General features: G+C 39.2%; 1 protein-coding gene across 3 annotated transcripts; it reads left to right on the forward strand.

The window, feature by feature from the left end:
• Window positions 1-17,740: 17,740 nt before the first annotated feature.
• On the forward strand, window positions 17,741-60,342 carry tbrg1 (transforming growth factor beta regulator 1). 3 transcript variants are annotated; one of them, XM_017701973.2, is made up of 15 exons: window positions 17,741-17,946; window positions 20,167-20,345; window positions 22,157-22,214; window positions 22,336-22,418; window positions 24,457-24,493; window positions 24,844-24,906; window positions 26,648-26,854; window positions 29,034-29,104; window positions 40,529-40,761; window positions 43,923-44,062; window positions 45,720-45,866; window positions 49,074-49,171; window positions 50,984-51,094; window positions 51,738-51,901; window positions 59,947-60,342. In XM_017701973.2, exons 2-15 carry the CDS (start codon window positions 20,218-20,220, stop codon window positions 60,039-60,041), a joined length of 1,635 nt encoding a protein of 544 aa, XP_017557462.1. In that variant the 5' UTR covers window positions 17,741-17,946; window positions 20,167-20,217; the 3' UTR covers window positions 60,042-60,342. The 3 variants fall into 3 exon arrangements, with proteins under 3 accessions (XP_017557462.1, XP_017557463.1, XP_017557464.1); XM_017701974.2 differs by having other exon boundaries at window positions 17,742-17,874; XM_017701975.2 differs by lacking the exon at window positions 24,844-24,906 and having other exon boundaries at window positions 17,742-17,946.
• Window positions 60,343-63,306: the final 2,964 nt, after the last annotated feature.

Consider the following 63,306-nt stretch of genomic DNA (forward strand, 5'->3'; position numbering starts at 1 on the left):
ATATTCTGTCTGAGTGAATTTACGGACAAATTATTTATTTTTTACTTTCAGTGCACTGATGGAGTCCCTGGAGATCGCAGCAAATTGACGGACTGTAACGTGTGGGAGCGATGATGAGGCAGATGCACATGCTGAGAGAACCGAGTTTTATTAGGGACAAATCCATAAATTGGATTTGGCCGCTGAATTGGGACACACTGGATGAGCAGAGGCCTTCCTAAAGCCTTGACTGACTACGGCCTTTGTTCCATTTACTAAAAGACCACTGCCTTGTGTGTGGCCTGTCAACCGCTTATATACAGTAGGATACCTCCATGAGGCCAATCATGTATGTGCACAAGACAAGAAAAACATACAGACAACCAAAAGGAACAAACCATATCTCATAGGAGCTAAGATTTCCTGGCGATTGTGGCAGTCAAATAACTGTAAACAAACTCTTAGCCATTACGGACAGTAGTTCTGAACACTTCCAGACTACTGTGGCCAAGAAAAAGGACCTCATTCACTGATAGATTGCAACACATGCACTGTTCCAAGGAGCAGCATATGAGGTCATTTTAACCCACTGCGATCCGACTCTATAATGCTGTAGGACTGATGATTAATAAGGTTAATAACACTAGAAATCAGGGTCGTAACTAGGATAAAAATATTAGTGAGGTCTGTTAAGTATCAGGCCAACTATAAGTTCCTCTGTTAGGGTTTTCTTTTGTGCCAAATGATTGCTCCCCTGTTTTACCCATGCATGACTGTTATGCACCTTTGCTTGCATATCTGTCTCACTGATCACTGAAAACACATACATTAAATCACATGATATAAAAGGCTGTCTGTACTGACCCCAGCTAATGGGAAAGGCAGCTACTCATACAGTTAATGAGACAAAATACAGTCTAATGTACCTGATGATTTCTTAATGTTAGCTACATGATGCTATACCATGAACATGCTGGTTGTAGTCTGTTGTAAGTAGGTAACACAGTACAGCTTTAATTTCTCATCTATTCACTAATATAGTGTACTGTGAATCATGTAGCCTAAACCGAACAGCTACTGAAGCTAGACTAAGGCATGCTGGTTTAGCCAGCAACACTACTGGTTCAACTCTGGTTCTCAGGGCTGTGATTCTCAGTTGACATTTAAGTTAATGGCCAGACCACAGCCGTTCTGAGGTCAGCTGAGAACCCCTCACTGCTCATTGCATAGTTACATCCACACTAAATCTCATAAAACCCTTCCGGAATCTTCCAAAACTACCTTGGTGTCCTCATAGTTATGGCCATGCTAGTTGTAAGTGTTGTGTAAATGCTCTGTGTTCATAATACACAATTAATAGTCATAAATATTTCTATAAATTCTTGTGATAAATAAATAATCTGTTTAAGGTTAAAATGTCTGTGATTTGAGGTAAAGTTATTTGTCACCGAAACTCAGAATTGGGGGTGGGTTTTGTTCTTTGTTCGCTAGTCTGCAGTCTATGAGAACAAAGAACAAAACCCACCCCCAATTCTGAGTTTCAGTAAACACAGCACATTCTACCTCATGCTATTTGAACTTACTCTTGTACTGCTTGGTAATTTACAAATTAAATATCTTTTATTATGTACTTGTACATATCCCCCTTACACCCTGTTCACTGGACACTCACACACTATTTGGTGAACATACACTGATCAGGCATAACATTATGACCGCCTCCTTGATTCTACGCTCATTGTTTTATCAGCTTCACTTACTATATAGGTGCACTGTGTTGTTCTACAATTACAGACTGTAGTCCATCTGTTTTTCTGCGTACACTGTTACCCTGTTCTTCAGTGGTCAGGACCCTCATGGACCCTCACAGAGTTGGAACTATTTGGGTGGTGGATCATTCTCAGCACTGCAGTAACACTAACGTGGTGGTGGAGTGTCAGTGTGTGTTGTGCTGGTCTGAGTGGATCAGACAGCAGTGCTACTGAAGTCTTTAAACAGTGTGTCCACACAGTGGCAAGAGCATGAATCTTTGATTATCTTCTTTTGACAATTTTGTTGTTTGTCCTGCAGTGAGCGATGCTAAAGCCATGTTGAAATCCGATTTCAGAGCATCCAGACCGAGATGCATCAGTAAAATCTGATTTGGATTGCAAACCCCCTCTGAATGTGGTTTGGATCTGATTTGTAAAAATTTGATTTCATGTGGGGCGGCACGGTGGCATGGTGGGTAGCGCTGTCGCCTCACAGCAAGGAGGCCCTGTGTTCGATTCCCTGGCCGGGTGACCGGGGTCCTCTCTGTGTAGAGTTTGCATCTTCTCCCCGTGTCTGTGTGGGTGTTCTCCGGTTTCCTCCCACAGTCCAAAGACATGCTGTCAGGTCAATTGGACATGCAAAATTGACCCTAGGTGTGAGTTGGTTATATGAATGATTGTTTACTAGCTTAGTGTTTGTCAGTAAGCTACAGAGCTTGCTTTACTGCAATATATTTACAGTTTATCGCTTTAGGCTCCCCTGTTTTCTATAAGAAATATGTCAGCACAGTTTTTTATAAAGAATAAGAGCAGGGATACTATTTTTAATTGAGTCGTAAGAGATTTTATTTTTGGAAATGACTTTCCCTTTCCTCAGTGTTGTAATCTACATGTTTAAGTTTTCAATTACAACGTAAGCCATTTGTGTTGACTGTTAACCACATTGGAAAGAAAAGGAGGACAAACGTGAAAATCTAATTACAAGGAACTGAGAGTCTGACAGATGTTTATGTCATTGTTTTTCATGGGACCTGCCAAGTAGAGCCCCAAAACCATGTCTAGCAGTTTTGTCTTCATAACTTATTGAATGTTTTTTTTTTTTTTGGTTTTCCTTAAAGAACAGTCATTGTTTTCAATTGCAGCTGGTCAACAAGAACCTATAATGACTGGTAGATGTTCTGCCTTGTTAACTTTGTGGAGATGAATTTGATCCTGTGGCTGCTCAAATTGCTCAAGACACTCTTAATATATTCAGAGTTCCAGATTGAAGCTTTTCTTTTTCCCAGACCTGAAAAATGTGTTCTTTTCATTGCTTTGAGTTTTCTGTTCAGGTCCTGCCTTCTCTCACACCACCACAGGATGGGCAGATACATGCCCATTGTGTAAACATTCATCAATTTCAAGAATTTCTGTCAGCACCACAAGAACAGGCAAAAGACAGAGCAGCTGCTTGCTTGTTGACAGAAGCACACGGTTCATGAACAGCTTCAAAATGTCAAAAAACAAACAAATTCACAGACGAATTACAGAAAATTCCAATGTTTTTGTCTCAGTTGGAATCCATGGGAAATTATCTGGCCTTTTGTTATTTGTCTTGTTAAAGACAAGCTGTTTATTTAAGTTCAATGACATAGTTGCATGTCTGTGGACAGTGTTTAGTGACCATCTTCAGCCAGATGAAAAGAGGAACAAGCAGTGGTGGACAGTAATGAAGTAAATGTAATTTGTTACTGTACTTAAGTAGTTTTTTGTGTATCTGTACTTTACTGAAGTATTTCCATTTTACTTTCACTCCACTACATTGATGACATTCTATTAAAAGACTGGTTTACCAAGCGAGACACTGGAGGACTTTCACCTAAAATGAGTTCATGAAGCGAGTCTTGTTATAAAAATGATAACAAGACATCAGAGCCATAATTAGTCTTTTAATACTTATCTCTACTTTAACTCAAGTACATGATTTGTCCACTGTTGGGAACAAGATTAACATCCAATTGCTGTGGAAAGAAAACCCGGCTCTTTTTTTTGTAGGTGTTGATGCCAGACAACTACTCCCAAACTGCCCTCTCCTCCCCTTCTGAGCGGTGAGTCAAAGTAGGCGAAGGCTTGTTAAGAAAAATACTGAAATGGGTCCCAGGGCTGGGACCAGGAACCCCCCCCACTCTAACGAGTGGGCTCACAAAAACCGAATGCTTCTATTTAAGGCTTTTAGCCAACTCTCTGATTTCAAATACATCCTGACAGGAATTCCTGACGATCATGCATTAGAACCAGAGGGTCCTCCTCAAAAGGAATTTGTTTTTTCAAATGAGGAAAATCTTTTCTCCCTCAGGATGCTCTTGCACAGCACCAATAATGTGAATTTTTCTGGGCGCTTCCTACCATCTACCATTCTTTTGCCAGGAATTCTCTTCATGAGCCAGTTTCCATGATCCATGACACAAAACTCATGTTTACTGGCAATGTCAGTGGTATGTGCTGTTAAGTTTTGTTGAGTCTTAATGCTTGTTGGGCTTTATAAGTAATAGACGCAGCGTGTCAGAATGACAGTGTTATTACTGAGAAATATGAATTACTGAGCACTCACTTGGTGTTACGAGTGCATAAAAGCCTGACTTTGACCTCACACTGCATATTTTAGATCAGGAATTTAAACCTCTCGTCCTGGAGGTCCCAGAGCACAGTTTGGTGTCTATTAAAATCTTCAGAGATGGCCTAATGATTTCTGGGAACCGAAAGAATATATCCTTAAGTTTTGGCTAATTTTTATGCAACGGAATCAGACTCTTATTCAACAGAATCATGCTTGTATTGAAATTCAGTATAACATTACTACCTGAGTACTAACTAGGATGGAAACAAAATGGCTAAATTCTTGAAATGCCCAGTGGAAAATTGGCCAACCAGGATTTTTTTTTTTGTCGGTGGAATTTATCTAAATATCTGAATAAAATCTTGTATATCCATTCTTGTTGTTTTTCAGTTTGTCATAATTTAAAAATGCCTGTTTCTCTTTACAGTGTGTATGAATTTCATGATAAATGGACCAAAAGAAACAGCCCAAGATGACTTGGATAGACGTCTGGTTCCATTGACTTACATTAAAAGTAAAGTCTCTTTTTTACTTTTCTCCTGTAAAATTACCATTTTGGTACCATCATCATCATCATCATCAGCAGCAGCAGCAACTGATAAGGAAATCAACCAATCTTGTATTGAGTTCTAATAGGTCCAATTTTGTGAGAAAACACTCTAAGCCTTCTGGAAGTCCTAGATACATTGCTGACTGTGGATACAAGCAACAGGCAATCAGTGGGTTGTTAGAAATGAAGGGCACACTGTATTTGGATGGTCTGCTCTAGAAGCTCCACAAACTTTCTGGTGATCCTCAGTTGATTATCAACAATGTTATGGTTAGGGTTATGAGTAGATGTAGGTTTTGCCTTGAGGTTAAGGTTAGGTTTAGGGTTTGAGTTAGATTTAATAAACTCTTCTGCACTGAACTTCAAGTTCAGTTGAATTCAATGGGTATTTATTTGAATGTTATTGAAAGGCAAACTAAGCATTTACAAAGCATCTATAGCGAACAATCTAAGTAACATTCAACTTCAAATTCAGTGGCATTTAATGATTGTTCGGTTGAATGTTATTTAAATATATCGTTGCTGTCCAGTGGAAATCATGCATCTTCATATTTGTCGATTTTTGTTTTTCTACATCATTTCAACACATCAGCTGTCCTTTATGCTGTGTGTAAATTTCATGATGAATCGACTAATAGAAATGTTCTAAAATCATTTGGAATAAAATCTCTTTATATTAACTTTAAAGGTATTTATATTAACTTTATATTAACTTTAAAGGTAAGAGTGTTTGTCCTATCCTGAAAAATTTATATTTTAGATATACTTGTTTTCCTTTGGACAGTGATGATACATTGAACTTAAATGTATATTAAATAAACAGTCTACAGTGGACCATCCAAATAAAGTGTTGCCAAAATGATATACAGCAGCAGCAGCTTTATATCACAGTCACCTGTTCCAAGTAAAAAATGATCATTTAGAAGCTATAAATCTCTGTGCTTAATAAAATACATAAAGTTTATGAATAACTTGATTTTAAAAAGTCTATTTTGAAAAACAAATAATATGGGGCATTGCCCCCTCCAACACTTAAGGGATAAAGAATAGAACACAGTCAAGGTTACTGGCTGTGCAGGTTTCTTAATATGGTATGATAATCTGTCTATAACCACAACTGGACTCTGGCACTCTTGCACAGGGTTCCACACACCTATATATATATATATATATACACACCCAAGCTAATTGGCTAACAATCAGAATGACAGAGAGGGGAGGGGGGGCTGCTCCTCAGAACTACAGTGGCTGCCTAAGCCCGCAAATAACGGACAGCGCTGTGACAGCTCTGCCCGTCACACTACCAAACTCTCTCACACTCACCATCAAACTCTCTCACAATATCAAACTCTCTTACACTCACCATCAAACTCTCTCACAATATCAAACCCTCTCACACTCACCATCAAACTCTCTCACAATATCAAACCCTCTCACACTCACCATCAAACTCTCTCACAATATCAAACTCTCTCACACTCACCGTCAAACTCTCTCACAATATCAAACTCTCTCACACTCACCATCAAACTCTCTCACAATATCAAACCCTCTCACACTCACCATCAAACTCTCTCACAATATCAAACCCTCTCACACTCACCATCAAACTCTCTCACAATATCAAACCCTCTCACACTCACCATCAAACTCTCTCACAATATCAAACCCTCTCACACTCACCATCAAACTCTCTCACAATATCAAACCCTCTCACACTCACCATCAAACTCTCTCACAATATCAAACTCTCTCACACTCACCATCAAACTCTCTCACAATATCAAACCCTCTCACACTCACCATCAAACTCTCTCACAATATCAAACCCTCTCACACTCACCATCAAACTCTCTCACAATATCAAACCCTCTCACACTCACCATCAAACTCTCTCACAATATCAAACTCTCGCGCACTCACCATCAAACTCTCTCACAATATCAAACTCTCTCACACTCACCGTCAAACTCTCTCACAATATCAAACCCTCTCACACTCACCATCAAACTCTCTCACAATATCAAACCCTCTCACACTCACTATCAAACTCTCTCACAATATCAAACCCTCTCACACTCACCATCAAACTCTCTCACAATATCAAACCCTCTCACACTCACCATCAAACTCTCTCACAATATCAAACTCTCTCACACTCACCGTCAAACTCTCTCACAATATCAAACCCTCTCACACTCACCATCAAACTCTCTCACAATATCAAACCCTCTCACACTCACCATCAAACTCTCTCACAATATCAAACCCTCTCACACTCACCGTCAAACTCTCTCACAATATCAAACTCTCTCACACTCACTGTCAAACTCTCTCACAATATCAAACTCTCGCGCACTCACCATCAAACCCTCTCACACTCACAGTCAAACTGTCTCAGACTCACCATCAAACCCTCTCACGCTCACCATCAAACTCTCTCACACTCACCATCAAACTCTCTCACACTCACCATCAAACTGTCTCAGACTCACCATCAAACCCTCTCACGCTCACCATCAAACCCTCTCATGCTCACAGTCACACCCTCTCACACTCGACATCAAACCCGCTCACGCTCACCATCAAACCCGCTCACACTTACCATCAAACCCGCTCACGCTTACCATCAAACCCTCGCGCACTCACCATCAAACCCTCTCACACTCACAGTCAAACTGTCTCAGACTCACCATCAAACCCTCTCATGCTCACTATCAAACCCTCTCACGCTCACCATCACACCCACTCACGCTCACCATCACACCCACTCACGCTCACCATTAAACCCGCTCACGCTCACCATCAAACTCTCTCTCACGCGACTAGACGTGCTCTCTGCATGTTTATTTCCGGATAAAGTGATAGAACTTTCTTACATTAGAAAGGGAAAAAAAGACCTTTTATTCTGTTTCTATTTTTTATTTTATGCTTAGTTTTTTAAACAATGAAACAGTCACAAAGCTATTTTGTGATTTTTCCACTGACAATATCAGAATGAAAGCCGAGAATACACGGACCGCTATAGCACCAAAGTCATATAACCATGTATAGCACATTGTCTATCAGTCTGAAGAACCATTTCACCATGCAAAGAGCTCTTTAATCAGGCAAATGGTTCTTTTTTGTGTTCCTAGTTCTATTATAGAACTACTGTCTTTACTAAAGGATATTTGAGGGACCATTTGTTTTTAAGAGTGAGCTACCGCACGTGGGGTATGGATATATCTGACTATGAGCGAATCAGAAACTGCTAATTAAAATGATAACTCTCTAGGCCAATCAGAAAATGCGACCATCAAGTTCTCTCAAACTTTGGGGGTTTGATGGCGAGTGTGAGGGGGTTTGTGGGCGTGTGTGAGGGGGTTTGAGGGCGAGTGTGAGGGGGTTTGATAATGAGAGTGAGAGAGTTTGATGGTGAGTGTGAGAGAGTTTGATGGCGAGTGTGAGAGGGTTTGATAATGAGAGTGAAAGAGTTTGATGGTGAGTGTGAGAGAGTTTGATGGTGAGTGTAAGAGAGTTTGATGGTGAGTGTGAGAGGTTAGTTAGGATTTTGACTTAAATGACCTCTTATACAGTGTTTATATGAATCAGTGTTAGTATAGTGTTAACTACAGAAGTAAGCATTGTTGGGTGTTTTTTTTAATGATGTTTTGACTGGGTTTTGACCTTTATTGCCCAAGTTGAAGGCCTAGCTCCAATCGTCATGGTTCACCACTGAATAGACTGTTATCGAAAATGCAAAACCATCAAGCATTTCCCCTTAATAGCAATTTTTTGTCAGTGGCTAGTAAAACCACAGCATTTTTCAGGAACCCCGTCACTGCCTCGGTCCCTGTTGAAATTGCAGATGGCACTAATTACCCATTACTAAGGCCCAATCCCATTTCACCCCTTGCCCCTAACACTTAGCCCTACCCCTCTGTTTTGTGTGTTCACATCTAAGGATAAGGTTGTCCCAGTTGTTGTTGAGATGGAGGGGTAGGGTGAATTGTTAGAGCTACATGGCCCTTCAAATGGGGATTTTTCAGAGGCACATGACAAATGAAGTGTTATGAGAAAAAATCCCAGAATGCGCTGTGAATCATCAGCAAGATGGCTGCACAAACGGCCAAAGAAACACATAAATGTAAGCATTTCTCTGTTAAAAAGCCGTTGTATTGTAAGAGAACCATTGTAATAGTGTTTTATGGTCATTTCCTTCATAACACGCATAAAATTGCTCGTAATACACTGATGTCTTGGTCACTACCTAGTGAAATCTCCTGTTCTACCTTAAATGGTGCAGCAACCTCAGGTACCATAATGTAACTGCTGCACCATTTAAGGTAGAACAGGAAATTTCACTAGGTAGTGACCAAGATGGAACGGGAAAATTTCATCCCGAAGCTGGCGATTAAAAAGTTAAGTTCAGCTTCATATCACCAAAGAATTCTTGGTGGAAATACTAAGTAATTGTCATCGCCCTCTTTGAAGGCGTATGATGCCCTAAATGTATTTAAGCAGTGAAGAGCTGAACTCTCCCCTCTGTTGTCACTGCAGACTGGCAGAGTTGCCTACAGAGCAGTGCTAGGAGCTGTTAATGAAGTGATGTAGTTTTTGTTTTTTTTGCTCTTTTTTATTCTGTGACTTGTTGGATTGATTGACGCATAAAACTGAAGTTGTGAATGAATCGCGAGTGCACACGCTTTTCAGTCTCCTTCAGATAAATGGCAAGTGTGTGATATACCATTATTTCTATAGTATGGAGACAAAGCAGGAAAACACATCCTGATTATTTTTTCAGGCTATTTTAAATATGATTCACCTCTCCTGTCATGTGACACACAAGTGAGATCACCACAGCTGGAGGAAATGGGCGGAAAACCTGTCGCTGATGACAACTGATGACGTATCTGGTTCTTGAACGGTTGTCCCATTTTATAGGGCCAAGATTTCAACCACCTCCCCTGCTAACTCAGCACTGCTGTGCCTGATCCACTTGTACCAGCACAACACACACTAACACCACCACCACGTCAGTGTTACTGTAGTGCTGAAAATGACCCACCATCAAAATATTACCTACTCTGTGAGGGTCCATGGGGGTCCTGGCCACTGAGGAACAGGGTAAAAGGGATACAGAGAAACAGATGGACTACAGTCTGTAACTGTAGAACTACAACGTGAACCTATATAGTAAGTGGAGCTGATAAAATGGACAATGAGTGTAGAAACAAGGAAGTACATAATGTTATGAAAGGTGTAAATACACACATTAATAATCACCAGTATTGCACCATTTCCAATGAACAGTTTTTGTAATACAACCCCAATTCCAATGAAGTTGGGACGTTGTGTAAAACATAAATAAAAACAGAACACGATGATTTGCAAATCCTTTTCAACTTATATTCAATTGAATACACTACAAAGACAAGTTATTTAACGTTTAAATGGATAAACTTTATTGTTTTACTCCAGTGTCTCTCTTGGTAAACCAGCCTTTTAATAGAATGTTATTAATTAGTCACTGATGTCTACTAAAATTATCATTAAGCACAACCAAACACTGAAGGCAAACAATTTCCATTAGGTAGAACCGAGTGGCTCTGAAAATCACTTTTTACAAACAAGCAAAGTTTCAGTTTAAGATTTATTTGTAACTTGGTTTTAAATCTTGCTTTTAAACACAGGATCACAAATGCGTTTTCCTTGAATTCCTACTGAATTGCACCTGTGTATTTTTATACACACATAAGCCCAAAGGAGTGACTGATTTCTCATAATGTAGTAGAGTAAAAAGTAAGATTTGACTTTGAAATGTAGTGGAGTGAAAGTAAAAAGTGGCCCAAAATGGAAAAACGTCAGTAAAGATACATGGAAAAAAACTACTCACTAGTACTAGTTATTATGTGTTGTACTAGTACTGTCATTACTAAGTACAGTAATGAATTACATTAACTTAGTTACTGTCCACCACTGCTTAGAACTCCCAACCAGCCACACATGCATACACCCCTCCACAGTACCCACAGAACAGCGGAGGGCATTTCATGGACGATGGTAGTAATTTAGAATCACTTAGCAAGCCGCAGGGGAAAGTTTCACACCGCAACCGTCATGCATCATACAAGACGTCGGTCCGGGAAGCCTTGAATGGCCTTAGCCACAGATGGATACCTTTCCTGCTGAACACCACCACCAGCGTTGCTCAATACAGGCAGTCCAAGAGGCCTGGTGGCTGCAGTGCAGCACTGCTGATGCAGTCAAACACTACCAGTCCAGGCAGCCCAACAGCTGAAATGCATCAACCAAGCAGCCAGCCAAAACTGTGATGTCACATCAAATAGGTCCCCAGTCCAGAGGGCCTCGTAGCCATCCAGCTTGCTCATTAACACTCACCTACTGGGAATTTGAGTTCCCTGAACTTGTGGTGCCAGGCTGGGTCCCTACAGTGCTGAAACATCTCATCCAAAGCAGTATAAGGAACCACTGCAGTTCAGTTTTACAATTAACCTGACACTTTAGTGTTTCTGAGGAACAACTGAGGTTGTAACACATAAACAGTGGTGGACAGCAACAAAGTAAATGTAATTAGTTACTGTACTTAAGTAGTTTTATTGTCTATCTGTACTGAAGTTTTTCCATTTTGGGCAACTTTTTACTTTCACTCCACACATTTCAAAGTCAAATAACTTACTTTAATACATTTTAGGAAATCTGTCGTTCCTTTTGGTTTATGTGTATATAAGAACGTAACATGTCGAAACGAAAGAAGTGTGAAGCATGAACACCAGTCAGGCCACAGCGGATCTGTTGGATATACCGACCCAGTGCAAGCACACAATTCAACGTCAGTGCAGTTACTGAAGCAAGAGTCTCATTACAAAAGTGACAGCAGGACATTAAAGCCATAATTAATGTTTTAGTTCTTTTACTTTTGATACTTAAGTACATTTGAAGGCAAAAACTTTAATACTTTTATTCAAGTTGAGGTCTAAATGGAGGAACTTCTACTTTTACTGTAGTAATATTTTACCTTGAGTATCTCTGCTTTAACTCAAGTACACTGTATCACTTGTAGGTAGTTTGACCAGAGGAGGATGGGTCCCCCCTGGTGAGCCTGGTTCCTCCCAAGGTTTCTTCCTCAGTTCTGAGGGAGTTTTTCCTTGCCACTGTTGCCCCTGGCTTGCCCACCGGGGGGGGTTTCTGTACATTCTTACAGTCCTGTTGAAACTTTGTCTTTTTCCGAAATTCTGTAAAGCTGCTTTGTGACAACATCTGACAAATTTGATTTGATTTGATACATGGTTTGTGTACTTCATCCACCACTGCACGTAAACTTAGTATGCTTTTATTTTGACGATGTTAATGTTAAATTTTGGAATTGAGCATAAAAAACTATTGTGTAGAACTAACTCCAGTCCAGCTCCCTAATAAGTGACAGATCATTCAGACACCAAACCTGTCGCCTTTCTGTAGCATCACCAATTTTTTCCCCAAAAGTAGTTATATTAGCATCATTATCTATCATTTAATTTTCAATACAACCTTACTCTACCTTCTAAATAGCTACCTGTTTATTAGAAACAACTGTTTAAATAAATATAAACCCATCATAATGCTTTCATGTAATAAACAAACAAACAAACAATCTCTCCATTCTTGCTAGATTTGACTTCATTCCTCACTGAATGTGTGACATGCCGATAAGTAGTTTCACTGGATGCACTTCAATCAGAGCTGCTCTCAGGCCAAGAGTGTAATGCAGACTGGAATCTAGGACGTCATAAAATAAGAGACATTGTTTTCTGTTGGCAAAAAATGCACCTTTTTTTTCACATGGAATATATATCGTGATATAATTATCACATATTTTAATTCCCAGAGCAGGAGGAAAAGCGTCAGGGTGGGCTATGGCCAAAACAACATACAAAAGAACTGACCACCCACAAAGCTTCCTTCCTTCAATCAAAACAAAAAAATGTAGGACAGCCAACTTCCCTAACTGTAAAAGAAACGGATCAAAATAAATGGCACCCACCCCCATAACTCCTGTCATTCAATATGACATAAATACAAAGCTATAGTAGATCTACAAGATTAAAACTTTTAATAATTACAGTTTAACAGAGTGAAATGTATATAAAAGACAGGAATTTGCACCAACAACTACAAGGCTATAAATCTGGCAAAGAATAAAAAGCAATTCAAGTCTGTTCTGCTGCCTAGCACCCTGGGCAGCCACTGCTTGTTGGTCTGGGCTTTTCACTGTTGCACTAGTGTTGACCAATTGTGAAGCATGATCACACCAACTTCGCATGTGTTGCATAGGCTTTTGATTAAGTGTGACACTGAACCAACAGAGCCTCCCTCAACCAGGCTTTGGTTTGAGTTAAATGGAAAAATACCATTTTTACCATAAAGGGTTGTGGTCAGTATAAACAACTTGTGCGCTCCATTCTGGAGGCAGCTGCCCAACTAGTCACTGAACCTCCAGCATTTCCAACGGAAATTTATATATGAACAACGGGTTGCTTTAAGGAATTTTTTTCATCATTTGGGAAGAATGTCAGTTTACAGCGCTGGTTTCACCACGTTTCCACAACCCCACCCCCAGCCGCCCTTTGGTCAGCAAGCTTGTTTTCTCCCCACTCCTCTTCCTCAGCCCTTCAGCCAGCACCTCTCCGCTTCTGTAACATTAGTGCCTGAGTATAGAATCAAATCGATTATTATTTACATACAGCTTTACCCAATGAGTTACAAACACAGCCCATCGGGTCACTTTAGACATGCTAACTGCCAAAATTTCACCACAGGAACAATTTCTACAGACATACAAACACAAATATGTTAAATATTTTACACAAATACAACAATCAGTCGAAACTGTAAAGTCAGAAGTGAAGAAATAACTTACATTTGTAAATTACTCAGCTGACAAAAAAGGGCCGCCATTGGGGGGGTCAACCATAGTGAAATTTCTAAGGAAAACTTGGTAATAAACTGTCATCCCCAGAAAACACAGAAGCTCACACTTTGAACTGGCCAAAACTTTACCATAGCTTCCACTTTAGCCTTTAATGGGCTACTGCATCCATGTCCTTTCCCACATACAGGACAGTTGCTTTTCCAAATTCACATTTTGCCACATTCAGACTAAAAGAGGCTTCTTCAAAACATTTAAAAACAGTACAAAGAGTTTCTAGATGCTCTAGGTCAGGAGTCAGAAATCCAAATGTTAAGAAGAGCCATTTTATCCTTTCAGCAAAAATCAAACTACCTTGGGAGCCACAACATTTAATGTCTATTTTACCGTCTTGGCAGTAAATATGTCTCAGTATTTCAGTGCTTATGTGCTAATATAGGCCAAAAAATATAATATAAATGAAAACGCAGACTTACTATGCTCTGTTTTAAGCTCAGATATAGCTGCATTTCTCACATCTCAGGCAGGAACCTTTTTCAAAAGTAGAAGTTTCTTTCAAATTTCTCTTGACATTTGATGTTTTACGAGGCTGAAGTCGCTTCTCATTCACCAGCTATTTGCTCAAATTTTCCTGTTCCACATGAAATGGCAGGTACCAGTTAAGGTGGAACAGGACTATTCAAACGAAAAACTGATTTCAGCTTTGCAACTTTTTAGTGTTTGGCTGTTTGTCATTGCAGATTAAATGTATCCGGAAACCAACTGGAGTGCTTTTAAAAAGAAGTCTATTCATTTCTAAATGATCAATATTCTTTTTGCTGTTTCATTAGCTACTAGCTTGGCCAGACTGCTGCCTGTGTTGCTATGGTGACCAGCAGTCTGCGCTGATCTTAGCAGTGAATTAGCAGTTCTACATTAACACCAGCCTTTAAGACCATTTATTATTAAACTGTGTTGAACGATCAGCAGAGCTTTATTTTACCGCAAAGGAGGATTATTTTACTTTTACCTACAAATCTATTTCTGCTGTGGAGCCACAATGGGGCAGTAAAAGAGCCACATGTTGTCGACCCCTGACCTAGAGTTTCTAGAGCATGAAGGCATGAACACAGCAAGGTTGTTTTTCATGCCAAAAGTGTGGGCCATAAATGTCAAAACTTGGTGAAAAGAGAAAGAGAAGATAAAACCTCTACAATAATTCAAATTTGTGTAATATATAAAAAACAAGACATTGTTTTCAGTGCCCAGAAATCATTATGCTTTCTCTAAAGCCCTGATGATTCCCTACTGCCTTACATATGACTAAATACCATCGTCACACCTACTGCCAAGGACACTGCTTCCGTCTGGTCCTTGCAACCAGCAGATTCAGTAGTATCAATGGACTTTAAAGAGTACTACAACTCCCATATGTCTATGGGGGAACCTATATCACCAACCTCATCTCAGTCAGCCAATGGATTCTCTTTTCTATGTTCCACTTCCCCTTAGTTCTGATTTGTCATTATATGTAATCAGGTAGTACATCAGCCCGAGCTTTAGTTTAGTCATAGCGAGCATTCTTTGTATTGTTGATTACCTGCGTATGACCTTTTTGCCTTTTCCTGACCTGTTTTTTCCTTTTGAACCATCATTATCGTTTTGGCATTTCTGTGTTTGAACCTGGACTGGGGTTTGGGTTTTGGACCTCTCTTTATGATGCTCCTGTTTTGGATATCCTGTTTTCTGGTTTTGAGCTTGTACTGTTTTGACCACGATTGTTGTGTACATCCCTTAGTCTCAATTAAAGCTACACATTTTCTGAATGTATATTTTTAAGCTCTGGTAAGCTTAGTCTCTACTCTTTTACTATATCCTACTTACATCCTACTCTTTTATTACATCCTTCTCTATATCCCACTGTTTTATTACATCCTTCTCTACATCCCACTGTTTTATTACATCCTTCTCTACATGCTTATTTTTGTCTTATTCACTTCTGGAAGAATGGTCAAAAATACCCATAAACACACTCCTAACACTTGTGTAACCATTTTCTTCACTAAAGAGCCCCTAAAATCCATCTTTTAAGGCTGGCTAGCTAACTTACCAAGTTGACAGTAGTTAGCTTAGCAACTAAGTGCAGATTTTGGACTGTAGTGGCTGTTTCTGGGTGGAAGACGGAGTCCATGTTCCTCCTGAAGACTGAAGATAGCAGCCTTTACTGGCTCAAATCCGTGTCTGCCTCAAAACAGCAACAAAAGAAAATCCAATTTTCCGTCAGACTAAACGGATGTGCAAAATGTCTTTTAAATCATTCTGATTGGTCCATTTCTGCGATTTGGGGTGAACTGTAATTGGTGGATTACTAGCTGGGTAATTAAGAAAAAATGGCATGTACAAGAAAAACTGTAATACAAAAGTATTAAATTAACAATTGTGAAATGTTCATTTACAGCCATAAAACAAAAAAAGGCCCTGTCAAAGCAGAAACTCACTCACATGTAATTAATGTAGGTGACTTTTCCATTATTTCCATAAAAAACCTTTCTCTCATAATAAAAAAGGCATTTTTGGACTTTTCCAACCATATTTTAGCATAATATGTTGTAATAATTGTAATAATTTCACCCAAACAATGAACCAAAAGCATGTTTATGCTCACATTGGACTGAAGGGAGATGTTTGGGGTTAGGTTTATACAATTCTTTTATTTTATTTGAGACTAAGCATGTATGTGTATGTTGTTGTTCTTTCAAAACAAACATACATTTCCTGATAATAAACCACAGTAACACAGAGTTTAGGTCAAAGCCAACTTACAGAAACGTCCAGACACTTTCTTCATGCATCGACCATGTACCCTGGCTAGATACACAATGCGTGTTCGAGAGTGTTCTGAGCGGCACTCAGAAGATTAAGAAGTTTCGGTGTGCAGGTCATTAAATTCATGTAGTGTAGTGTTTTCCTGGCATCCACCAAACCGAGAATCATTGATCACTCTGCAGGGCAGTGAATGATTCATCACTCCAGAGAAGAGAGTTCCACCGCTTTCTAACATCTAGGCCGGTGTACACCTGCTCAGACATGAAAACCCATTTCATGAAGTCCTTGATGCACAGTTCTTGCCATAATGTTGCTTGTAGAGGCAGTTTGAAACTCTGAAATGAGTAAGATCAGATAGATGATCATTACATGCTCCACAGATCAACACTCAATGGACCCGCAGTGTAGGTTTGCATGGCCTTTTGCTTTGTGACCGAGCTGTTGTTGCTCCTAAAAGTGTCACATTTTAAGTCATTGAGATCTTCAGGGTGACATGGTCTACTGCCAGTGTTTATCTATGGAGACTGCAAGCCTATGTACTTGGCTTTATAAGGGTTTTGGTGGTTTTCATGTAATTCTTAGCCGCGTTTCCAAGCGTGCTTTTCTAGTTTATCAGATTTTTGTCTTTTACCAGAGAGAGCTGGAATGCAGCGAAGCCCATTTTTGGCATTTTGAGAAAAAAGCCATAGAGTATGTCATGATAATGACTTTGTATCTCATAATAATGAGAAACTTTCTCATAATTATGACTTATGCTCTCATAATTATGACTTCTGTTCTCAAAATTACGATTTAACATTTCAAATGAACGACTTGATATCTATCAACGAGATGGTTTCTCATAATTCTGACTTAGTATCTCATAATTCTGACTTATTATATCAGAATTATGACACAGTAAGTTACATTTGAGAGACACTAAGTCAAAAAGATGCTAAGTCATAACTGTGAGACCCAGTCTTATTTTTAGGAAACAGAAATTCATAATCATGGGATATTCTGTCATAATCATAATATAAGTCATCTTTTTGGGACTTTCTCGTTATTATTACTTAATGAATGGCCCGATATTTCTTCCCAGTGGCGAGAACGAACTTCCACAGGACTGGCATGTAAGATGCACTTCACCCTGCTGTCCATGGATGGCGGTAATGCTAACCTGCTAACAGGAGAGAAGAAAAGCAGGCGCAGAGGAGTTTTGGGTGGAAGTTGTGAGGGTTTGAATTGTTATCTGCACTAAAAATCACAAAAAACTGGCTCTCTGGATACGAAACACCCTCAGGTTGCTCATTCTTTATGCTTTGTGCATAATGTGAACATTTCCAGCCGTTCTAATCATGACAGAAGTGCTCAGGTAAACAAAACAACTGGTGGTTAGCTGCTGGCTACCTTGGCAGAAGCTAGCTAACGTTAGCTCAGAGAAGTCTTTGTTATTTTTTGTTTATTTTCTGAAAATAATTAAAAGCGAAGGCTTATAATGTTATTGGCTTATACTGGCTGTTTCCTTCTATAGCTTTGTTACAAACGGCACGTTTGTGTCTTCAGAAATCACCCGAGGAGTGTTAACAGCTAACGGCTGTTTGCTAACTGGCTAGATGGATGTTGCATTCCTCAGATGTGTTAACATGTTAAAACGATTTTTTCCAAATGTATTACTGTTATCAGTCGATATTTACAGGGATTACACCGATTTTTCTGCATAATGAAATCGATAGGACGTAAATAAAGTGATTCAACCAAATAAGCGGTTTAACCTCTTATTTACTGGGGTATATAACCTAGTGGTTTGTTCCTCTGAAAGTACACGACTAAATCGTAAGGCAGATTATTCAGTAACTGCATGAAATAAATGTAAATTTTTATTTTATTTTATTTATTTATTTGTAAAAGCTCCTCTTAAAATAACAGAACATGTCTTATGATCATAAACATATTGCTATGTGCTTACAATTTATTGCTGAAAGCCAAAAATCCTAGACACTCTTATTATTATTTTAGCTATAAAAATCATTTTACAGAGCAGATCATTGAAGAGACGCCATGTGTTCATAGTTTATAGCTTAGATTTATGGAAAAATGGGTCACCAGAGTTCAGCTTCTTTTATTATAAGAAAAAATTACATTACCCAACTATTTGACTGGAAAAATGACAGTTATAGCCTCATATGACACCCACCTTTTTTTAATGTAGCTTGAGAAATATGAAAGTTATGAAAAATATGACTGCGTTTTGGAGCCACAGGTGGTCTCAAGGTGTTGAAAAGGTTTATGTGAAATGCTTTGTTCTACATAAACCATACCCTTTTAGAGCTGTTCAGAGTGGTGGTGTTAGGAAGCAGACGTCTGATGAGGTTAATGTCTCCCTCACAGAAAGCTATGAACGCAAACTTGATCTGAGTGTGTTGCCTGATGTCTGAGTTTATGATGAGTTGGAGATAAGATTATGGTCTGAAATATAGTTCCATTTATGTCAGAAAGGGGCATTCAGGGTGGTAGAAGTCAAAATAGACATTTTTTTTCTGTTTTATCAACATTACACATAACAAAAACTCTTGAGATACGTTCACATTACAAGCGTCATTGCTCAACTTTGATTTGTCTAACATGATGTTTCCCACTTGTTTAGCTAAGTGACTCATCTGTCATTGATGTGAACAAACTAGAGTCCTGAAATGATCCTCATGTGCACATCCTACTCTGTAACATCACGTGAATGAATCACGTTCATCATCAGTGCAAACTAACTGGGAAGATAATTAACTCAGAGCTGCTCTCAGCTTCATTATTAGTGTGAGACGAAGGAGAAGAAGGTGAGGCGTGTTGATTTATAGGCTTTAACTTCTGTTTGGCGCTGCTGCCATGGTAACGCTGAATGATGGATAAAAAGCACAGGAATTCCGATCTGAAGGTCACATTAAGGTCGCATGACCATGAATCCGATAGATATCGAATCTAAGACCACTTATGAAAGTGGCTCAAGCTAAATTTGAAAATATCAGAATTGCGTGTCCAAACAGCTCTAAAAACATCAGATCTGAGTCACATTAGGGCAAAAAAAATCCGATTTGTGCCACTTCAACCTGGTAAAGTGAACGTAGCCTTGGAGGTGCTTGTAGGTTCACTGGTTATTTTGGATAGTTAATCAAATGGCTGTATTTGTGTTGTAGGCATCACAAGCCCTGGTTCCTGTCACCACCACTGTAAAAGATCTCAGTGGACACGTTTGTCAAGTTTGGAGTGACAATAACGTGATAACAGTACAGGCTGCACAGAAAATTTGTACTATGTTAGATTGTTCACTATATACATTACCAAAATCCGGTTAAAATAACCATTTACTAAGCCCTGCCCAGAATGTGTGCTCTCTGCTCCAGATGCCATGATGATCAGTGTCATCTTTATAAACACAAAGCAGAGTGAATTTCAGTGTATGTACGCTGTATTGACAATAATTGTCTTTGTTTTAGATTCAGATTTGATGTATTGTTGCACTTTGATAATAACCAGATCATTGCATGTACATGTCATATGTGCAACATTGAGCTGCAGCTCATCCAGTTTTCTTGTTTTGCAGATATTAGCCAGCCTACAGTTGTTGATCTGCAGCACAGGCTTTCAGCTTGCAATGGACTCCCTCAACACCCTCTCCAACTTTGAGTCAGAGATGGAGTCAGATGGTCAGGGCAGTTACTCTCTCTTCCCAGCGCTGGACAACATGGCTGGCCTATCAGGAACGTCGGAAACACTTGAAACGTGAGTAATTGATTGATAGTCTGAGGGGTTGAAAGGGTGAGAAAAATACTGTTTCAAAATCATGACTTTAACATCAGGGGCCGTATTACAGAAACATCTTAACTCTGAAATCTGTGTAGTCACGACAGCAGTTTCATTTAAGATTGTATTTAGGACAAAAGGTAAAACAGTTCTTTGGGACTTCAGGAAACACTATTGCAGAAACATCCTTACTAGATAAACCTTCCTAAATTTCATCCTAACTTTTAGACAACTTGATTCACAACTAACACAATGTCTTTACATTTATTTACAGGCTAAGGAAAAACTGTGGTTTCACTTGTGAGATGTTTTTCTTTTCTAACTGCATTTTAAAAATCCTAGACACTACAGACATCTCCACCGTCCCCCCTTATTACCTTCATGTGTTAATGTTGATGAAACCCCAACATGTGAACATGCGGCTGATTATTAGAAGGAATAACAGCACAGCTCGCAAGGCTGGCTAAAGCATTTGGGAAATGGGAAAATCTTAAACTGGGTCAGTGGCTTTGTTTACATGCAGAGATTTTTGCTCTCATTGAATACATTCCGATTAGAGATGAAGACGAGGTGTTTTTTCTCACTCTGTTCAGCAATCTGATGGAAAATCTCTGTTTACATGCGCACTAAATGCAATCCAATCCAAAATGTCATGCATGCCTAGAGAGCTGCTTAGTGTAGACATTACCATGACAACCAGCATCACATGAGTCCAGTCAGAGTGAGATGAGCAGCAGTGAGCAGTGCTTGTGTTTTTAATTGCTTTAAAATGATGTCAGACTCAGGAAAATGTCCTTCATATGTCCTTATTAAAGAAGGCTGAGAGAAAGACGTTGTGTTCTGAGACACATAAGCTGGACATCCGTCCCACCGCCGTCTTTTAAAGATCTGAGCATAAACCTCGTCTCCTCTGAAGACAAGTTTCTGCTCCGCCATGTTGAACAGCATGAACTTTCACTATGACACGACACACATGATCAGAACAGACTTAAACTTTCTGATTGGGAATGTAATCAGATACAGGCGTTTACACAGATATTATTTTTCTATTTAACAGATTATTTACATGATTACCCACCTCATTCAGATGGATAAACTGTTTTCCGAATGGCCTCAATCAGACTAGACTATTTTGATTTAGGTGTTTACATGGGCGTATTCTATTTTGATTGAGCTATTAGTCAGATTAATAACATGTTATTAGGTTGCATGTAAACGTGGCTAGTGATGCTCTGATAGACAACACAGGGGAACACTCACCATATTCCTAATCACCAGGTTATTGTGTTTGTTTTATTTTGACTTTTTGTACATCAGTAATGGTAACTTTAGCTTACATTTTTAACATTTTGGTTACGCATTTACATTTCAGCATTATGTGTATCATTTTTGCCAGGTAACAGGCATGATAGTTGATTGGTTTGATTCAGTAGGTTTCCTAACTTGACAGAAAATAAGAAGCTGTACGATAGGAAAAAATTCCTAAATTAAGATAACATTTGCTTTGTTATATGAATTTGTGAAAAATCTGATCTTGACCCGTCAGATCTTAAGACAAAAAGACCCCAAGTTTCTGTAATACAGCCTCTGGTTTCTTAGTGTAGGAGAGATGTTGTCACAGCTGCGTTCTGCTGGAACAGCTTGTATTAGGAATGTAAAAATACACAAATTTCAAAACATGATATTTGTCTTTTTTTTTTACACAGTACAGTAGTAGGTCATTTTGATTGGTTGGTTGTTTGGTTATTTATTTGGGTTTTAAATTGTTGTGTGTTGCTTCTATGTTTAAGGGAACCATCTGGAGAAGTCACAGACAAACCAAACCTCACCTGGCTCGATGCTGCCCAGGTTGAATGTGTTTTTCAGTTGCCTCCAGATATTAGAGTGAAATTGTGCTTTTGTGTTATTTAGTTGCATGTGACTTCTTACATTATTGAACTAAATCAAGACTTTTCTCAAATTGTTTCAGATTGTCCTGGAAGAGGCAGGACGTCCTATGCACATCAAAGAGATCAAGCAGAGGATCATTGATCGGGGATTAGTGCAATCAAAGTATGACAATTGATGTGTGTCATATTAGAGTGGAGCGGGATGTAAACTAACATGGGGTAAAAACAAACATGCATGTTTTAAGTAGGTAGATATGTTTAAGTAGAGTAAGTTTAATATTCTCATGGCAACATCTGTGAATTTTGACAGTTGGACAGACTTCACTTGATTTGAGATTTGACCTGTTTTCATACTTTAGGAGACTTTCAGGCAAGACATTTAAAACATCTCATGCTTAAAAAGAAGCTGGGCTTCTTGAGGGGGTTGTTTTAGCGCATTTGATTGACAAGTAGGTAAATACCTGGTATTCAGTTAATTGGTATTTTGCTGTGTTAAACATAAATGCTAAAGTTATCGTGGATGCTCTGAGATACTATCACTTCAGTTTATTTGCTGTTTCACTGGAGGAGCTCTGATAATGGGATGGATGGATAATTGATGATTTGATGAATGATATATGAACAGTGAGTGGATGAATGATGGTTAGGTGGATGAATGAATTGTTGATGGAAGATATACAATCACCGGCCACTTTATTAGGTACATCTGTTCAGTTGCTTGCTAACACAAATAGCTAATCTGCCAATCTCATGTCCACAGCTCAGTGCATTTAGGCATGTAGAGGTGGTCAAGACAACTTGCTGAAGTGCAGGCCGAGCATCAGAATGGGGAAGAAAGGCGATTCAAGTGACTTTGAACGTGGCGTGGTTGTTGATGCCAGATGGGCTGGTCTGAGTATTTCAGAAACTGCTGATCTACTGGGATTTTCACGCACAACCATCTCCAGGGTTTACAGAGAACGGTCCGAAAAAGAGAAAATATCCAGTGAGCGGCAATTGTGTGGACAAAAATGCCTTGTTGATGTGAGAGGTCAGAGGAGAATGGGCAGACTGTTTCGAGATGATAGAAAGGCAACAGTAACTCAAATAACCAACCAAAATCTCTGAGGAATGTTTTCAACACCTTGTTGAAAGTATGTCACAAAGAGTTAAGGCAGTTCTGAAGGCGAAAGGGGGTCCAGTCTTTTACTAGCAAGGTGTACCTAATAAAGTGGTGTGTTTTTATTTATATATATATATATATATATATATATATATATATATATATATATATGAGAGAGAGAGAGATTACAGATGGATGATTGGATTGTTAATAGAAGATGGATTGTTGATAGAAGAGGGATGGATGGAAATCAGTCACACAGGACAGTTATAATAACATGGGTACAATATAAAAAGAATAGTATATCCAAAGAAAAACTATCTACAGGCATATATATATACAAAAATATCCAATAAGATCTATAACCTGAGATACGGCACGGTGGCGTGGTGGGTAGCGCTGTCGCCTCACAGCAAGGAGGGCCTGGGTTCGATTCCCCGGCTGGGCGACCAGGGTCCTCTCTGTGTGGAGTTTGCATGTTCTCCCCGTGTCTGCGTGGGTTTCCTCCGGGTTCCTCCCACAGTCCAAAGACATGCAGTCAGGCCAATTGTGTAAAATGATCAAATTGTTCAAGTCGCTCTGGATAAGAGCGTCAGCCAAAATGCCGTTAATGATTAGCAGAAAAAAGGCAGTGCAATAATGAATGCATATGGAGGCGCAGCTAATTCTGAATACATATGTGCAGATATTGGTACTGAAATAAGTGTCTAAAGTGTCTAGGGGTGGAGTGTCCAGATAGGCAAGATGTACGATAAGGTGTGCAGAAAGTGCAATATGTACAATAAGGTGTCCAAATTTGCGGAAAAAAACCTACTTTTAATCTGAGGCATACAAAGTAGAAAAAAATAAGTTACCTCAATGTCTGTTTGCAAATAAATGTTGTAACATTTGCACTGACTGACTTTTTCATAAACTCATAGGTGCCTGGGGGAAAAAAATACAAACAAAATTTGTAACAGAGATTGAGAAAAACAAAAATATTTGTAGTATTACTAAACAGAAACCAGAAGTGTTAGGTTGTTCCCCGCTCTACATTACTGTACGTTTCATAGCTAACCGCCATAATGGAAGCATAATTCTAAAAATCTTTGTTTCATAGTGCAAAGTCGAGCCTTGAGGCTGTGATGTACCGTGAGGTAAGTCAGACCCATCCTGAGTTATGATGGAATGGGTACAGTTCGTCAGGCAGCCATGGTTGTGATCAATTTTGTTTTGTATACCATGCATCATGTTTAATTTATAAACAGCATGTTTGTTTGCATACATCTTTATTTACTTTGTTTATTTGTATTAATTTTTATAAAATACTACTCTCTCTGTCAGAAGGGTCTTAAAAAAATAATAATGTTATTTGGTTGCATTAAACTCCCCCAAGTATAATTCTGTCAGATCATGCACACCATGTGTAAAGTGACCTGCACCTTGGCGTCCTGTCTGTAGAGTTCAGGCTTCAACACCTAGGCTTCAGTTTCGCGCTGTATTTCAGACACAGAAAGGAAGCAGGCGCTTCAAGAGGATTGAGAACAGAAATGGAGTCTTTGCCCTCTTGGTAAGTTTGATTTTAGCTGAGAATAAGTTTCTGATCTGCTATTATGCTGGACAGAATAAGGATGATCTCCAAGGCCAGTGGTCTGTTGTCCTTTTTTTTAAACTAAGGCACATCACGGCAGGGTAGAGGTGGAGTTAGTGGTTAAGACAATTCAAAACTCTATTAGTTCGCCATTGACGTAAGCTGTCTATATATGTTCTTTGTTGGCCAGTATGAACTTACATGTAACCCATATTGCTGCAGATTTACTAATGTTGTGCGCAAATTTCATTTTGGCAGTTGAAAAATCTGTCATGTTTTACTAAATGGTAATAATAATGTGCTTTTGTCCCGTTGGCATACACTGATCAGGCATAACGCTATGAGCACCTATGAGTTTCTACACTCATTGTCTATTTTATCAGCTCCACTTACTGTATAGGTGCACTTTGTAGTTCTACAGTTACAGACTGTAGTCCATCTGTTTCTCTGATACTTTGTTAGCCCCCTTTTACCATGTTCTTCAGTGGTCAGGACCCCAATGGACCCTCACAGAGCAGGTACTGTTTGAGTGGTGGATCATTCTCAGCACTGCAGTAACACTGATCTGGTGGTGGTGTGTTAGTCTGTGTTGCGCTGGTCTGAGTGGATCAGATACAGCAGTGTTGCTGGAGTTTTTAAACACCTCACTGTCATTGCTGGACTGAGAATAGTCCACCAACCAAAAATATTCAGCCAACAGTGTCCTCTGACCACTGATGAAGGACCAGAGGTTGACCAGCACAAACTGTGCAGCAGCAGATGAGCTATCATCTCTGAATTTACATTTACAAGGTAGGAGTGTCTAATAGAGTGGACAGTGAGTGGACACAGTGTTTAAAAACTCCAGCAGCACTGCTGTGTCTGATCCACTCAGACCAGCGTAACACACAGTAACACACCACCACCACATCAGTGTCTCTGCAGTGCTGAGAATGATCCACCACTCAAATAGTACCTGCTCTGTCCAATATAACCAAAATAACATGTTTCCCCTTGTGGGACGAATAAAGGACTATCTTAAGGTCCAAAATGAAATTACTGAGAATAATATGTTTTTCAGGGAGTGACAGAGCTTAGAGGTGGATCCCTTCTGTGTTGGCCATCTTTTAGAAGCTGAAGCTGAGCTCAGTCTGCTGTTGAGTTAATTTTACTCTTATCAAATACATACGGTCAGTGATCTACATAATAAAACCAAAACTAAATAAAAGCAAATCTAAAACTGTTACTTCCCAGAAAATAAAAATGAAGCTAGACTATTAATGCACCCTTAAAACTAAAACTAAACAGAAATCAAAAAACACTAAAAAAGGAACAAATGAAAATTTAAGAACGCTGGTCGGTAGACTGTCGGTTAACGCCTCTCTTAGTAAAACTGTCCCATTGTCGTGACACAAAGTCCATCATTACGTTTAGTTCTCATGAGTGTTGTTTGCTGTGTCATTATTTGTTCTGTGAGTTCATCTTAACACCCCACCCCCCAATCCCTGTGTTAAAGCATTTTCAGCCAAATGTAGTCGATCAGCCAAGATTCTTTTGTGTCCAAAGTTTGCTTTATTTAGTTGTGCGTTGCAGCAGATTTTTTGCTGCATTGGGTACAAAACTAGAAGCAAACGTGTCTTGACTGATTGACTATGTTTAGGTTTTGATTTTTGGCCAAACCATCATGTTTACCTTTATTGTTTTTTCCCGCATCCCTCTTGTTCTTCTCTGATACACTCAGACCGATGAGGAGAGACAGCAGGCTTTGCAGGCGTTCTCTGCCCAGACAGCCTTTTCAAGTTCAGGCTCATCTCTGCCGTCTGACCCTTCCCCTCACAGCCACTCTGAGCTCAGGCCAAAAGTCAAGAAGGTCCTTCGCAAGAACCAGAACGAGAAGTACAGGCTCAAGTACCTCCGTCTACGCAAGGCTGCTCGGACGATGATCTTTGTGAGTAGTTTTGCAGACAGTTTGAATGTTCAGAAATGCAGTGGTGTTACAGTACCTGTCAAAAATTTGGACTTGGCCCATATGCTGCCAAAAGACTTATGGTCATTCAACAGAAACGTCCACTTTTATATCTGTCCATGGGTGTCACTGGTGTTACTGATTGTCATTAGTGTTACACACATAGGAAAGGTAACACCAGAGTCATCTGTGTGACTTTTATTTCAAAATTTGAGAATTTTTTGTTACACACACAACTCCTGGGGACAACAACTTTATGTATAATATATATTTGGCATTTGTATTCTTTGTCATTTAATTCATATTTTCCATAGTCATTTATAGATTATTGTAGTTAACATTACAGAAAAACATGTTGTTGTTTTTTTGTTTTTTTATTTTAACCTCGAAATATGGCCTCACCCTTTACAAGTGACTGAGGACGAGTACTTATGTGGTGTTTGGAATTCTATATGATTGATTTAAAAACCTATATTGCTAAATTGAGGCTCAAGCAGGTGTAATTATTAAAATAATGTATTGTTTTATTTAAAAATATAAATAAATTGTCACCCCAACATGTTTAAGTGTAATATGTCTGTAAACACTGGGGACACAAAAATGGATGTTTCTGCAGAAAAAAACGTCTTTATAAAAGCCCCAATGCCAGTAGCTTAGTAAGAAACAAAAAGCTAGTGCCCTTTAATTGAAATTAATTTGTTAAATTTCAGACATTGACAACAGTGCAAAAAATACAACCCCAATTCCAATGAAGTTGGGACGTTGTGTAAAACATAAATAAAAACAATATCCATCCATCCATCCATTTTCTAAGCCGCTTCTCCGTCAGGGTCGCGGGGGGATGCCGGATTTGCAAATCCTTTTCAACCTATATTCAATTGCAAACACCTGTTTGGAACATTCCACAGGTGAACAGGTTAATTAGAAACAGGTAAGTGTCATGATTGGGTATAAAGGGAGCATCCCTGAAAGGGAGCATCCACTTTGTGAACAACTGCATGAGCAGATAGTCCAACAGTTTAAGAACAACGTCTCTCAACATGCAATTGCAAGGAATTTAGGGATTTCATCTACAGTCCATAATATCATTGTTTTTGGAAATCATGGATGTCGTGTCCTCTGGGCCAAGTTAAAACCCTGCCATGCAAAGCGAAAGCCACATATCAACAACACCCAGAAACGCCGCCGGCTTCTCTGGGCCCGAGCTCATCTGAGATGGACAGACGCAAAGTGGAAAAGTGTCCTGTGGTCTGACGCGTCCACATTTCAAATTGTTTTTGGAAATCATGGACTTTGTGTCCTCCGGGCCAAAGAGGAAAAGGACTGTCTGGGATTGTTATCAGCGCAAATTTCAAAAGCCAGCATCTCTGATGGTGTGGGGGTGTGTTAGTGCCCATGACATGGGTAACTTGCACATCTGTGAAGGCACCATTAATGCTGAAAGGTATATACAGGTTTTGGAGCAACATCTGCTGCCATCCAAGCAACGTCTTTTTCAGGGACGTCCTGCTTATTTCAGCAAGACAATGCCAAGCCACATTCTGCATGTTACAACAGCGTGGCTTCATAGTAAAAGAGTTCGGGTACTAGACTGGCCTGTCTGCAGTACAGACCTGTCTCCCATTGAAAACGTGTGGCACATTATGAAGCGCAAAATATGGCAATGGAGACCCCGGACGACCCCGTGCAACGAAGCACAGAAACATCAACACTGAGGTGTCAGCCACCTTCAGCAAAATGCTCCCAGGAAGTGTAGATAACAAAGCAGATACGTTATGTTGTCTCATATGAGAACTACAGAAATGGTTTTGATGGAGTTTGCAAATGAGGCATAACCTCTGTCATCCTATTGAGTGTTGTTAAAAGGAAAGAGGATGTAACACAGTGGTAAACATGCCCCTGTCCCAACTTCTTTGGAAGGTGTTGCAGGCATCAAATTCCAAATGAGTGAATATTTGCAAAAAACAAAGGTTTTCCCCATTTGAACACTAAATATTTTGTCTTTGTAGTGTATTCAATTGAATATAGGTTGAAAAGGATTTGCAAATCATCGTATTCTGTTTTTATTTATGTTTTACACAACGTCCCAACCTCATTGGAATTGGGGTTGTATATGCGATCTTAAGTTATTTTTAAGATTTAATTTTTCCCTGTTATGTAGGAAAACGCAGCCCTGTGCGATGAAGTTGCTCACTTAGAGGAGAAGTTTGTTCGGTCGAAAGAGGAGAGGAGGTGAGTAACGTCACTCAGACAGTTCTTGGTGGGGGAGTTTAAATGGAATAATGCTCGTGCAACGAAGCACAGAAACATCAACACTGAGTTGTCAACCACCTTCAGCAAAAAGCTCCCAGGAAGTGTAGATAACAAAGCAGATACGTAATGTTGTCTCATATGAGAACTATAGAAATGGTTTTGACAAGAGTTTGCAAATGAGGTATAACCTCTGTCATCCTATTGAGCAATAATGCTTGGATTAAAAGCACCCAGTTTAAAAAGCATTTATTTAATTAAGGAAAGGAAGCAACGTATTTGGTGAAGAAATCATGGTTTCTCTGGCTGTTTGATGTTTTTCTGTACTTTGGCTTGTACAATACCAAATGACCTGTGCCCCTTCTGTTTTCAATAGCACAAGCCTGTGAAAAACCAGAGAATCATTGACATGTAGAGATGAACACTTTCCATGCAGAATTGGCTCATGAGTTGAGTCAGGTGTGTTTAATTAGGCAGAACGCTGAGATCTGCAGTCATCTGACTCATGTGGGTTGTTGCAAAGATACTTGTAAGATGGGGGCTGTATTTAGTGCTGTTGGACTGTGTTCACTGTTATCGGAATAAATTAAATCGCAGCACGTCACAGTATGCTTTTCTGAGTGTATCATGCGTGTCAGCAGTTTTAAGAAAACCACAAATGCATGTTTGAGCACAAAGAGGACAAATAGTCTTGCTTAATTAGATATGGTGCATCATAGTTTATGAAATCTTGTGAAAACACACATCAATACTTCATTTTCATACTACTTTTAAAATGTCGCTCTATTTTGGTCCAATTTATCCGATGTCTGAAAAATAAATATTGTGACAGTGATGCACAATATTGTGTATCCTAAAGTAGTATGATGTTGCACTTTTGCCTGATCATTCATTCATTCATTCATTCATCTGGGGGGGGCAGTCGTGGGCTGGAGGTTAGGGAGCTGGCCCTGTGACCAGAAGGTTGCCGGTTCGATCCCCAGGGCCGACAGTCCATGACTGAGGTGTCCTTGAGCAAGACACCTAACCCCCAACTGCTCCCCGGGCGCCGTGGATTGGGCTGCCCACCGCTCCGGGCAAGTGTGCTCACTAGCGTGTGTGTTTTCACTAGTGTGTATGTGGTGTTTCACTTCACGGATGGGTTAAATGCGGAGGTGGAATTTTCCGTTGTGGGATCAAAAAAGTATCACTTAATCTTAATCTCTAATATTAGGTAAACTAAATATGCAAATTCAAGTTATTGGGGCGAAAAGTGATATAGTTCCTATATTCTTAAGTCTTGGAGTCTTGCATCATCCACTTCATCCCTTCCCATGTCTACCTGGGCAACAGCAAAAGAGCAACAAAACCATGGTTGTGTGTGTTTTTTTTGTTTGTTTGTTTTTTTTTTTTGTCTACTTAAGATCCACAAAAATACCTGTTGAGGCTCAAAATGGTCACAAGGCCCTGACAGTCATAAAAATGGCCACAATTGCTGTATTCATTAAGATGGGCCAAATTAGTGGCTAGAATTTCCTACAGGTGTAAATGGTCTCTGTTGTCTGCATAAAGGGGAATGTGTCTCTCGCCAAAACTTTGATTCCGCATTACCAGAAATATATTTACATGGCAGCTCTCATTTCATGAGTCGTCTCTGGCTGTAGCATTGCTTAATAATACTAATAAAAATAATAATAACGATAATAATAACAATCCTTTTTATTTATAAAGCGCATTTCATGCCGGTGGCAGCTCAAAATGCTTTACAGACAGGTGATAAAAAAAACTGTTCTAAAAGAAATTATTATTACTTTAGAATCATAAGAAAATAACACAGATCAAATTAAAAGATAAACACCCCAAGATGTAGAGTTTTAATTTAAAGAGCTGTGTTTTCAGATGTTTATTAAAAGTGAGCACTGTGCTTGACTGTCTAATAAAAGGTGACCTGAGCTCCACAGTTTAGAAGCAGAATACCTGAAAGAGTCTCTCCAGGTTTTCTGTGTTTTACAGAGGGTGTTTGTAGAAGGTCAGTATCTGCAGATCTTAGATATGTGCGGGAACATAAACACACAGACACTCTGTGATGTAAGCTGAGATGTCAGGTCATTTAGAGCTTTAAAAAGTAGTAGCAGAACTTTAAAATCTGTCCTGAATGAAACAGGCAGCTGGTGCACTTCTTTTAAAGCAGGACTGATCTGATCTTTCTGTTTAGTTTTTGTTAAGATGCTGCTTCATCAGGAAACTGACTGTTGCTCTGTAAAGTTCCAGTGTAAATGATTGTTATATTAAACAAATAATCAAATAATGTTTGAATGAAGAAACCAAGATGGTATAAAACATGGCTAAAAATTGCTCATCAGACTCTGTGAGAACCGTCTGGGCTTAGCCCTAACACTTTAATTAGCGTTCAGGATTGACCGCCCACAGCTCATATCCTGCTACAGCACCAGAAGCAGTACCAAACGCAACAGTGCACACAAATTGAAAGGTATGAAATAGGCTTATGATTACTCTGCTGTGACCACAGCTCTCTGAACGTATTGTCCAGCTTTTATGTGGTGACGTCTTGGTTAAGCTGGTTGACCAAACAAATGGGTGAATTAATGTTCAGTCATGAGGCATGATTGCTGGGTTAGCTTTTGTTTATTGTTAGTTTTCTCCTGGTAAGTTTAAACAACTTGGTTTGTTAACAACAGCTTTGTTAAACTTGTGCTGGTGCCCAAATCAGCTTTGTGATTAGTGAGGTTACTCGCGTTCACACTACCCAATTGTAGGGCTCCCTGGTTTATATTGTGAATGTTGGCAAAATATTGCCAGCCTGCCTAACACTGACGTGGTGGTGGTGTGTTAGTGTGTGTTGTGCTGGTCTAAGTGGATCAGACACAGCTGGAGTTTTTAAACACCTCGGTGTCACTGCTGGACTGAGAATAGTCCACCAACCAAAAATATCCAGCCAACAGTGTCCTATGACCACTGACGAAGGACTAGAGGATGACCAACTCAAACTGTGCAGCAGCAGATGAGCTATTGACACTGATTTTACATCTACAAGGTGGTAGAAGTGGACAGTGAGCGGACACACACTAACACCACCATCACCATGTCAGCACTACTGCAGTGCTGAGAATGACCCACCACCCAAGTAGTACCTGCTCTGTGAGGGTAGATGGGGGTCCTGACCACTGAAGAACAAGGTAAAAGGGGGCTAACAAAGTATCAGAGAAACAGATGGACTACAGTCTGTAACTGTAGAACTACAAAGTGCACCTATATAGTAAGTGGAGCTGATAAAATGGACAGTGAGCGTAGAAACAAGGAGGTGGTCATAATGTTACGCCTGATCTGTGTATTCTATGCTGTGATTGATGGTGATGTTCTGCGTCACCTTTCTGAGAACGGATCCAGGATGTGGCTTTCATAGCAATGAACTTCCACTCTTCCTGTTCAGCTGTCCTGAAGCCGTGAAGCCAGATCAGAGCCAGAACAGTGGCCCACACTGCACTGTCCACCTGCACAACACCATCAACAACACATATCTATCATTTCAATTGGTGTTTATTCTCAGTTGTGTAGGTGTGGAGACAAAAGCTCTATAGACACTATCTGGATTTAAACATGAACAACTTTATTTCAAATTAAAAGATAGTGCTAAAGCCCTGTGAGAGTCCCTACAGTCTACAGTCTGTAACTGTAGAACTACAAAGTGACCCTATATAGTAAGTGGAGCTGATCAAATGGACAATGAGTGTAGGAGGTGGTCATCATGTTATGCCTGATTGGTGTATATTGTGTGTCCACAAGAGCAGGATTAACCCAGTTAGAAGAAAACATGATGATCCAGAGTGGCGCAACTGTTTTTTTGGCTGAAACCTAACAAAAATAAACATTTGGCCGAAGACCAAATACCGAACACGGTTTTTCAGTGTTTCGTTAATTTTGCCTTTTTTTTTCACCATTTCATAAATAGGCTAAATGTATTTTTGTCTTGGTTTTCAAAGAAAAAAAAAACAAAACAAAACAATAAACTGCAATTTTTTTTTGTTGTTGTTGAACACTGAAAGTTTTAACATCCCAGCAGGCATACTAACAAAGCACAGTGACTTAAATAAATTAGCTAAATAAATAAATAAAGTCGGCTGGCGTGTTGGGTACATTTATACATTTGGGTTTTTTTCTTGAGAGAGAGAGAGAGAGAGAGAGGGTTACATTTGGCTCGAATGCTTGAAACTGAATAAAAGCTGGGAAACATCAGCTCTGGGGTGACTTGCTGTATTAAAATAACATGTTAACCTCTTCAACTCATTGAGGCTACCGGTGGTTCCAAAACGCACTACTTCATATTCCTCATAGCTTTCATATTTCATAAGCTACATTCAAAAACTGGGTGTCGTATGAGGCTGTAACTGTCTTCTTTCCAGTCAAATAGATGGTGATGGAATTTTAAACCCTTATAAGAAGAACCTGAACTCAGTATTTATTTTTCTACTGAAAGTCGACCCATTTCCCCCCCAAATCTTGGCTGTAAACTATAAACAGATGGTGCCTCTTCAGTGATTTACTCTGTAAAAATGATTTTCATAAAATAATTCAAAGAGCGTCTAAGATTTATGGCTTTTAGCAGTAAATTGTAAGCATATAGCAATGTGTGATCATAAAACACATTTTCTGTTCATTTGAGGGGAGCTTTTACAATAAATAAATAAATAAATGTACATTTATTTCCTGCAGTTACTGAATAATTTGAATTTGGTTGTGTAAATTCAGATGGACAAGCTAAAATATACCGACGAGCATAAGAGGTTAAAGTGGGTATTAGCCTAAAGCAGGTGGCTCAAGCCCTGGAACTAAGGAGTAAAAGTTCCACTCCAGGAACTAGAAAAATAGCATCATTTAAAACATTCTAAAACAATCATTGTTCGGTATAAATTATTTTTTTCCATTTCATGCAAACTTAAAGGACAATGTTTTCTAATCTTATTTTATATTGTGCAACTGAAAATAGAAAAAAAAAGAGAGAAAAAAAAAAAAACACTTTCGGTGTTTGGCTAAATAATTCCGGTTGCCAAATATTTGGTGCATCCCTAGTCAGGATAATCAGATAATGGACAATAAAGTTTTCTAATCTTAAGTTTGCATGAAATAAAATTGGTCTTTGGCAGTCTGCCATATACTTACATAGACAAATACTTGAAACACTTCAAGACACTTGCAGCAACAATGATCTTGAACTGTGTCAAGGGTGTTATTTATCATGTCCTTGTTCATACCGGTCACTAACACGCTCTTTCTGGTTATTGGAACCTTAAATCTCCTGCCCAATGGCAGCAATTGGAACAATGAATGAATGGGGTGCGTAGGGTTCTTGAAGACCTAGGTTACTTTTCTGGAGTGTTGTTTTTTCTCTGGTGATCTTCCTGGCCTGGTTGACCACCTGGGCCAGTTTGTTTCTTTGCTTAATTCCACCTTTAAATCTGCCCTTTTTTTTCATCAAGGATCAAAATAATTTCTCAGATTTTGTTTGGATAAAGTTTAGGATCAGGATTTCTAAATCTGTAATTTTTGTGCTTTTTAGACCCCTTTATGTGGCCATCTGCTGGACAAATTACGTTAAAGCACTTTTCTGTTAATGAAAAAGGGGTATAATTAATGAACCACTCTGCTGTCCCAGAGTCCACTGTTCATCATTGTGGTGTTTGTACTATACTGTGAAGCACAATGCAGGCTCAGATGATGTTGCATGGTTCCTTTGGCTCAACATGTAGTAGTTCAAGCAAGCAAGCAAAGTGGCTCTTCAGGACCCCATTTAACCATTTAATTCCAATAAATCTGTTGCACGGGCTCTGTTAAATCTCAGCTTTGTGTCCGTGATAACTGTTGCAAAAGATGTAATTCACTGTCAGAACAGGGTGATTGAAAAAGATTCATCTGATTTCAAAGGACCATATTTTTACAACTGTGAGGCACCTAGGAACCAGTCACAATCCAATTGAAAGAGGGGGTCATAGAGTTTCTGACTGTCAGTGGAAGATGGCTCCCTTCAGTCTGAGAGGAGATGCATGTCCTGAGCGTAAAGCGTTCTGCGTTCTCCACTTCAATAAGAGTGAATCCATCATAACGTGCAATGTGATTTTCGTGGCCAGTGAACCACCTTTGCTGTCTTATTGACCAGGGTATATTTTTGGTTTGTCCATCTGAATTTACATGACCAAATGAAATAAATGCACTTTTATTTTATTTATTTGTAAAAGCTCCCCTCAAATGAACAGAAAATGTGTTTTATGATCAAACAATGCTATGTGCTTACTGCTGAAAGCCAAAAATCTTAAATGCTCTTTGTATTGAGCTGATCACTGAAGAGGCGCCATCTGTTTATACTTTATAGTCCAGATTTGTGCAAAAATGGGTCGACTTTCAGTAGACAAAAAAATTGAGTCCAGCTTCCTTCATTTATTTAAAATTACATTACCGTCTGCTGGACTAGAAAGAAGACAGTCACAGCCTCACATGACCCTCACCTTTTGAATGTAGCTTATGAAAGTAAAAACACCAATTTTACAGAGCATGATTAAATTATGATTTTATAAGTGTTATAAATGTAAGTATTTTAAATCAGTTTTAGGGAACACCGTTTTATTTTCAAGGAGTTTCTGTATAAAGTGTGTCGTCAACACATAATCAGTGTAGCTGCAATCGACCTGTCAAGGTGGGATAAAAATGATCCTGTAATTTGCTGTTAAAGGTATCCAAGATTTCTCTGTGAAGTTTTGAAATACCCAGTTGTAGCATTTAATTCTGCACAAAGGTTCGACTGGATTATTACATCCAGATCTAAATCTTCAGGATCAATACACTTACCTGTTTTGAAAAACAAATTTTTCAAGTTTAATCCAACTGGATTGCTTTGCTTTGATTCTGTCACATAATAAAAAATGGTTCCAGGAGATTGCAAGGTCAATCCCTGGTGATACAATAGCTGTGTGTGCCCGGGTGTCCAACTGGCCTCACTCTCTGTGGGTGGGTAGGATTCCCCCCTACTCCCGCCAGCACTCAGCACAGTGCTAGTCAGCACAAGTGTCTGTTATCTGACGTAACACAGTTGCTGATTAGCACTCTCTGCCAGGCATGTTCAGCTGTCCAATGATGTAGCAGCAGTTTAAAAAGATGTGGCGGCTTCACATGAATCTGAGGAAGCTTGTGTTTGCCTTTGCCCTCCTACTGTTGGTGTTACTGGTGGTTGGGGAAGTCCTAATTAGTGGGTGGGTTTGAATACAACTAAATGGGGGAGAAAAAATGTGGATTTAGGATCACTGGATCTTAAAGCCATGAGATAAACCCAGTGTATCATGTACACCTATCTTGCAGCTACACTCACCGACCTTGTTATCAGCTACAGCCACCATATAGGCGTATTTTGCATGTTTACAGTTACTGACTGTAGCCTGTTTGTTACTGTAAGACTTATCACAACTCCTTCTATGTCGTCAATCGATGGAAAGCGATAAGACCACAATGTTATCACAAAATGTGCTTGGAAAAGGTGAGCTGTAGTCTTTAACAGTGCCCCCAGGGCTCCTGAGGATCCTTATGAATGGTCAAAATAGATTTTAAAAATCTCAAAAGTTCACAAAATGTCTGAAAAATACTTTTATTATTTTTTTTGAAGGCCCCATACCTTAAGTTTTCCTTGTGTTTTATCTTTTTCCTTGAGATTTTATGTACTGAAAACAGTCATTCATGTTTACAAGACCATTTTCAAACTTCCTTTCAAAAAAAATGAAAGTGTGTTTTTGTTTTTGTTTTTGTTACTGTGCCTGTAATGGATCAAAAATGGCCCCTGTTTGCTTCACTGCTCTGTTTTGTGCTGGATTTAAAAAGCACTCCAGACAGACTCGACTCCATTAGGTTTCTGTTGCATCATTAAATTACCAGTATGTTGTATTCTAAGATGATGACTAAAAACCAAGTTGCACTAGGATATACATATTCAGCAACATTGGACCAGTCAGCAAACCAAATACATTGCGCTGACTGCAGTGCCGGGATCAGAAACTGACTGAAAGACAGTGGAAAGAAATGAGTTAGCAGTTAGTGGAGCTACATAAGGAAATTAAGAAGAGGGCTAACAGGCTACATCATGCATGTTATTGTTCTCAAAGCGTGTATTAGTGTTTTTTTTTTTTTTTCTTATTTGGAAAAAACAACATGACATCAACACATGCCATGTTTGAGTTTATGTGCAGTGTTATTTGGTTAAAATAGTTATTATTTTTCTTTTGCTGAGGCATTAAAGGCACTGGATTTATTGACAAGGGCATGTTTTGGTTTGTCCATCTGAATTTACATGACCAAATTGTAAGACAAATTATTCACTAAGTGTGTGAAATAACTGAAAATGTTTATTTTATTTGTCAAATTGTTTAATAATCACACATATTGCTATATGCTTACAATTTACTGCTGAAAGCCAAAAGTCTTAGACACTGTTTGTATTATATTATAAAAATAATTTTTGCAGAGTAGATCACTGAAGAGATGCCATCTGTTTATACTTTATAGCCCAGATTTGTGCAAAAATGGGTCGACTTTCAGTAGACTAAAAAATGGAGTCCAGCTTCCTTCATTATAAGGATTTAAAATTACATTACCCGTCTGCTGGACTAGAAAGAAGACAGTCACAGCCTCACATGACCCTCACCTTTTGAATGTAGCTTATGAAATATGAAAGTTATGAAGAATATGACAAAGTGCGTTTTGGTGGTTCCAAGGAGTAGAAAAGGTTACGGATTCATGCATTACGCACTGATCCAGGCAGCCTCACAACACAGTTTGTAATAATTTTGTCAGCATCTCCCATAAGTTGAACATTAATGTGTTGTCCCATTTTGTTCATGATAGTGTAGGGTGCTTGTCCTGGTGGGGGATTGAACCCCAGTCTACAGTGTAGCATGCAGAGGTGTTAGCCACTACACTATACCAACCAATCTGCGTTGTACATTCTGTCAAGTTAGTATTTGAAGATCAGTTCATTCAGAATTTTAAGGCGGCTTGGACACTAAAGTAAAAACACCAATTTTACAGTGCATGATTAAATTATGATTTTATAAGTGTTATAAATGTAAGTATTTTAAATCAGTTTTAGGGAACACCGTTTTATTTTCAAGGAGTTTCTGTATAAAGTGTGTCGTCAACACATAATCAGTGTAGCTGCAATCGACCTGTCAAGGTGGGATAAAAATGATCCTGTAATTTGCTGTTAAAGGTATCCAAGATTTCTCTGTGAAGTTTTGAAATACCCAGTTGTAGCATTTAATTCTGCACAAAGGTTCGACTGGATTATTACATCCAGATCTAAATCTTCAGGATCAATACACTTACCTGTTTTGAAAAACAAATTTTTCAAGTTTAATCCAACTGGATTGCTTTGCTTTGATTCTGTCACATAATAAAAAATGGTTCCAGGAGATTGCAAGGTCAATCCCTGGTGATACAATAGCTGTGTGTGCCCGGGTGTCCAACTGGCCTCACTCTCTGTGGGTGGGTAGGATTCCCCCCTACTCCCGCCAGCACTCAGCGCAGTGCTAGTCAGCACAAGTGTCTGTTATCTGACGTAACACAGTTGCTGATTAGCACTCTCTGCCAGGCATGTTCAGCTGTCCAATGATGTAGCAGCAGTTTAAAAAGATGTGGCGGCTTCACATGAATCTGAGGAAGCTTGTGTTTGCCTTTGCCCTCCTACTGTTGGTGTTACTGGTGGTTGGGGAAGTCCTAATTAGTGGGTGGGGTTGAATACAACTAAATGGGGGAGAAAAAATGTGGATTTAGGATCACTGGATCTTAAAGCCATGAGATAAACCCAGTGTATCATGTACACCTATCTTGCAGCTACACTCACCGACCTTGTTATCAGCTACAGCCACCATATAGGCGTATTTTGCATGTTTACAGTTATTGACTGTAGCCTGTTTGTTACTGTAAGACTTATCACAACTCCTTCTATGTCGTCAATCGATGGAAAGCGATAAGACCACAATGTTATCACAAAATGTGCTTGGAAAAGGTGAGCTGTAGTCTTTAACAGTGCCCCCAGGGCTCCTGAGGATCCTTATGAATGGTCAAAATAGATTTTAAAAATCTCAAAAGTTCACAAAATGTCTGAAAAATACTTTTATTATTTTTTTTGAAGGCCCCATACCTTAAGTTTTCCTTGTGTTTTATCTTTTTCCTTGAGATTTTATGTACTGAAAACAGTCATTCATGTTTACAAGACCATTTTCAAACTTCCTTTCAAAAAAAATGAAAGTGTGTTTTTGTTTTTGTTTTTGTTACTGTGCCTGTAATGGATCTAAAATGGCCCCTGTTTGCTTCACTGCTCTGTTTTGTGCTGGATTTAAAAAGCACTCCAGACAGACTCGACTCCATTAGGTTTCTGTTGCATCATTAAATTACCAGTATGTTGTATTCTAAGATGATGACTAAAAACCAAGTTGCACTAGGATATACATATTCAGCAACATTGGACCAGTCAGCAAACCAAATACATTGCGCTGACTGCAGTGCCGGGATCAGAAACTGACTGAAAGGCACTGGAAAGAAATGAGTTAGCAGTTAGTGGAGCTACATAAGGAAATTAAGAAGAGGGCTAACAGGCTACATCATGCATGTTATTGATCTCAAGGTGTGTATTAGTGTTTTTTTTTATTGTGTTTTATTGTGTTTATTAGTGTTTTTTTTTATTGTGTTTTATTGTGTTTATTAGTGTTTTTTTTATTGTGTTTTATTGTGTTTATTAGTGTTTATTTTTTCTTATTTGGAAAAAATAACATGATATCAACACATGCCATGTTTGAGTTTGTGTGCAGTGTTATTTGGTTAAAATAGTTATTTTTCTTTTGCTGAGGCATTAAAGGCAATGCATTTGTTGACAAGGGCATGTTTTGGTTTGTCCATCTGAATTTACATGACCAAGTTGTAAGACAAATTATTATGCTTACAATTTACTGCTGAAAGCCAAAAGTCTTAAACACTGTTTGTATTATATTATAAAAATAATTTTTGCAGAGTAGATCACTGAAGAGATGCCATCTGTTTATAGTTTATAGCCCAGATTTGTGGAAAAATGGGTCGACTTTCAGTAGAACAAAAAGTTCAGCTTCTTTTATTACATGGGTTTAAATGATATCATCCATCTATTTGACTGGAAAGAAGACGTTTACGGCCTCATACGACACCCATCTTTTGAATTATTGCTTATAAAATATAAAAGATATGAAGAATATGACTAAGTGTGTTTTGGAACCACCGGTGGTCTCAAGGAGTTGAAAAGGTTAAACAACAACCCTGATATTGACAAGGCATGCTCAGGTTGATAAGTCTAAAAGTTGATCGTAAAAGCTTGCAGGGTTCAGTTGTCACTGTTTCCTCCAGGTTTCTACTGAAGACTCTACTGCAGTACCAGTCTCTGACCGAAGGGGAGATGCTTTCAACTCCCAGCAATACTTCTCACCCCACTTCCACCTTCACTTCGTGTGCAACAGGGGCCGCCATCGTGCCGGCAGGCCAAAGCCAGGGGCCTGGAGCTCCAGGGTCTGACGATGCTTTTCTGAAGAAACCCAAGAAAGAACGAAAAGAACGAGGGAGGGAGAATGGAAGAGAGGAAGGTGAGTATGTCAGAAATGGGATGTTGTGTAAAGCTGGAGCTGGATTAGTTTTAGTAGGGCAGTTTCTGTTTATGTAGTTTGTGGGTTTTGACAGGCTTATTCATCCAGGAATCAACAACCCTCTTTATTGTGGTAAAGAATAGCATTGTGTACATGGTGGTAAAATATCTGTATTTAGGGACAGAAGTTCTAATTGAATGACTGTAACAATCAATAATGACACAAAGATCTGGACCACTGTGGTTTCTGAAGGAGTTTTTACATTCAATGTGGAAAACCTTGGGTTTGGTAGAGACAGCCTCTTAAGACACACAGTGGCAAGAAAAAGTATGTGAACCTCTTGAAATTTTATGGTTTTCTGCATTAACTTGTTATAAAATGTGATCTGATCCTCATCCAAGTCAAGCATATCGACAAATATAATGTGCCCAAATTAATAACACAAAATATTTTTTATCCTTCATATCTTCATTGAGAACAACAATGAAAACATTATAGTGCTAGTGGATAAAGTATGTGAACCCTTGAGTTAATGATCTCAAAAAAGCTAATTGGAGTCATACCTGGAGTCTTGTTAAGAAAATGAGTTTGGAGGTGTGTACTAGAGCTACTTTGACTGATAAAAACCACTTAGACTTTTTGAGTTTGCTCAACACAAGAAGGATATGCGTATGTAAGCCATGCCTCGCCAAAAAGAGCTTTCAGAGGATCTGCGATCAAAAATTGTTGCTTTACATAAAGCTGGAAAGGGTTACAAAGCAATTTCAAAGACTTTAGAAATTCACCAGTCTACAGTAAGGCAAACAATCTACAAATGGAGACAATTTGGGACTGTGGCTACTCTGCCAAGAAGTGGGCACCCAGTCAAAATGACCCCAAGAGCACAACGGAGACTTATCAATGAGGTAAAGAAACAACCCCGAGTGACAGCCAAAGATTTGAAGGCGGCATTGATGCAGGCTAACATCTGTGTTCATGAATCTACAGTTCGTAAAACTTTGAACAAGCAGGGTGTCTATGGCAGGACACCACGAAAGAAGCCGCTGCTTACTAAAAAGAACATTGCTGCACGCCTGAAGTTTGCGAAAGAGCACATTGACACTTCACAACGGTACTGGCAAAATGTTTTGTGGACAGATGAAACTAAGATTGAACTATTTGGAAAGAACACAGCAGCGATACATCTGGCGTAAAAAAAGGCACTGCACATCACCATAAAAATATCATCCCAACTGTCAAGTATGGTGGGGGGAACATCATGATTTGGGCCTGCTTTGCTGCATCAGGGCCTGGTCAGCTTACAGTCATTGAGGGGAAGATGAATTCCCAAGTGTATCAAAAAATTCTACAGGATAATGTGAGAGAGTCTGTACGCCAGCTGAAACTCTATAGAAGTTGGGTGATGCAACAGGACAATGACCCAAAACACCGGAGCAAGTCCACAACAGAATGGCTTATGAAAAACAAAATCCGCCTTTTGGAGTGGCCAAGTCAGAGCCCAGATCTCAACCCTATAGAAATGCTATGGAGCTGTACACATGAGGCATCCAAGGAACATGACAGAGCTGAAGCAGTTCTGCCAGGAAGAATGGGCTAAAATTCCTCCTGAACGATGTGCAGGTCTGATCCACAGCTACAGGAAACGCCTGGTTGAGGTTATTGCTGCCAAGGGAGGGTCAACCAGCTATTAATTCCAAGGGTTCACATACTTTTTCCACTATCACTTTAAATGTTGAATGAGTGTGTTCAATAAAGTCCTGAAAGAAAATTTATTTTTGTGCGTTATTACTTTGGGCACATCATATTTGTCGATATGCTTGACTTGGATGAGGATCAGATCACATTTTATGACAAGTTAATGCAGAAGACCATAAAATTTCAAGAGGTTCACATACTTTTTCTTTCAAGAGAGAAAAAGACACCAGCACAGACAGCGAGAGGGGGGGTATCACCTGATTGTTGTGTGTGTGTGTGTGTGTGTGTGTGTGTGTGTATATACAGGGTGATGGAAAAATCGTATTGCATTGAATGGCACAGAGTTCTGCGTTCAACTCTGTTTCTTTTTCCCTTGGTGTCTGCAGTGACATATTTTTTTCTAGCAGTATCTGAGCTCAGGACTGTCTTTCTCTCTAAGCTATTGGTAACTAGCAAAGATACTTTCTCTAGATTGACAAAGCACTTCTTGTAAGTTGCTCTGGATAAGAGCGTCTGCTAAATGCTGTAAATGTAAATGTAAAAAGATTAATCTGATTTCAAAGCACCATGTTTTTAAAACTGTGCCTAGGAACCAGTCACAATCCCATTGACAAAGTGGGTCATAGAGTTTCTGGCTGTCTTCAGTCTGCGAGGAGATGAGACCCCAGAGCAGAAAGCGTTCTGTGTTCTCCACTTCAATAAGAGTGAATCCGTCATAACTCTGCAACGTGATTTTCGTCGGCAGCGAACCTCCAACAGCTCAGAGCGTTTGTCGTTGGAAAAATAGGGAACAAGTTAAGATCCCCTGAAGAAGTTAGGCTCCCCTGAATAGACTGTTAAATGAAATAAGCTCAATATAAAACCAGAGGAAAAACCTTTGTGCATCACCAACCACATGGCCATATCTACATAAACATCACACAGACAGTACGTATAACACAAACATGGGTGTGGATCTCTGCGTTACCTCCATTATATAATCTGATCCCGCTTTGTGAGAGCAATATTCTTGAAATAGTGTAATTTTGGACAGTATCATATTTAACCTGGTACTGGTACTGAATGCTTACCAGCAGCGATGTTGACTGGCCCAAAATGGTGGAGCCATTGACATGCCTGGCTGGACCTGATATGATGCATCCATGGTCCTGTGAAAATGACAAATAAACCTGAAACTTGACACTTACATTCAACAGTTTAAACACTTTAAAGCTTGCAAGAAATTAAAACTCAACATGCAGCTGGACAGATGCCTAGCTGGAAACTCTAATTAAAATCATATATCTCATCAGTAATTGTGCACATTATAGAGCCTCCCCAAGTAAAATGAATCCAGGTAGAATATGACTTTGTTTGTCTTACTGTTATAAAGTGTCTGTTAAAATGAAAGACCCTACTGTAAAAAGGTATACTCAGTTGCTGTGTGTTGTAATGAGTTCCGGCTGTGTTTATTTGATTTCTCTCAGTAACAAAGAAGATGTCTAAAAAGAGGAAAGTGTCAGAGAGTGGGACCCGTAAGCTGGTTCAGCCCATCCCACTGGACTCTTCTGGCAGGCCGGTTTTCCCCATCATACTGGGTGGGCTAACTGTTTACAGCCTAGGAGAGGTCAGTAACAAGCTAATTCCTTTACATGTTGTACATGAATGTGATTCAAGTCTGCAGAATAGGGGTGCAGTGATATTAAATATTATGGCCAATTATGATAGCTAATAATAAGATCCTTATTGTGGCCATTGCCACTGACCATTTCATTTTTATGTCATTTTCACACTGTAATCCAGATAAACTGCAGTGAGCATAATGTTAAAACTCAAAAGAAGATACTAGCTGACTTGTATTGTTTAGACCAGGGGTCTTAAACTCAAGGTACTTGGGGGTCACTAGACAGGTGGTGTTCTCCAATGGCAGCAGTCTGAAAATAATGGAGAAATAAAAACAGACAATAAAATGTATACAGTCCTTGTCAGTCCATCTTGTAGGTGTAAAGCCAGAGATGACAGCTCATCTGCTGCTGCACAGTTTGTTTTGGTCATCCTCTAGTCCTTCATCAGTGGTGACAGGACGCTGCCCACAGGACACTGTTAGCTGGATATTTGCATGAGCTCACTTCTTTGCAAGTGCTGTCAAATGTTTTTTTTTTTTGTTTTTTTTTTAAATAGGATTATAAAAATGTTGAGAAGTCTGCCAGCCAAAAATATCCTGCGGACAGTTGTCCTGTAGTCTAAACTAACCACTGATGAAGGACTAGAGGACAGCAAAAGTGATGAAGTCAAACATGCTGGAAAAGAAAGTCCAAGCTATCTCCAGGCATATGTACATGTTTTTTTCCAACCAATAGGTTTGCATAATAGATATTTAATATATGCCCTATTTGTTGTCATGTGGTGCAAATGCTGCTGAGGTCTTAAGATGTTAAAAAAGCTTAAATTTTTCACATTGTGTACAAGCCCTTTTTCTTCAGTATCCTCACATACAGTGTTTAGAATATTGATTGTTCACACACGGTCAGTCTTACATAGATTTGGCATAGAAACAGTCAGTCATACAAAGCGACACACAGAAAAACAGATGACTAACTGTGGCTGGAATGAATGATCTTTTGGCCTTTTGTCATTCTTTTTGTCTCTAACACGTCGGCCGGAGGGGAGAGTCTGGAGTCTTCCTGTGCACAGCTCTGCTACACAGATCAGATGAATGCTATTGCTGTCTGCTTATTATTTTTCTAGCTCTTTTAACAATTCAGAGGTCAGAGACCACTTATCTATTGTTTAATGTACAGCCAAAATAAACAGTAAGTACAAGTTGTTCTATTCAGCATTACAAAACACATGTATTTGTTTTGGTATTGAGTTTGTGCACTCTTCACCTATATTGCAGCTTCCATTCCTTTCAATTTGTCAAAGAAATCTCCTGGGATATTTTTCCACCCCTCTGCAGTTCATTCTTGGAATTTTCCAAACCTTGGAATTTTTGCACTTGTTTCGGTTTTGCTTTCCCCTTCCTAATGCAAATGGATTATCATTTATTTTATCTCATCAGAAATATGTCCTAAAACAAATAACCTGAGTATACCAGGCAGACAAAGTTTGTAAACAAACTTTAAGTTGGCTTGACATTGGTTTCGAATTCATCACTAAAAAGAAGTTCCACATTTATTGGTAGGAATTTTAGAAAGTATAATCTCACTGGCCACAATGCATAGTTCACAGGCTGAACTGTATGGAAACCACATTAACCACTTGCTGTATTTGCGTTCTTTAAGATCATCACAGATAGGGCTCACTTCCATGATGAAAACGCCATCTATCCTGTGGGCTTCTGCAGCACACGAGTGTTTGCCAGTATGAAGAACCCGGAGCAGCAGTGTCTCTATACCTGCCAGATAAAAGATGGTGGCCAGGGACCACAGGTATGAACACATACATCAAAACACATTCTTTGAACATGTGCATACATTTATTAGGCTTATTTTATGAAAAAAGCTCAATTTTTTGTAAAAGCTTTTTGATGTGTGAACAACATTAACGTTGTATAACATACCATTCCCTCCCCAGTTAATAAAGCCCAATTATGGTTACTGCACTACAAAAACTTGAATTCACTTTTTTGATCATCATGAGAATCACACATTTCACGAGAACCAGCACTATTCAGCCTGTAGCAGATTAGCCTTGATATATTTCATTTACGGTTCATTTAAGTTTGCAACCTGGAATGTTTTTTTTCCATGAAACAGAGCAGTCATTTTTACACATACACTATTTGGACACCTGACCATCACACCTTTATAAGCTTATTTGGCATCGCTTTCCAAAACCTTGAGTGTTAATTAGGGCTGAAATATTAATCATTTTTATATAGAAATTGCAATTTGAGACAATTTAATGCAATTTTCAAATTGCATAAGCTGCATTTCTTTTATTATAGCCTGCAGTCTTAATAAAGGTTCTTTAGAAAGATGGTTCTTTAGTAAAAACAGTCATTCTATGTAGAACCAAGAAGACTCAAAGGCCCATTTGCTTGCTTAAAATGGTGAAAAGGTTCTTAAGACTGGTGGAGAATGTGTTGTATAGGGTTCTAGATAGAACCAAAAAATGTTGATGTCAGACTTGTAACAATAGAAGAACATTTTGGTGCTCTGTAGAACCATATACAACACATTCTCCATCAATCTGAAGAACCATTTTTAAGAATGCAAATGGGCTGTTGAGTGTTTTGTTCTATATAGAACCATTGTCTTGACTAAAAACCCTTGATGAACTGTCATTTTTAAACGTGTGCATTAGCAAAAAGGTTGTTTTAAGTTTACAGAGGAGAAACTGAATCTAATAAGAGTTTGTGAAGTGCCTGCAGACGAGTTAGAGCAATCAGAGGCAACCAAACCTCCATGTGTTGTGACATCACAACCACAACTTACTGGCAGTTTGGCACGCTGCATTCAGGGGTTGAGCCTCAAGCCACAAAAGGTGGATATGATGGTCTTCCTGGTCAAAATAAATCAGGCCAGAATCACTATTTATGTCACTGAATTTGTGTCCATTTGACGTACCAGCTCATCCCAAAGTTGAGCAGTGGGGTTGAGGTCAGGGCTCTGTGGAGTTCCTGCACGCCAGTCTTGTCAAGTTGTGTCTTCACAGAGCTTTTTTTGTATCCAGGGGCACAGTCATACTTGAATAGTAAGGGCCTTCCTGTTGCCACAAAATATGCAAGCATATCGTTATCTAAATTGTCTTTATCTGCTATGGCATTAACGTTACCCTTCACTGAATCTAAGGGGCCCAATCTCATAAAATCCTCCACTTCCTCCACCAAATTGTACTGTTGGCACAATGCATTCCGGTAGTTAGCATTCTCCTGACATCCGCCAAACCCAGCTTCATCAGACTGCCAGATTGGATTAATTACTCAAGAGAACATTTCCACTACTGCTACTGGCAGCAGGCTTCACACTGCTCCAGCTGACACTTAGTATTGTGTTGGTATAGTGATCTTAGGCTTGTGTGCATCTGCGCAGCCCTGAAAAACTATTTCATGAGGCTCCTGAGGAACAGTTTTTGTGATAATGTTGTTTACAAAAGCAGTTAATGAGTGATGCAACAGCGGAGGATAGCTGATTTTTACACATTCATGAGCACTTGCCACTCCCGCTTTGTGAGTTTACTTGGTCTACTGCTTTGTGACTGAACCTTTGTTGTTCCTAGATGCTTTAATTTTTACAGAAATAGCATGGAGAGTTGATGGGGTGGATCTAGTAGGGCAGAACTGTCACAAACTAACTTGTGGCAAAGGTGGCATCCTATAATAGAGCCACATTTAAATCACTGAGCTCTTTGGAGCGACCCTTCCTACTACCACTGTTTGTCTATGGAGATTGCAAAGCTATGCGCTTGATCTTATGCACCTGTTAGCAATGAGTGTGACTAAAACAACTGAACTCAGTAATTAGAAACGGTGTCCACATACTTTTGGTTATATAGCTTATCAGTTTTACTGGCACCGTAGCAAAAGCAAATGTAGACTATGGTTTAGTGACAAGAGGTCACTAATAGGTGGAATGCGGCCCGAGTCCAGACCCAGACGCTGTCCTATGCGGTCCTGAACCAATAACCAATAAGCTTTGAATAATTATTGAATTTTTGATGGGGTGGTCCTATTTTTTTCATTGGCGTAGCTTTTTTAGCCTTTATAGTAGCTTTAGCGCCCCAAGAAACTCACAGACCAATTGACACTACTCAGCCAATTAGATCTGTGCATTACGATGAGCACTGAGACTCCAGTGATTGATGCGCACACGAGGTGAGAAACAGCAGTCAGAGAAGAAAGTGAGTCAGAGGGAAGTTATCACGTCGTGATCTAAACAGACAATTGTACTTTGAATTTAAATTAACATTCAGTTGTTGACTACACAAGATGTTGATATACTTACCAGGCAACTTCACTTTACAGTATATGGCACTGAATCATGAAGCAAGTTAGACATTATGATGTTCCCGACCTTTGCTTGAGGATATTTTCTCTAACTGGACCTTATTGAATGTTAATTAAAGACTCCTGCTTTAGACTCTCGAGTTAGGAGTGGCCTGTAGGGATAAAAAGAATCCTATGATATGTAAAGAAATTTTAGTGGTGCACATCAGTGTTTTGAAAGACAAACACAATTCTCCAGTAGTCCATCCCATCCATCCATCCATCCATTTTCTTAGCCGCTTCTCCGTCAGGGTCACGGGGGGGGGGTGCTGGAGCCTATCCCAGCAGTCATCGGGCGGAAGGCAGGATACACCCTGGACAAGTTGCAAAGCTGCTATCAAAAACTTGGATATGCTATGAGTGCAGTTGTTATTCAGCATTTTACCTACTGCATCAAATTAATCAGCACTTAGGTTTTCTTTTCAGTTAAACATGCAATAGGTTAGTGTTCTTGGGGTACTGCTGATTATCAGAAAAATGTGGTATCATGATAATAAAATGGATCATGATCATGATCAAATCCTCCTCCCACTTAAGTACTGTGTTGAATGATTCAATTTGAAGACCGCTTTAAAAGTGCACTTTCAAAACCAGTTTAATTCATATGTCGCAACAAATGAACAGCATAAGGAATTTTTTTCTGTTTCAGTTTGAGATTGTGCCTGAAGATGACCCAATGAATGCCATCGCGGCTTCATCAGCTCAGAGCTGCCACACAGAACTGCTGAAAGCCATCACTGCCAAGAGGTAAACATCTAATGCAAATAAATAAACCATTTGACACTGCAGTAGCTAAAGTGCACTGCATTATACACGTGAAGACTTGCTTATTGGTCAGAAATTTTGCAGGCATTAAAGTGCATCACATTTGCCATCTTTCGAGCCCAAACTCCTATTCCATGTGAAAAGAGACACTTAATGTCTGTGTATCACAGTCAAAGCAATTATAATAAAGCTTACTGGAACCAGTGTAACCAGTCAGTTTGCTGGTGTTGTACATTTCGTGACCCATGAGCAGCAATATCACTAGATCACACACTATCAGTTTTTGGAACAGCAGGTGAAATGCTGAAATAAACTTACAAACTGCACACGTTTTTTGGGCTAAAATAGGATGGAAAATCTCAGAGACTGATGTAATCTTTATTCAACAAGATACTGTTTGAAAAGAAATTCTGCATGTGACTAATCACTGTTTATTCACTGTATTTAACTTAACTGAGGAAAAAATGAAACATAAGATGCAGCCTATGCGAATGTTGTGGCATATTTTTTATATTATATTGTTTTTTTCCAGTGTCCTAAACTTGTAAATAAACAAAAAGCGTGCACTAACTTTAGCACAAAAATGGCTTATTAAATTTATTACCTCATTTCCACATAAAAATCAATAAAACCTGTAGTTCATGGGGTGTTCAGACTTGCATGAAACTGTATGAGGGCTCCAAACCGCTTCAAAGCAGAACTCGTACAGATAAGGAGTGTATGCATGTCTTACCTCCATGCTCTTAAGTGCTTTTTATCAACAGCAGGGCAACAGGGATTTTATTTGAGTGATAATTTTAATAGATAGGGATAAATGGATAATCCTGAGAGCTAAGTGAAAGATGTGGCTGAAGCTACATTACAGCTTTTCCAATTAATTTCAATAATTATGGGATTTCTGAATTATATATGAGCCAATGACTGAAATAGTATAGGCTGTGTGTGTTTATCAATGGTAGAACTGCCAGGTCTGATAGATTTTCAGACATATATAAAATTGTAACATTAATAATATATTATACAACAGTTAGTTTCGGCCACGCAAGCTGATTATTTGAGAAGCGTTCTAACTGTGCATCACAGGTTTTTCACAAACACTATCACTCTGCTGAGATGCTGTTGCTAAGCAATGGCTTTGACAGCTGTAGGAGACGCTCAAGCCATTTGAATGTTTTTACTTCTTACTTTGTCACAAGCAGAAAATGGATACTTTTAAGATCACATTTGACCTACAGCCTATTTGATCAGACTAAACTAAATTCCCAAACTGTCATCACCACTGAGCAGCTTTTCAGTCGGCAGCTGTGACAGAAAAACAGCTAAACAACCTGGAATCAGCCAGAAATGAGCTCAGTACCATTCGCCAAATGTTTAGTCTGATCTTCAGAGTCTGACCAAATCAGACTGAGCCATAAAACTGCTGCAATAAAAAAAGAAAGAAAAGAAAAAGCTGCTCAGTGCTGTTTTGGAGTTTAGTGTAAGGATCTGGAGAACGAACTGCCAGCTGTGCAGCAAGTGGGCGGCGTTTGTTGCTCTAGCATAGTAGCAACAAGCTGTTTGTAAAGGAACTATAATTTAGCGGAAGGAACTGCGAACATTAAAACATATTAAACGCCACGTTCACGGAGATTGTGTGTTATCACTGTAAGATCACAAATGTGATGATCCACGGTGACCAAGTCACAGCTGTGATGTCATTTCGCTATAACACACTCCCTCTCGTGTTCTATTGCTTAAATATTATTTTGGAGGAGGAAGGCAAGATCAGCAGCATTAACATATGTGTTTTAACAGGGGCCTGCCCTTGACCAACATCGTCCCTTCTGGTGCAGACTTCTTTGGTTTCTCTCACCCAACCATTCAGAACCTGATTCAGAGCTGCCCTGGAGCTCGCAAGTGCAGCAAGTGAGTGAACATGTATATGGATTTCATGCTGTATAATGATGTCATTTTAAAGTGGAAACAGTTTGACTCAAAACATAAAGTTTAGACTTTTTCACCATGTTTAGATGTAGACATTGAGTCTTAATTTAAACAGTGGTGATACGTAAAGGTGATATAATTCAACAAGGGATGCTTAAAATTAACTTTTGTCATCCTTTATATAATTGAAATGAGCAGATATGCAGTTTTCCTATGTGGAAAAAGTAAGTACACCCCTGCATATATCACTACTTCAGATGTGTCCAGTTGAAATCTGGTGCACCTGATCAGGTGCTGATGGTCAGTACACTGTTAGACAACATCTTGGAGAGCCCTCAGACATCTGGTCTGATTTGCTCTTTGTTATTAGATTGTGTGGTTTGATCATGCCTAATGTCTGTCTGTCTGTCTGTCTGTCTGTTTATCTCTCTGTCTGTTTATCTGTCTATCTATCTGTCTATCTATGTCTGTCTGTCTATCTATGTCTGTCTGTCTATCTGTCTGCATGTCTAATCTGTTTGTCTATCTATACTGTTAAACTGAAACATGTGATCTACTTTCTTTTCATGACTATATTTTTCAGGATTGTTTAGATCTGTTTTTGTTTGTGTCTGACTGTCTTTAGTTATATCTGGGTGCGATTTGAGGTTTGCCGACCAAGTGAAGGACAGGCTGCACACACAGTGTCTGAGGAGGATGCAACAGTGAACTTCGAAGCTTTCCAGCGCCTGCTGGGTTGTGAGGAAGGCTTGGCAAATCAAAACCTTACTGGAGACCAGAGCAGTTCAGGTCAGCCAAACAGAGCTTTATAGTAGTGTGACTTAACGTAGAACAAAGCTTCCTATATTACCTTTTTAGGAGGGCTCCAAATTCTCTAGTCAGCCAATATTAAATTTATTGATTGCTAATCAGGGAATGCTTTATTTAGTCTTTTCCATCACAAGTATGCCAGAAAGCAGTCTACACACAACACAGAGCAGCAAATGTTGGGTTGTCAATAAAAATAAACACAATTCTGCATAGTTAGTCACAGTTGTGCATTTTTAAAAGTACCACAATAATTAAATAGACTGTTCTGCTCGTGCTCCTAAACAACAGTATCTGTTCTTATTTATTAAATGTATTCCTTTATTCATTTATAAAATAGACTCAATAGGCTCAAGAGAACAAGGGAAGGCAGCTGAGTGAAGTAGTCTGGACAGGCTGTAACACTTGAACAGATCAGGCCATTAAATGTCTTAGTCAAGACCGTGTAGTCAGTGCCACTGTAAACTGAATAAGGCCTGTGTTATGTTCAAATGTTCTTTTCCTGTACTTGTGCTACTGTGAACTTGAAGTAGTTGAAGCTGACTTGGAGAGTCAGCAGCACAGCTGGTCAGCAACTTGCTTGATTGTGGTGTAATTAAACATTTCTTAATGCGATGAATGTGATGCTTTTAACTTTAAAGAACATCTTCTGCTCTTATACATTCATTCGTTCATTTGCAGTTTAAACTCAATGGAAGCACAAGGGACCATAATAATTATTATAACAGCACTTTTTATTTTACAGTGTTTTGACATATTTAAAAAAACTATATATATATATATATATATATATATATATATATATATATATATATATATATAAAGTGAACTGAGTTCTGTTAAAGAGAACCTGGAAAGGAACCAACTGCAAATGACCCTGTTCATTTTGTGTTCACAATGTAAGTGAACTATAAAGAGGATTCAGTTTTCTTTCTGGACATTCAAAATCCCGGCCCACTTTTTGTTCTGACCACAACTCCGTTAGAACTTGAGAGGAGGTGAGAGAAACCACCAGACCCACTTGCTGCTCTCCTGTTGGGCACACTGAATCGATTGGCCAAAGTGCATCGCACAAAATTGGAAAAATGACCCTGGGGGTCTGCCGCCGTATGTTCCTCACTGAACTCCATCCGGCGAAACTCTGCATCAGCTGTGAATTTTCATTCTTTCAGCGTTTGGTGTTAAAGCAACTGAAACACTGTAAAATCACACGGTTCTTGCATCTTATCGCTTTAATGTGTCAACACCTTATTGTGAGTAGAACCTTATAAATAATCCTTGGTCTGTTTTACCTGCTGAAGTGCTGAGGACCGTGGTTGTGTGTATGGTGAGCCTCGAGGTCTTCACCATAAAGCAAAGCTAAATCGGACTGGGGCTGTTTTGTTCTTTCAGTGCGCAAATCAATTGAACCACAAAACAAACTCCAAACGAACCAAACTGAGACCACATTGAGAGATTGGTTCGGTTCATTTTTGGGGCCGTTTAGGGGGGGTCTGAGATCGTTTGGCATGTTCACATATGCAAACCAAACCATGACTCAGTGGTCTGAGTCCACTTAAGACACTGAATCAGCCCAAGTGTGAAAATGCCCTTTTTAAATTTTAAAGTGGTTTATACAGAAATATGTTTCAAGCAACGAAACGATAACTACCATCTAAATGAAAAACAACACAATTACAGACCACAGGCAAAAATCATCTACAAAGCTTTGACATATTCTGACCTAACTCTGGTCAAGATTTTAAAACAGCTACCTTACCATCATAATATTCTCTAACAACCTATTTCACCGTTTAGAAGCTATATGAGAAAATGATCCACCTGCTGAGCTGTAATCAGTAACATAGTGGAGCTATGACATCATGAGCTTAAAATATTATAAGCAGGCCCTTGTAATTCATGCAGAATTTAACAGGACAACAGTGTAACAAGAATAAGATGGGAGTCATGTGCTCAGAGTTTGTTTTCCTGGTGAGCTCATATAGGCTGCTGCGTTGTGATCTCATTGGACCCAGTTTAGTGAGACAGCAGGGCAACCAGCCAGGAACATAATCATTATCTAATAATAAGGAAATCGTGAACTCTTAACTGATTAGCTTCTTGTAATGTTGGCAAGTGCTTGAATACAAGAATTGAGATGTACAGTAAAATTATTTATAGTGGTGGTTATTATTAGTTACACTTATGGTATCGGTGCACTTCATTGGCTTACAGTTGCTGTGTTACCAACTGGGTTGTTAGAACAGCAGTGATGCAAGGAAATTTAAGATTTTGTGGCGCACTGAATCATTTTCTAAAGAACTGTGATGGAACTAAAGTGAGGTCAACGCTGTTCATTTTTATGGGATACATACACATCATCATCTCTGTTGTGGCAAAACCTCCTAACTGCAAAATGGTAACTTTACAGTAGAAGGAATAAACATTGTATAACTTTTTTTTTTTTTTTTTGAAAGATCTTTTTATTTGCGGGATTTAACCATAGCAGTAATACAGTCAACTGAAATGAATTCTTTTCCCTTTTTTTTGTAACCTTGTGAACTAACAAAAAATTAAGGAGAAAAGGGGTAGGAGGAGGGGGGGGGGAGGGGAGCATTTTACACATTATTTTAACACAGTATACAGATGGGCAGGGGAAAAAGGGTCCTTAAAAGCCTTTTAACATAAATCCCAAAGAATTTCAAGCCAGCTCAGCCTCTTTCCAGGCCAGAGACTTAAGTCCAGAAATCAACTTACGGGCTTTCTCATTACCCAAATAGTCCATATATGGGTCCCATATTTTGAAGAATAAATGAGGTTTGTCTTTTACGGCAAAGGAAAATACTTCAAAAGGGATAATACTTGTTACAGATTGTTGCCATTGATTTACTGATGGAACCTTGTCTGTTATCCAGAGACTCAAAATGCACTTTTTAGCACAGTACAAAAGAATAAACAATAACTGTGTGCCTGTGAAACCCTTTGGCAATCCATTTTTGACATCCAACAAGCAGATCTTGGCATCTAACTTAAAAGAACAAATGAAAAATCTTCTCCATCTCACCAGTGACTTTAGACCAAAAGTCCTGTATATGGGGACAAGCCCACAAACAGTGATATAGTGATCCAACCGCTGTATGACACTTGTTACAATATTTAGACAGTTTTGGATTCATCCTATTCCTAGATTCTGGTGTGTAAAAAAGACGGTTTAGTATTTTAAATTGCCTTTCCCAATCTGCATTACTGGCTAGTGCATGTAAAGGATGTCAACATATAGTTCTCCAGTCTTCCAAATCAATTGTACAATCTGGATTTTCATGTAGGGGTGTTAATAAGGAAAAGCAGTTACTGAATCCTTCTAGTCTCCTTACTTGCTTCCAGGTATAAACAATCTTCTTCATTATCATATTGTTTCTTGTTACTTCTGCAACAGTAGCCTGAGATTTATAAAGAAGATTATGAAGGGGAATATTCTTTAGCGAAGCCGCCTCAGAGCTAATCCAAGTCGAATCATTGATAAATCATTCTAGAATATATTTAAGCTGTGCCGACAGCTGATAGAGTTTCAGTGAAGGTGCTGCTAAACCTCCCAGTTTCGAAGGTAGACTTAGAAAGCTATACCTTAATCTTGGTCTTCTTCCTCGCCACATAAAAGAAATTAGGGTACCATTTATTTGCGCCAGATTTTTTCTTGATAGAAGCACTGGGATCATTTGAAAGATATACAAAAACCATGGTAGGATATTCATTTTAATTAAATGAATTACCCAAACAAAGATAAGGGTAAATTGCGCCATCTGTCTAAGTCACTTTTAACAGCTGAAAGAAGAGGAGCGAAGTTAAGTTTGAAGAGATCTTTTAGCTGGGGAGAAATTTTTATCCCTAAATATGTAAAACCTGACGGAGACCATCGGAATGGATTTATATCAGAAGAATTCTTGAGAGCCATGGCTTCACTTTTAGAGAAGTTAATTTTGTACCCAGGGAATGCACCATATATATTAATGATCTCTAGTAATCTAGGGATCGACTGCTTTGGAGAACTTACAAATAATAGAACGTCAAGGAAATTTTAATTAGGAAATAATTTCCTAATTTAATTAGGAAATAAGGAAATTTTATGCTGGCGATTCCCCAGAGTAATACCTTGAATGTCCATATTCTGCCTTATGGCTGTAGCAAGAGGTTCCATAGCAAGTGAGAATAATAATGCAGGGCAGCCCTGTCTAGTACCACGACGGATATTGAAATTTGTAAACCTACAGCCATTTGTTATAACAGCTGAAGATGGGGAAGTGTAAAGATTCTGTATCCATTTGATAAAATTATCCCCCACATCAAATTTAGACAAGGTAAAAATTAAATAAGGCCATTCCAGGTGATCAAAGGCTTTCTCACCGTCGAGTGAAATAACTAAAGACTGTGGGCAATAGGAAGATGCATGTTGAATGATATTTAGTAGCCTCCTGACGTTATGTGAAGAATATCTGCCCTGTACAAACCCTGTTTGATCATTAGCGACAAGAGATGGCAAAACCTTTTCTAATCTTAGGGCAAGAATTTTAGCTAATAATTTAAAGTCTATATTCAAAACGGAAATCGGTCTGTAGGAGGAACATTCTTCTGGTGGTTTACCTTTTTTTAGCACAACGAAATATTAGCTTCCTTTAAAGAGGCGGGTAGGGATCCTGACATGAATGAAAATGTTATCATTTCATGTAGAGGTGATATTAATGTGTCTACAAATCCTTTATAAAATTCTGCATTAAGCCCATCTGGACCTGGTGTTTTGTTATTAGGCAGCAACATAATAGTTCTCTTTATCTCCCCAACACTTATTGATCTACATAGATCTTCTTTTTGCTGAACAGATACTTTAGGAAGATCCAATTTTGGAAAAAAAAAATCATAGCCTCCCTAGAGTCACATTTTAATTGAGATGAATATAGCTGTTTATAAAAATTCCCAAAAATGTTGTTTATTTTGTTGTTGGCATATTTAAGGTTCCCCTTTGTATCGTTAATCCCAGATATGCTTTGGTTATATGATCTGCTTCTTAATAAATTGGCCAGGTATCTATTGGGTTTATTTGCGAACTCATACATGTGCTGCCTAGCTAAGAAGATAGATTTTTCTGCCTTCTTTGTCAATATTGCCTGTAAGGAGGTTTTAACTGTCTGTAATTCACTTAGCAGTTCATCTGATGGGAAAGCATTAAGCCTCTGCTGTATATCATATAATTCAAGCTCCAACTTCCTCTGTTCTAGTCTACTATTCTTTCTTTGACTAGCTGTGTAGGCTATCACCAAACCTCAAATATAGGCTTTAGCTGTATCCCATAATATACTAGGTGAGACATCTGGTGTATTATTTTCTTTAAAGAAATATCCTAGATGCTTATTCAAGTATTTCTTAAAATCAGGATCATGCACTAGAAATGGATTACAACGCCATGGCCTACTCTGGGCTGCCATATTAGGTGAAATTCATCTCAATAAACACCGCGGCATGATCTGAGATTATAATGTCTCCTATCGAACATGCATGCACTTTTGCAGTGACACCTTAGGAGTTAATATGAAATCAATTCTGCTGCTAGATTTGTGAACTGGGGAAAAGAATGTAAATTCTTTATCATTCGGGTGTAGAACACGCCAAGTATCAGCCAATCCAAATTCATTACAGGTGTCCAAAATTGCTCTGGCTCTACCAGACATTGCTTTCTATGATGGGGGAGATCTATCCAGCTGGGAAGAGAAATAACAGTTAAAATCCCCAGCAATCACGGTATTATCACAAATCCAATCTGCAAATTTAGAGAAAACAAGGGAAATAAAAACATTTGTTTGCATGGGTGGGAAGTATACATTCACAAATGAGACTGCCTGGCCATACAGAGAACCTTTTAACATAATATATCTACCAGCTTTATCAGAGATGGTCTGTACCTCTGAGAGTGGCAGCTGTTTATGAACTAAAATGAGTACTCCTCTACTTCTGCTACCAAAGGAAGCTCCATACACATCCCCCACCCAATCTCTCTTCAATTTTAAATGTTCTTTATCAGAAAGATGGGTCTCTTGCAACAGTGCTATGTGAACCCCTGATTTCTTAAGGAAACTAAGTATATTTTTTCTCTTAATCGGGTTGTGTATTCCTCTTACATTCCAACAGCATGCTTTAAGTCTAGCCTTATCACTCATATATTAAAATATATGTATATATTCATATATATGTTATATGTTTTCCTCTCTGACTGCAGTTTCAAAGATCCTTACTCCCGGATTATAAGTAAACATAATAAAACAGAAAAAGAAAAGAGGATAAAAACACTTCTCAGAGAATAAAAACTATGTACACGTAAAGTAATCCGAACAAACCGTTTGGGGTAGGCTCTGGGCATTTTTGGCCGAACTCTGTAACAAGTTCTACAACACGTTCTGCTCTCCGAACTTAAAGGGAGGGATACTGGACCAGTTTGTTTTCGGCAGAGATGGTCACCCTGCAGCACGTCTTTGCGAGCACCTCGCAGCCCTAACAATTAAAGCAAAAACAAAGTGTTTTTATAATACACACCATTCCACATAGTGCAGAGCAACCACTTTTTTTTTTTTTTTTCTCCGCTCACACTGGAGCCGATGTGAGCCGGATGAAGCAATTTGAATGCTTCTGAGGAAGGCAACAACATCTTGCGGTTGTCTGAAGAATTTCTCTTGGCCGTCGTGGCTGACTCGGAGCACCGCTGGGTATAACATATCAAAAAGGATTCCTTGATCCCCTAGCTGCTGCTTGACCAGGTGAAACTCCTGCCGCTTCCTGACCACCGTGGTCCTCATACACCGAAATGTGGGAGTCCTCATTCACCGAAATGTGGGAACCTTTATAAGACAGCCCCCATGCTCTTCGTGCTGCCTGCATAATCAAGACTTTATCTTGGAAATTGTGGAGCTTCACAATAACTGCATGGGGACGTCCTTGTAGCGGGCGGTGAGTGGGAGCGCGGTGGCATCTATCCAGCTTCACGGATCCATGCTTGAATGGGATGTTCACTAGCTGAGGAATCCAGGTCTTAAAAAATGAGGTTGGATTACTCCCCTCGGCTCCCTCTGGTAAGCCCATGATGTGAATGTTACACCGTCTACCTCTGTTCTCCAGGTCATCAATTTTGTCGAGGGCCGCCGTCAACAATTTGGGCGCGTGGTTCGTCACCATGTCGTCCGAATCCGATATACGCGCCTCTGCTTCAGTAATTCTGGATTCTACCCTGGCAATGTCGGCAGCACAAACTTCCAGCCTCTGTAGCACTGGGTCTATGTTCTTGTTGAAGAAAGTCTCCATTCCCTTGAGGACCTCAGCTGTAATCCTACTAACTAGCTCATCCGTTCTGCTACCACGCGCCAAGCCGCCATCAACGCCCGAGTTAGCTCTAGCATCAGGAGACGAGGGTTCCACCGCACTCTCCTTTGACGCCTTAGGCACCAGAGTAAGCTTTCTTTGTCCCACAGGCATGGTGGTGTACTTTTGTCTATAAGTAGTCGAATTACACTTGTATTTATCTGTAATATTCCGTCGGGCTGCGGGAGCACGGTCGCCACGCTGCTAGTCCGCCATTTACGTCACGTGACCCCCATCGTATAACTTTGAATGGAAATGAATCTGACTGTATTTTGTTCCGAATCATTTTTGAACATCTGGGTTGCTGCATTCATCACGATTTTTTAACATAATGTAAAGGGCAGTTGGCTTTGTCAAGTTCTGAAAATACAAAGTTTAGTTTGGACACCAGCGATATAGTTAATGCATACATTTAGTAGAGTGTGAAATTCCACTTGCCCTCCGTGGTGGTGAAGGTGTGTTGACCAGTGCCTTTTGGAGGTCTTTAGGTCAGCAAGCACTGTCCTGTAGAGAACATGGAATCTACAGTTTGATCAGCCATCACAAATTAAGATTGCCAGACCATGTTATTCTTGAAATGGTCAATTAGGGTTTCTATTTTTGTTCATTTATTGAGGAAATAAACATGAACGTCTCCTCTCTTCTTGCAGTGCGTCCATTACAGACCAGCGTTTCATCTCATCAGCACTTGCTGAGTTCAGCTTCTCTACACTCGACTCCAGCGAGCTCTCTGTCCAACACCTGAGGATGGCGTCCTGTTGGAGTGTGTGACTGTGCTGTATTTGATTTCATTTTTTTCACGGTGTTGCGAAGTGGACTGAGTGTGTTTGGTTAGTTCAAACTTTGCTGTGGTCATAGTGGTGGTGCTGCACAGCTGCAGGAGTGAGGAACGCTGGCTCTTAGCGACATCTTGTGGTCTTTGTGTTTTATAAACTTCACAGATCACAAAAAACTGGTGGTGTTATGTTGTATACATTTCTGTGAAGCTCAAATTTAAGTACCATGTGCCGTGAAAAGTTACCATTAAACAGAGCTTTTTTAAAATATGGCTTTTGTCATTTTTTGTTTTGTTCTATCATTTAAAATGTAATTTGTCATGACAGTAGATAAAGAAACCTCAATAGAAAAAGCTCAAAAAGTTCATATAATCTTTCATTCATTTATTGAACAAAACATTATAAATATTTTGGTTGGCAAAAGTGTGTATGCCTCAGTTTTGCCAACCATAATTGAATTGCCAGTTTTGGTATAGGTGATAAATAGGGTCAGGACGTTCAGTTAATTCTATGACAGTCAGGCCAATCCTACACTGTCTAAAGAAAAAAAAATGAGGCTTCACACTCAAAGTCTGGTCTTTACCACACACATTTGTAATCATGTATTTCAGTCAAATTTCTGAAGGCCTCAGAAAAATGTTTGCCAGCGCTCATTAGGCTGGAAGAGGTATGATAACTTGAACTGTTTCAACTGACAATGTACAAAAAGAAGTAAATCCAGCACCATTGTTAGCCTTCCCAGGAGTGGTCATCTGACGCAACGGACTCCAAGACTAAGACTGGGAGTTATCCAAGAAACCCAGGATGACATGAAAGGATCTCCAGGCCTCTGTTGCACTGGCCAATGTCAGTCCACAGTCAAACAAATACTTAACAAGAATAATATGTATGGATTGACGACGCCGACATGTCAGTCAAGCGAACCAAAACTAAATACCGGACGTTTGTGATATTCCGCCCAAACATTTTTTTTAAGTCTCAAAAATAATATACGTTAAATTAATTATTTTCAAAAGCTGAGCCGCATCAGAGGGATCAAAGAGCCGCGGGTTGCCGACCCCTGGCCTAGTGATCTGACCATAGGATCTGACACTTCTCTTGATCTGACATGCGCTGACATGCGCAGGTTTCACTGTAACCAACACCAAGGCCTAGCCTACTAGCCATTAAGCCAGTCAGAAACAGGGCGGGGCGGGACTTGCTTTGACCAAACAAACTGATAGATTCAGTAGGAAATCCCGGGAAATACACGTGCGAATTTTGTTCCACTGTCAACGCGAAACGTATAAACTCATGGAACACAACTATATTAAGCCTATATTAAGGGGAAAATGGAACTGAATAGTAATTTTAGGGCTGTAGTATTATTTATGAGTTTGTTGCACTGTAACTGTTTCAAAATATTTAAAATAAATGCTGCATAGTTTGCTATTATATTTTTAAAAGAAATGAATGTGTCCTTGTTCATGTCATTTAGTCAATGGTTAGGCTACTAATCAATTCCTAGTTTACTTTGGAGTATTGTTATTGCCACCTGCTGACCGTTCTTGGTATGGCTGTAGTATCTGTAGTCTCCTATGCTATAGAAGCAATAAGGTATGTGACTAGTTAAAAACAGGTATGGATTCCTGAACAGGCCTGCTAGTCCCAAGAGTTCTGGTAATCTGCACAAGCTTCTGAAATATAGGCTTATATTGGGTTTGCTTATCTCATGTCTGAATGTTGTTCATGTATTTCAACAAAATTCAACACAATCTATCATTGAAGGAACTAATTCAAAAGCAAAAATTCTTTGACAGTAATGAAGATCAGGGTTATACATAGACGTATATCTGCGCCCAGGGGCCAACAAGTTATGTGTTAAGTGTGTCGCATACATAGCACCCCCACCCTGCTCACCTACCGAGCAGAGAAAAAAAGTTCAGGCTCAGGAATTTTTCCCACTATCACCCCTGTGAAACACGGTGGCGGTTAGTATCATGGTTTGCACTGTTCTGCTCCTATTGGACCAGGCCAGCTTGCCGTCATTTGATATTTATAAATTCTGGATCGTTTAAAAAAATTCTACAGAAGAACGTTTGGGAATCCCTCCATGAACGTAAATTCAACAGAAGGTGGGTTCTGTGGAAAGACAATGATAATAAAAGCAACAGTTAGTCTACAAACAATGGTTGGCAGCAGGAGGAATGTTATATTTTGGAAAAGCTCAGACTTGAATCCAGTAGAAATGTTTGGCTGTTTAGCCTTAGGTCAAGGTTTTCTTCTCTTTCCTATGCTTTTCTGTCTATTTCTGTGTGTTTGTAACTGTCTTGCCTGTAATTATTTGTCCTTTCACCTTTACAAAGTTGCTATATATGAAATGAACATGCTACTCATTTTTATATATGAGGGCCTCTTAGATTTATGTCTGTGCCCTGATAAAATGCTGTTTGGAACCTGCTGCTGCTTTACTTTAAGTTTCACCTCTTTCACCAGCACATCATTAATCACCTATAAAAAAAATATTGGTAAAGCTCATTGATTATAAAGATTGCATTGCCCATCTTTCACTACAATGTCTATCCCAAACATTGTTTCTGAGCTGGGATTTAAGAGGCATTCGTGTGCCAATAAAAAGAACTAATATAATCAACCACCTTCAGAAGTTGCAAGCAGACATCTGTCTCCTACGGGAAACTCATCTTTTAAAAACTGAACATAATAAACAATTAGGGAAATATTTCAACCATATATATTCATCCTCATTTAATTCCAAAAAAAGAGGAGCTATCTTGGTACACAAAAATATATCTGACACACAAGGACGCAATAACAAGGATATCACTGTTGCAAATATATATGGACCCTTATTTACAATATTATCAGACTTCTCAAATTCACATTTGGTAATAGGAGGCGACTTTGACACACTGATGAATTTAGAGCAGGACAGATCAAACTCCAATGCAAAGATTTGGCATGCTACTAAAATACTACAGCAGTACATGGAGGACTTTGGACTAGGAGACATCTGGAGACTGCAACACCCATCAGTTAAAGAATACACTTATTTTTCTCAGATTCATCACTCATTCTCTTGCATTGATTTTTTTCTTGCCCGTAACTCTGTCATACCACATATATCACAATCAGCAATCCACCCGATGGTAATCTCTGACCATGCCCCTATTACTTTTAGTTTTAATGACACAGAAAACACAACAACAAGGCCAAGAAGGCCTCATCACAGACAAA

This window comes from Pygocentrus nattereri, chromosome 7 (genome assembly GCF_015220715.1).
Source record: "Pygocentrus nattereri isolate fPygNat1 chromosome 7, fPygNat1.pri, whole genome shotgun sequence".
Taxonomy (NCBI): Eukaryota; Metazoa; Chordata; class Actinopteri; order Characiformes; family Serrasalmidae; genus Pygocentrus; species Pygocentrus nattereri.

Bases quoted from the DNA above. Each gene is read 5' to 3' on its own strand.
- tbrg1 (XM_017701973.2), top strand. From the start codon at position 20,218: ATGGACTCCCTCAACACCCTCTCCAACTTTGAGTCAGAGATGGAGTCA. The intron at 29,105-40,528 runs GTGAGTAACGTC...TGTTTCCTCCAG, and splicing joins CGGTCGAAAGAGGAGAGGAG to GTTTCTACTGAAGACTCTAC. The intron at 40,762-43,922 runs GTGAGTATGTCA...GATTTCTCTCAG, and splicing joins GGAGAATGGAAGAGAGGAAG to TAACAAAGAAGATGTCTAAA.